At 34.1% G+C, this 72,089-nt stretch overlaps 5 protein-coding genes across 5 annotated transcripts; 3 read left to right on the plus strand and 2 right to left on the minus strand.

Moving 5' to 3' along the window:
* Window positions 1-4,759: 4,759 nt before the first annotated feature.
* Window positions 4,760-9,463, plus strand: LOC124537766. The gene is made up of 4 exons (XM_047114655.1): window positions 4,760-4,814; window positions 4,939-5,118; window positions 5,231-6,116; window positions 6,194-9,463. The coding sequence occupies exons 2-4, from the start codon at window positions 5,111-5,113 to the stop codon at window positions 9,461-9,463; spliced, it is 4,164 nt and encodes a 1,387-aa protein (XP_046970611.1). The 5' UTR covers window positions 4,760-4,814; window positions 4,939-5,110.
* A 2,510-nt stretch (window positions 9,464-11,973) lies between these two features.
* Window positions 11,974-13,856, plus strand: LOC124537767. Its single transcript, XM_047114656.1, has 3 exons — window positions 11,974-12,175; window positions 12,280-12,759; window positions 13,822-13,856. Exons 1-3 carry the CDS (start codon window positions 11,974-11,976, stop codon window positions 13,854-13,856), a joined length of 717 nt encoding a protein of 238 aa, XP_046970612.1.
* A 6,722-nt stretch (window positions 13,857-20,578) lies between these two features.
* LOC124537768 lies at window positions 20,579-21,268 on the plus strand. Its single transcript, XM_047114657.1, has one exon. The coding sequence runs from the start codon at window positions 20,579-20,581 to the stop codon at window positions 21,266-21,268; it is 690 nt and encodes a 229-aa protein (XP_046970613.1).
* Window positions 21,269-25,100: 3,832 nt separating this feature from the next.
* On the minus strand, window positions 25,101-25,825 carry LOC124537977. Its single transcript, XM_047114977.1, has one exon. It carries the CDS (start codon window positions 25,789-25,791, stop codon window positions 25,201-25,203), a length of 591 nt encoding a protein of 196 aa, XP_046970933.1. The 5' UTR covers window positions 25,792-25,825; the 3' UTR covers window positions 25,101-25,200.
* A 17,020-nt stretch (window positions 25,826-42,845) lies between these two features.
* On the minus strand, window positions 42,846-45,618 carry LOC124537893. The gene has a single exon (XM_047114853.1). The coding sequence runs from the start codon at window positions 45,523-45,525 to the stop codon at window positions 45,106-45,108; it is 420 nt and encodes a 139-aa protein (XP_046970809.1). The 5' UTR covers window positions 45,526-45,618; the 3' UTR covers window positions 42,846-45,105.
* Between the last annotated feature and the right edge of the window lie 26,471 nt (window positions 45,619-72,089).

Below are 72,089 nucleotides of genomic sequence, written 5' to 3' on the forward strand. Positions count from 1 at the left end.
ACGATGGCCCATCGAAAAGCAGTAGAAGCAGTAGATAGAACTTTAAGGGATATAAGACAAAATGATCGACCAATGGGCGGTATCACGGTTTTATTTTGTGGTGATTTCCGACAAACCTTACCGGTAATACCACGGGGAACCCGAGCTGATGAGGTTAGGGCTTGCCTGAAAAGCTCTTATTTGTGGCGTGATATACAGTCGGTGCATTTGACTATAAACATGCGAGTGAGAACTGGAGATAACCCGGATGATAGTCAATTTTCTGATACATTATTAAAGATTGGTGAAGGTACCTATCCACAACTACACCAAGGAAAACTTATTCTGACGCCTGAATTATGTTGTATAGTGCAATCTCAATCACATCTTATATCGTCAGTTTACGGTGACGTAACAAATATATTGAATAGGGACAATTCTTGGCTATGCGAAAGATCTATTTTAACTCCTCGCAATGATCAGGCAACTGAGATTAATAACAAAATACTGTCGAACATACAGGGGGAAAGCAAAGTTTATAGATCAATAAATAGAATGGTCGATGAACAAGAAACTATTAATTACCCGATAGAATTTTTAAATTCTTTAAATATGCCCGGACTTCCTTCTCACGAAATTTGTTTAAAAATTGGCTTTCCGATTATTCTACTCTGAAATTTAAGACCACCAAAACTTTGCAATGGAACTCGACTAAAAGTAACCCAGTTGCAACAAAATATAATCGAGGCTCAAATTTTAACAGGTTGCGGTGCAGGAGAAACCGTCTTTATTCCCATTTGTTATGGATTATCAGAAAAATTTAAGCATGCCAAACATAACTACTAATGAGATATACTATAAGAGACAGCTAACCTTCAATTTATTTAACGTTTATGTACTCTCTTCATCAGATTCTTATTTCTTTTGTTATGATGAGACCATTGCCAATTAATAGAGCAGATGAAGTTTGTTCTTTTCTCCATCATTAGGGTAATTCCGGGGGAGATGGCCAGTTCAAATATTTTCGGAACTTACAGCTAGATGTCGTTAGTTTACTCTTAGTTCGCTTCGGTCAGCGGAGGCCATTAGTAGCACGTGCAAAACTATAGTGAAATTAAATAAAAAAGTAAGTAAAAAGCAGTTTATTTGTTTTCAAAAGTACAAAAATTATTTTACGGTTTTACATCTTACCTCGTGGTGAAAAAAATTCAATGGAAACCTGTACTTATTATGTTTTAGCATGTTTGGTATGATCGATGTTTTGAGTTCTAACCTCAAAATTTTATTCAATGCCTAGTCTTCCATTTTTATATCGATATGGCCATCTCTCCCGGTCAATTAAGGAGAGATGGCCACATTCGATCCGGTAAAGATGGCCTTATTATCAATTGTGTTTATGATGTTTAATTTAATATTTATCTATTTTATTTCAGATGTCGAATTTCTACAAGCGCAAAGCAATTACAACACGCGGTAATTGGACAGAAGAGTCACTTAAGGCGGCTATTCAGTCTATTAAAAATGGAGAAATGACTGTCTACTCTGCATCAAAAACCTACGGCATTCCACGAAAAACATTAGAACGACGGTATAAAAATGACAATGATAAAAAAGGACCTATGGGACCATCTTCTATGTTTGGAGAAGAAAATGAACATAAACTTGTTGTTCATATAAAAACCATGCAAAGTAAAGGATTTCCATTGACTATGGTGATGTCAGAACAATAGCATATCATTTTGCAGAGCGACTATAGATATCTCACCGATTTAACAAAACAATTGAAAAAGCAGGTTATGATTGGATGCAAATGTTTTTGAGAAGAAATCCTGATATTACGCTACGAAAGTCTGAAGGAGTTTCATTAGCTAGATCTCAATCTCTGAATAGAGTAGAAGTCGATACATATTTCAAGTTATTGGAGCAGGTTTTGACAGATAATGATCTTATAGACAAACCAAACTCTATTTTCAATATGGATGAATCAGGTTTGCAACTAAATAATAGCCCAGGACACGTATTAGCCAAAAAAGGATCAAAAGCTGTATCTACGATAACTTCAACTGAAGAAGGAGAAACTATTACCGTGATTGGATGTTGCAATGCCGAAGGAACTTTTTTGCCACCTGTTTGTATTTTTAAAGGAAAAAATAAAAAAAGCTGAATTCTCGGACGGAATGCCTCCAGGATCCCAAGTTTTTATGTCTCAAAAGTCGGCTTACATTACATCTGCACTGTTTTTAGAATGGCTTAAAACCCACTTCGTGCCAAGGAAACCACCGGGCAAAGTCTTATTACTATTAGATGGCCATGCTACTCACTGTAATTCAGTAGAAATGTTAGAATATGCAGTCGCTAATGATGTTATATTGTTATCTATTGCAAGTCACACGTCACATTATTTGCAACCTTTAGATAGATCCGTGTTTAAATCTCTAAAACGTTATTTTTACGAACAATGCAGACTTTGGATGAAACAAAATCCCAGTCGGCGAATTACAAGACTATCTTTTAGCACATTACTGAATAACGCTTGGGTAAAAACTGCCTCTGCTGAGAATGCCATAGCAGGCTTGATGGCAACGGGAGTATTTCCTTTTAATCCAACTGCCATACCAGAGCATGCATTTCTTACCAGCACGGAAAACATAATACTTAATCCAACTGTATGTCAAAGATCAGTAATCGAATCAAGTTCATCCAAAACATCACCTGTTGTTGACATGATACCCTCATCTTCTGGTAAGGAAACGTCTACGTTTAAGCCAATACCAAGTACATCTAAAATGCCATCCACTGCACAAACAATATCTTGCACTAATCAATCAATTGAAAGTGACGACGACCGAAAACCAAAAGAAATAACTTTAAGTGCGTCTGATAAAAATGACTTGGATAAACCTGATGAAAAATTTACACCATCTAAAATTCTGAAAGAAATTTCTCCAGTACCACAGAAAATTGAAGCTAGAAGAAACGGGTACACTTTTGACATCTGAATCTCACATAAATTTAAGAAAAGCCAAAGATCAGCAAAAATATGCCAAAGAAGAGAAGTCAAAAATTAAGAAAGAAAAAATAATAGCAAGAAAAGGCAATAAGACTGATAAGACTTTCGTAGCTAAAAAGCGAAAGGCTATTCGTAAGATCTCAGAGAGTAGTGAGGATGAAGAAGATCCAATATATTGCGACTCAGATCGTGATAATGAAAATGAACAAGACAACTGTGCCGGGTGTGGGGAGAATTATTACACTACCCAGCTTACTGAGGAGTGGTTGGAATGTGTCAGTTGTTCATTTTGGGTTCATGAAAACTGTACTGAGTTTGACAATATGTGCTCGAAGTGTGGCCAAAAGAAGAAAAGAGAAGAAAAAGAGAAAAATAAAAAAAGAGTAAAATAAAGTACTGGCCATCATCCCCCTACTACCATGGCCATCACTCCCGCACACCTCGGGAGAGATGGCCAATCGGAAGTTTTTGATAAGTTTTTTTTTATAATTATGTATGATTAGAATTTGTTGACTTAATTGTGTTTTTCTATGGTTAAATGATTAAAGATTGATTTAAAATAAATATTTTGGAAAATATACCACTAGTTTGTTTTTTATAGCGTCTCATAAAAACTACGGCCATCTCCCCCGGACTTACCCTATATCTTTACAAAACTCAATACAAATGTCAGAGAGCTGGTAATATTCTGTGATTCATGTGGTGGGCAGAATAAAAATTATTGCATGTTCAGATTTATCCATTATGTGGTTCATAGAGCCAGGCGTTTGGATATGATTAAAATGATATTTCCAATTAGAGGACATTCATACTTGGAGTGCGACAAAAATATGGCACTAATAAATCAGAAGGCACCCTGTGAAACACCAGATGACTGGAGAAAAGTAGTGTCTGAGTCAAGAGCAAAACCTTCACCTTTTCAGGTTATTGATGTGATCAGCCTTTAGTCAGATCTTGGACCAAGTTTTTAACACCAATTTATAAAAAGACATGCCCATTTTTATCTAGACCTATTCGTGAAATAAGAGTTGAGATTTCACATCCTCGCCTCATTTTCTAAAGAAATTCTTATAATGATCACTGGACATCCTCTGTTACGCTGGATTCAAAAAGAAAAAGAGGAAACTCAACACCTTGTGCAGAGCCTATTGATTTAGCAGAATTGATCCTGCCTGAACAAGCGTACAAGGACATTTTACCAATAAGTAAAGCAAAATTCCAAGACATTCAGTCGTTATCAAAATATTGCAACCCTGCAGCAAAACAATATTATTCAACACTAAAATATAGTTAGGATTCAGCTCATATTACATTAAAGTTACAATGTACCTCAGGGACATTGTTTGTTTTCCCCCTGAATTTGGTGGACATAGGTTGTTTTTTTACTGATAAATCTGACTTTGAAGTTTTTTAAGCTATTGCATAGCTTCTATCGCAGGCCTTGAGCGCGGGGACTAAATCCAGAAATTCCGTAACGAAAAAACCTCACGCTCCCCACTCCGACGGGCACGGAGGTGTGGCTTGAAGGCCGTGCATCGTCTAACGTCGTGTCAGTTCGGCAGTCTTCGACACGGCGCTGTGTGTCGTGCGATTAGACGTATTGTACGACTTTACGGAACTCGCCCGAATCGAGACGAGCTGCTCCGAAATCGGACGAATACATAATCAGCTGTTTGTGAGAAAGTATATAGGTGTATAAGTATTTATCTACAACAGTGAACGGCTGTACTTGTAAAATTTGTGTATAAAGTGTTTTGAATATGAATGAACAAAGTGCATTTATTATTAATGAAGAAAGTCACGAAAAAATAGTGAAAGAAGACGAGTGAGTACTCTATATACATACATTTTATTATTATCACAAATGCAGTATTAATTCTAAATTGAAAATATAATACTGCTATAAAGATAACCTCAATTATTTATACCTAGATATTTTCGTTTTATAGAGAAGAAAAGCGTAAAGAGCTAAAAAGAAAAAAGACTAATGCACGTCAAAGGGCATATTATCAGCGTCAGAAAGATTTGAAAAAAAATGCAGGAATAATAAAAAAAACAGTACCAAAATCAAATGCTGAACGTCAAAGGAAATTTCGTCAACATAATGCAGAAAAATCTTACATGGATATGTAAGTTGATTTAATAATATTATTTCTTATTTATTTTTATCTATCTACAAACAAATTGTAATATATGCTTCAATATTATTTAATTTAAGGATTGTATCATTTTTTTTTACAGAAAAAGACGAAAATTGTGCAGTAATGAAGACAATATCGTGCGATGTAGCGCTGTTGAAAATATAGAAAATGTAACGCTACAAGAAAATCAATTTCACAGCCAACAACTTCATATTTATGAACAGCGTAATGAATGCATTACTCCTGAAGTTATTCTACACAGAAACACAGCAATTCCTGGCGATGGTAATTGTCTATTCCACTCGCTCATAAGTGTTTTGCAACTTAATATTGAGAGTTGTGACTTGAGAAATCAGTTGCGCGATTCACCCTATTTAAACTCCTGCCACAATCCGCAAGAAGCATATAACATTCTATCCAGCAGTAATGGTTACGGAGATTTGGATTGTTTGTACTTATTCTCTAAAATGTACAATCAAAATATTTGTGTACATTATTGTTTTTACAACATAACTACAACGAATGAAGACACTATCTTTTGTCATTTTAAAGCGAATGATACACAAAACTGGATTCATCTTCATCTTCGTGAACAACATTTCACACCTTTTTATGAAGTATCAGATTTATTGGAGACAGTACAAGACGCTACCCAAAATGAAGCCCATGTTGATGCCAATATTGAACTATTGCGTGATAATTACGATGAAGATCCTACAGAAGATAACCATAACAATCATGGAAATGAAATTGGGATTGATAGAGAAGATCGAATTGGTGAAAATAATACGGATTTCATTGATGATGATACTATTCCAGTTTATACAAATTATCGTAAACACAGTACAAGTCATATTGATTTTTATAACGAATTTACGAGTAATTCATTCGGTCATTCTTGTATTATTTGCGACAGACTATGGTGGAAAGGAGACTTGAAAAAGTCGACCAGTAAACATGAAAGTATTTTGAAAACAATACTACAGGTAATTTCATTTCTTAATTATTCACTTTATATTTTTTTCTTTCTATATCTTGATAATACGAACTTGATTTTTTTTAGAATTACATACCTGGTGAAATTGTTCAAGTCTGCTCTACGTGTTATACATCTCTGCAGAAAGAAAGAATTCCTCTCATGTCAACCTACAATGGTTTTGCATATCCGAAACTTCCATCACATTTACCAACGTTAAACCTTATCGAGCAACGGTTGATTTCCCCGAGAATACCGTTCATGCAGATTCGTAGACTGAGACACGTTAATGGTCAGTACGGTATTTATGGCCAGATAATTAATGTACCTGTTGAAGTTAATACAATGGTGAAACAATTGCCAAGAAACATTGAAGATGACCATTGCTTTTATGTGCATTTGAAAAAGAAGTTGATTCACAAAACTAGTTATGTCCACGGGCTTATAAATAAGAGCCATATTAAAGAGTGGTTGTCGTATTTAGTATCTACGCCTCTTTATATTTATCATGACATTAAAATCGATGAATCTTTTTTCACGGGCAATGAACGTACTTCGCAATTGAATATGGATGAAATAAGTGAACATGTGCCAATTGAAGACAATTTAGTTGCGCAGCAACAAACTCTTTTGTGGAATGATGATTATTTTTTGAGTATAGCACCCGGTGAATATAACAGGCCAATCAGTATTTTAATGGATGAACATGCGGAAGAACTATCTTTTCCGACAATCTACGGCGGTCAGTTTCGAACATACAGAGATGGTGTTATTGTTACTCCGTTCATGCAAGCTACCAGCGAACTTCGGCGTACTGATAGGCGTGCTACTGACCCACAACACCTTTTATACATCGCTGCTAAAATCATGAGGTTGAGAGTTAGTAAATGTGTCAATGTTGCGTTTAAGCATGTTGGACAAGGTACTTCAATTACAAAAGAGACCATTCAATCTGAAGAATATATAAATAATTGTTTAGAAACAAATCTCGCATTTCTTCGCTGCATACCAAATTCTGCTTGGTTTTGGTCAGATCGCAAAAAAGATGTTTTTGCAATGATCAGGCAATTAGGGCCACCAACTACTTTTATGACTCTCAGCGCCAATGAAACTGGCTGGGAAAATTTATTGAAATTATTGTACAAATTAAAAAACGAGGGAACGGAAATTTCAGGTGAGTTATTAGCAGAAATGAGTTATGTGCATAAAGCTCAACTTGTGAATGAAGATGCCGTAACTTGTGCAATCTATTTCAATAAAATGGTAAATTGTCTGTTAAAAATTTTGCAATCAAAGAAAAGAAATTCATTCGGAAAATATAGAGTAATACATTATTTCAAAAGAATAGAATTTCAACATCGTGGTAGCCCACATGCTCATATTCTTCTTTGGTTGGACAATGTTCCTGAAGATTTATCAAGTAATGATCCCGAAGTAATTAAATTAATCGACGAATTAGTTTCTGTGTCAGCGTCAGAGGCGTCTGGAAATATAAAACTAGTAACACACAAACACACATTCACGTGTTATAAAAAAATGGATCCTAATAAAAAACAAGAATGTCGATTTGGTGCACCATTTATGCCAACAAAAAAAACTATTAATTTGATACCTATGAAAAACACTGATCCCGATTACTCAGAAGCACTTTTCAAAGAATATAAGGAACGATTTAAGTTTATAAAAAATAATCTCGAAAATATTGACTACACAGATTTTGATGAATTTTACTCGCATAATGGTATTATTTCTGATGATCATTACTACGATATTATTCGTGCTGGTATCAGTAGACCAAAATTATTCTATAAAAGGACACCAGCCGAAAAATGGCACAACACTTTTAATCCATTCGTATTACATCATTTGAAATCCAACATGGATTTTCAGATTATACTAGATGAATATGCTTGTGCAACATATGTTGTTGAATATGTCAATAAGCATAATAGAGGGATAAGTAATTTGCAAAGACAAATAATTGACATAATAGACGAGCATCCAGAATTCGACATTGTCGATATCACGAAAAAAATGAGTATTGACATACTTCAGTCTGTTGAAATGCCGGCACAAGAAGCTGCTTGGTATTTATTAAGAGAACCTATGGCTAAGTCATCGGTGGTGACAGTCTACATTCCAACGGTATTTCCTACTGAACGCGCAAGAATTAGAAAATCTATGAAGGAGCTTGAAGCGTTAGATGATGATTGTACGAACGTTTGGAAAGAGAATTGGCTTGATAAATATGAGAAACGACCTGAAGAACTCCGCGATGTTACGTTAGCACAATTCGTTGCAAAATATTACCTAAATACAAAGGGGACTTACACTAAAAGAGACACTGCAAAAATAATAAGATACAGGAACTACGATATGGCTGACAATTACAACGATTACAGGCGTGAGATGGTTCTGTTGCATGTTCCTTTTCAAAGTGAAGAAAATGATATTATTGCTGAAAATAAGTTCATTCAAATATACGAGGACAACAAAGATACGATATTAGAACGTAGGAAAGAATTTGAATCAAATTTGGACATAGAGAAAACTTTAGAAATTTGTAGACAGTTGTGCCGAGAAAACGATGAAGAACAAGAAGACGAAGAATTATTAAGAGCGGTTGATATATTGCATGAAAGAGATCCTTATGACTTATTGCTACGCGATCCAAACTCAACTGCTAACGTTGATTTACAAAATGCATCTCTGCATAAACTTGGCGCTGTAGCTAAAAAAAGAGAAAATTTAATGGATTATCAACAATTCTATAATTTAATGCGGATGGCCAATGATCAACAAAGAGATATTCTTATGACTATAATCCATCATTTACAAACTTCAATTCAAGAACCGTTTCAAATTTTTTTTACGGGACCAGCAGGTACGGGAAAATCATTCGTTATCAAACTGATTATGGAAATTTACAATAGGTACACTGATAATGATGGTTACTGCAATGCCTATATTACATGTGCTTCAACCGGCAAAGCTGCCGTGGCCATTGACGGTACAACTGTTCATACAGCGCTGAAAATTTCTCTTTCAAAACTTTTGCCTCTATCATCAGAAACGTTGCAATTGTACAGATCTCTCTTCAGATATGTCAGAGTACTGATCATTGATGAAATTAGCATGGTTAGTGCTGAACTTCTACATAAAATCGATAATCGTCTAAAACAAATAACAGGCAAAAACACAGATTTCGGAAGTATAGATGTTATTTTGATCGGAGATTTACGGCAATTGCCACCAGTAAGATCGACACCAATTTACAAGACGATCAGAACCAGCATGATTGGGCCGCATTTATGGAGAAAATTAAAATTTTATCAACTCACCACAGTAATGAGATAAGCTAATGTTGCATTTTCACAAGTTTTGACAAAAATAGGTAATGGAGATGTACTAGATGAGCATGAGTTTCAACTTATTGAATCGAGATTTTTCAAAAAAGAGGATGTTGCTACATTATGTCCTGATGGAGTTCGTTTATTTTTTAAAAATGAAGATGTTGCCGCCTATAACAATTTGATTTTAAGCCAATGTGAAAACAAAGTTCTTTCAATGTCCGTAGACGTCATTATTGGCGCTAAAAGTGCTGAGCAAGAAGCTAATTTTAGACTTAAATTACATAAAAAATCTGTTATTGACACTGGAGGACTGCCTTATCACATTACTTTTGTCGTTGGAAAACATTATGTTATTACAACTAACATCGACGTTTCTGATGGTTTGTGCAATGGTGCTGTTGGGAAATTGGTACATCTAGAATTTGATGAAAGTAACACATTAATAAGAGTTTGGCTAGAGTTTTGTGGTTCAGATAAAGTGGGTAGAAAAAAAAGGCAAAAAGCAGCCGCTCTAGCAGTGCAAAACAGAGTTGGCAATCTCGCTGTTCCCATTGAATTACGAACAGCAAATATTTCATTAACATCGGATAGAAAATGTATAGCCAAACGCAAACATTTTCCATTAACTTCAGCTCTTGCTCTAACTATACATAAGTCGCAAGGTGGAACTTTTGACGAAATAGTATATGAGTATAGTAAAGCACATTCTCAGGAACTCGTTTATGTTGCGCTCTCTCGGGTGACTAATATTGAAAAATTGTATATCACGACAAAAAACGATAATTCTACATTCAGGTTTTATCATAATCGAAAGCAAGCTGCATCGACTGTATCTTTGTTGCAAGAATTCAAAAGACTGTCTTTAAATAGTGTTGAGACGATAGCTCAAAGTGTATTAGATTTTATTAGTAATAGAAATGGCATTTCAATAATGACTTTCAACTGCCAAAGTCTAAATAGTCATAAATACGATTTACAAGATTCAGTTACGAGACAAACAAATGTGTTACTTCTTACCGAAACTTGCATGACCCATGATAATCCGATTGAAATACCTAATTTTAATTGTATTGTTCACTTCAAACGAGATACTGTTTCAAAAGGTGGGGTAGCTATTTACCAAAATGAAAATGATATTACTAATATTATGACTCCGAATATTGAAATAAATATTGCACACGTTAGCGATGTTAATGTTAGGCGCTCAGTTGTTGGAGATATTTGTGCGTGCTTATGCAAACTTAGAAATGGCCTACAAATAGTTATGGTAGCAATTTACATTTCTCCGAATCCAAAATTGGACGAGGTAGAGCATTTTATTCATCGCACTTTACTGGAGTATACTGAAGAAGGGTCGAAAATACTTGGCACAAATGGTAATAAATTTCCACTTATCTTGGCTGGCGATTTCAACATTAACTTCGCTGATAAAAAATCAGAGCGGTTGACAACTTTTTTATCAAAAACATTGAATTTAAAAATGAATAATAATCCACAAGAGTCCACAACGAAATATGGGACCACCATTGACGCAGTATTTTCTAGGTATTTAGAGGATATTAAGTCACAAACTTATGTTTCTTATTTTAGTTATCATAAACCTATAGTTTCAATGATAAATATTCCTGAATAAGCAACAGCTACTGTAAGATAATAAAACCCACATGTATTGTAAAATAATAAAAAATATTTTAAACAATATTAACTTTTTATTTATTTAATAAAAGAAAAATTTGTTTCCCTATCCGTCACCACGCTCAAAAAGTGTAACTTGAATTAATATCAAAGAAAAAGAAATATTGTATGAATAAAATAAAAATAAAAAATAAATAATTATAATTGCATAAGTTGATACAGAATGCTATGCAATAGCTTTACCGCGGCAGTCCCCGAGTGCCACACGTATTTTTTTTTTTTGTAACCTCTAAATAAGCCTGGTTCAAAACTAAAAAAGTGTAACATTACATTAACAATAAACATATGTTTATAATAAAAAAGCATTTTTATTGATATGGCTTTAATTTATCATTTTATTCATGATCTAAACTGTTAATTAGTAATATCTCAGTGTGCTCAAAGTGATAAAAGTTGTTTTTCTCCTGAACCCTTCAAATATGTATACCAAAGAATATTTAGGTTTTAAGTAGAGCTTACTACAGCTACTTTAACACTAGAAAGTACAGAGTGGTCAAATGACCCCAATGAAGTTTTTGATCAATCATATTATCAAAACCATAGCACTGAAGTCATTGTCGTTTTATGACTTTTAATATTTCGTCATTGTTTACATTATTCTGATATGTGTTTACCGATAGCAAGATAAATACTGATTAAAAATTATCACCTACCTAGAAAGACCGCAGTGGTCATTTGACACTGCGTGCGTGCATTGTAAATATTTACATTTCGTTGAATATACTCGGTGTTGTGGGTAGTTGAAATAAAAGATTTCGTTTCTTTCTTGTTTTGTTCTTGTCGAAGCAAAGACGTATCACGGCTCGCCATAATAATATAATGCCTCATTATCGTTCCCTTCGCCCTTCTAAAATATTGGAAGTGTTACAAAATTTACCGGACGACCAATCAGATTGTGAACCGACTGAAGAAGAGAGGCACATTTTGCATTTAGACTCAGAAAGTGAAGAAAGTGATTACAATATTACACAAAATAGTGATTCTTCAAGGGATGATGATCACACTCATAGCGATTCTGATGGTAGGTGTATATTATTTTATATAATGATGTAAATAAAATAAGATTTTTCATATTGAGAGAAAAGGAAACCTTTTATTATATTAGCGTTTACTCTAATGTTTCAGACTCAGTACCTCTCTCGACTTTACGTAGCGCAAACCTAAGAAGAGAAAGAGGTCGAGGTCGAGGTCGGGGTCGAGGGCATCGTGGCCGAGGTTCCAGAGTACAAACTGAAATTATTCACCACAACACTGATGTCGAGGTATCTTCTAGCGGTGTAAGTTGGACTCCTGGAAACTTATCAGTTTTGAATCAACCTGGTCGTCGCCCACGACAGAATATTCTAACAGAGGAAGCTGGACCAACTGCTTTTGCAAAAAGGTGTTACAAAGGAAGTATTTTATCTGCATGGAAACTTATCATTGATGACTCCATGCTGCGGCATATTCAGAAATGCACTGAAACCGAAGCTCGCCGCCAACTTGAAGATAATACTTGGACACTCCCATTGAATGAATTAGATACTTTTATTGCAATTATCTATGCTCGAGGAGCCTGTGGAGCTGAAAATATTGCTGTGAATGACCTTTGGGACAAGAATTGGGGTATTCAGTTTTGTTCACAAAACATGGCTCGGAATCGTTTCAAAGAATTAATGCGTTTCCTGCGTTTTGATGTGCGAACAGAAAGGGCTGAACGTTTGCAAACAGATAAATTTGCAATGATTTTATTTATTTATTTATTTATTTATTAAGATACACCATCGACTTATCATAATAACTAACACAATATTATAATGCACTAAATATACAATCCAGTATGATTTGCCTTTACAGGTGTATACAACATTGTTGGCATTTGTTTGTGTGCGATTACATGATGCTATTAAGGTATCATCTAAATAGTATAAAACTAAAACAAAACAAAACAAAATAAAGCTAGGTGCAAACAAAGTTAAAAATTAAGAATTAAATTAATAACAATATTAATCCACTTAATATAGATGAGATAGAGAAGAAAAGTGCCACAAATAATTATTAACTATACAATCATTCTTCGTCATAAATAACATCTAAACACTTTCTAACAAATTTGGCACAATCTTGAGGGTGAAAGATATCGATGTCACCCTTAGACGAAAATTCGTTATATGTTGCCATGAGTCTGTTCAAAGGAGAATATTTCCCTACGTTGGTCCTGAAACTTTTCAGATTAAAAATATTCGTAATAGGGTATCTTGGAATAGATCTTGGGACATTTATTGGGATCTGCTGGAGAATATCAGAACATAATATTTGACTATGGAAGAGCTTGTAAAGTATTTTAATGTCACTAATTTTTCGTCGTATCTCAAGAGAATCGAGCTTAAAGTAAGATAACCTGGTACGATAATCGGCACGGTAGGGACAATTTCGATCTTTATAAGCCAAGAAACGAGTGAAGCTACGTTGGACGCGTTCGATTCTATTAATGTGAACATTGTAGTAGGGGTTCCAGATAGGAGATGCATATTCGAGGTTACTGCGAATTAGTGCTTTGTACAGGGTCAAGATAGAGGCAGGATTATTAAAATCTTTACAAATCCTTTTAACTAGTCCGGTTATCTTCCAGGCTCGTAATGTTATTTGGTCAATGTGTTCTACGAAACTTAATTTTTTGTCTAATAGGACACCTAGGTCTCTTACCGATGTGGGCGCACTAAGCGTTACATTATTAACTGAGTACTGAGAATACAAAACGTGTTTTTTTTTAGTAAATCTTACATGATGGCACTTGGTTGCATTTAAATCCATTTCGTTGATTCTACACCAGTGGGAGATTGAATCTAGGTCTGCTTGTAAAAATTTGATATCGTCCATGGAGTCTATTGTATGATACAACTTTAAGTCGTCTGCGAATATAGAACATTTGCTATACTTAATATGGTTATTAATATCGTTAATGAACACCAGGAAAAGAATTGGGCCTAAATGTGAGCCTTGCGGTACTCCAGAGGTAGGAAAATATGCAAATGACTTGTATCCCTGCATAGTTACTCGTTGTGTTCTGTTGTACAAGTAAGACTTCACCCAGTTCAGAAGGTTTCCATGTATCCCGTAATATTTTAGTTTAGCCAATAGAATATTATGATTAACAGTATCGAAGGCACTACTGAAATCTGTGTAAATCGAGTCGATTACTTTATTACTATCGATACCATTTGCTAGATCAGTAGTATAGTTCAGAAGGTTTGTGACGGTGGATTTTTTAGAACAGAACCCATGTTGGTGACGTGATATCACGGTAGCAAAAAGGATTAGTCATTATTGGATAAATTATTCTTTCCAATAGTTTGGAAAATAAGTTTAAAATATAAATTGGGCGATATTTTTTTATATTTGATTTGTCACCTTTTTTATAGATGGGAACTACATTCGCGATTTTCCATTCACTGGGAAAGGTTGCTGTATTAAGTGATTTTTCAAATAAGATTTTTAAAGGTAGGGTTAAATATTTATAATTTTTTTTAATAAAAAAAGCTGGTATCCCATCTGGTCCTGCTCCTTTACACGGATTTAATGATTTTATTGCTCTTCGAACGTCTTGTTCAGTAATATCTACTTTATTAAGTGAAAGCTGGGCAAAACAGTCCCCCAAATCTGATTGTGCAGAGTTATCGGTAGAAGAGAAAATGGAGGAGAATTGTCTGGCAAATAAATCACAGATTTCTTCTCCTTTACATGCCACCTTGTCGTTCAAAAACATTTCACCTGGGAGGTTGGAAGACATTCCTCGTTGTTGGTTACTAAAAGACCAAAATTTGTTGGGATTTAATCTTAATGATAATTCTGTATTTGTAACGTAACGCGAGTAACAAGTTGTAGTTAAAGAGTCTACACGTTTGTTTAGTAGTCGAAGTTCAATTTCGTCTCGGGGATTTAAATATATTTTATACCTTTTGCGAATTTTTTCCCTTTCTCCTATCATTCTAATTAAGTTACGTGAAAACCAAGAGGGAAATCTACTATGATGCAATCTAAATTTTGGGATAGTTAAGTCTATTGCGGAGTATAGTATTTCGTAAAATTTGGAAACGGCAAGATCGACATCAGTAATTATTGACAATTCTTTATGCCAGTCAATTTTACTTAAACAAGACTGTAACAGAGAATAGTCTGCTTTTTTAAAATTGTACCGAACTTGTATATTATTTCTTATATATTTCATTTTATTTATTTTAATATCTATGTCTATAGGGGGATGATGCAAATCGATTTTACTTATTGGAGTTTTGCTCTTCAGAATAGAAATACCATCAAAATTAGAGAGAATTATATCAAGAACGCGGTCGTTATAATTTTTAATATGATTTATTTGTTTGAGATCATTTAGTGACATAAAGTCCACTAAGAGGTATCCCAAGTTACAATCATAGTTCGTAGGGCTCAAGCCGGGATACATGCTCTCATCGTAGACCCAATCTATGAAACTAAGATTGAAGTCACCTAGCAGTACAACGTTCTTAAAATTTGCGAGAAATACTTTATTGCAGTTTTCTAGAAGACCATCTAATACTGTAACAGTGACTGGTGGAGGGATGTAGATTGCACCAAATAAAGTCTCACCTACATCGTTATCTTCTAGTTTAACGGAAACCCATAGATCTTCAAAAGGACTTTCAAACCGTTGGATTCTCTTGGAGTGAAATCTTGTGGAAACAGCTATGACAACTCCGCCGCCAATTTTATCTGCCAGCATTGTTGAGTTTCGATCCCTGCGATAGACGTTATAGTTGGAATTGAATAATTCACTATCGCAGACACTATCGTCTAATCATGTTTCGGTGCCCACAATCATGTCAAAATCTGTTGTTAATAAAGCCAATCTTATTTCTTTAGTTTTTGTTTTAAGACCTCTGAAATTCTGATAATATATTCTAAAATCAGCATTTGGGAAGGTGTTATATTCAGGATGATATAGAATCTTATAGTTTGTCTAACGTCTCATAAGACTTTCGCTGGCGAATGTTCGTTTTTACGGACAAAAATACGCCCGCTTCGAATCCAAACAAATTCATAAGATTTTTCCCGGGCTACTTGTCTTGTTCGAGCGTGTAAAGCTTTGTAGTGCGGCGATAAATGTTCCGATACATAGACTGGTGTTTTAGTTCCGGTAAAACCCAAGTGCGTTGTATTTAATTTTTCGTTTGGGTTCTTTTTATTAAATTTGCTAACTGCTGCTAAAACTTCATCTCTAGACTTGACAGACAAAAGTTTAACTATGATAGCACGCGGTCTGCTGGTAGTATCATTCATCTTTCTAACGCGCGTACAAGAAACTGCTTCAACGACCTGACTGGGAATCGAGATGACGCTGCACAACTGCTTTGCGATATTATTTAAATTCTCAGTTTTGCCCTCGGGTATACCATTAATTTCAATATTCGTTTCTCTTGCATGCTGTTCGATCAAGTTAAGTCTCTGTGAAAGTTCTCCTACCTTGATTAGAAGAGAATTATTGCTGTTTGTTAAGAGTTTGACCTTCTCTTCTGATGTTTTAAGTTCGGTTTTCATGCGATCGTATTCATCACTCAAGAACTCTATTCCTGTCTTAAGATCTTTTAAAGTATTTAATTCAATTTTTATGGCTTCAAATTCTTTTTTAAGAGCTGATTCAATAACAGTTTTCAGTGATCTGTCTATTGAAGATTGTATTTCCAAACGTATAGTTGACAACAATGACTCGTCAATATGACTTGGAGAAGAATCAGTGGAGACAGATGTCTGTAATTTTTTACGCTGAGTAACTTGGTCAAAAGTGTTGGATTCCGTTTCATCTGGGGAAGAAGAGAAATCACGGCGATTTCGTTTCTGTCCTAACTTAGGAATAATGGGAGTGTTCGTATTGTCACTTTTCTTTTTTTTATTGTGACATTTAGGACACGTCCATTTGTCTTTTCTGTCTTTACTCATTGTAGTAAATAGTTGGAAATTAATATTTGCGCAGTCCAAGTCATACGTATCACTACAAAGATAGCAAGACAAATAATTCCCATTAGTTATTCTTTTCAAGAATCCGGCGCATGATTTTGTTTTTGGGTTCATTTTGGGATCACTGTGGCTATTAATTTATATTTTTTTATTTGCAGCTAATTTTCGATTTAAAATAAATATGAAGATTTTTTTTTATTACAATTATTTATTTATGTTTTTTTTTAATTTAGAGAAAAAAAAAATATTTATTTATGTAAACGTTTTTAACATTTATATTCTTGTTTTTTTTATTGTTTTTTTTTTTGTTGGCAACACAAATGTTTGGTAGCTTTTCAGAACACTGCAGTGGCAACACTGCGTCAACTTTCTTCTGTTGGCAAGCCTGTTATTTATTGCATTGATTGTGCGAACTTCACTTGTTATGATAATGACTTGTCAATTCTTTTATTGTTTTGAATGAAATACGTTAATAATATAGTTATGTATTTTCTTACTTGGAACGAAATAACTACTTCTTTGTTACTTATGGTGACATGTGATGTATGATCTTCCTGATTTGGTTGTGGATTCTTGATCTTATGTTTAGTTGTAATTACTACAAGTGAATTATTGAGAAGTGCACTTAAACACGTCTGTTGTCTATGATTTCGGAAGTATGGAATAAGTTCATCCATAACAGTATTTCATGTTACAAGCCTGGTGAAAACCTTACTGCTGACGAACAGCTTTTTTCCACAAAAGTTCGGTGTAGATTTTTGCAGTTTATGGGTAACAAACCAGACAAGTTTGGAATAAAGTTTTGGCTTTGCGTTGATGTTGATTCAAAGTACTTGTGTAATGGTTTCCCATATTTATGAAGAGATGAAAGCCGTCCACAAAATCAAAGTTTAGGCGAGCACGTTGTATTGCGACTCATGGACCCATACTTGAATACTGGTCGAAATATAACAACTGATAATTTTTTCACCAGTGTAAGTTTAGCTAAAAAGCTAATTGAAAAACGTACATCAATAGTTGGTACAGTAAACAAAACACGAAGAGATATTCCAGCTACTATAAAAAATGCATCTCTTAGTTTATATGAAACACATATTCACAACTCTGAAACCTGCACACTTACAGTTTATCAAGGCAAACCTTCAAAATCAGTTATGATTCTAAGTTCACTTCACTCTAATGTCTTTGTTGATCCAGAAGAAGCAAAAAAGAAACCGAACACGGTGAAGTTTTACAATGCTACGAAATTTGGAGTAGACGTTATTGATCAAATGGCCAAGAAATATAGCGTCAAAGCACCTTCTCGTCGCTGGCCCGTGCAAGTGTTTTATAATATTTTGGATTTGGCAGCAATTAATTCTTGGATTTTGTACAAAAAACTATCCGAGAAAAAAATCAGTAGAAAAAAGTTCATTCTTGACTTGGCAAGGGAGTTAGTCGGCCAAGATACCAGCTCCCTGATGACACCATCTTCTTCACAGTCCGATAATAGTATAGCCCCAGAGCCTGCAAGAGAACGTAGTGGAAAGAGAAAACGGTGTTACGTGCAAAAATGCAGGAACAAAACTAATAAATCTTGTATTAGTTGTAAAAAGCCTTTATGTGGCTCTTGTAATGTAAACAAGGAGCTAAAATGTCAAAAATGTGCCTAATTTTTTAATTTTTTTATCACGTGTTAGATGTTTAAAAACTTTTAGGTTCTTTTATTTAGTATTAGATGTTAATCAATAAAACTTAAAACCATAATACACGAATAAAACATTACAACCCATGAATGAGTCATTTTACCCCACTTGGTCTTTATAGGTAGTTCAAAATTTCGGTCTGGCTAGTGTTAAGTAAAACAAATGACTGTTTACCTGAAACCGATAAAGATGACTGAAAAAATTGTGAATGATTTGCGGTACAATAATTTTAATATCATTGGCTTATTTGCTTTTCCTTAAATATGTTTTTGATATCAAATATTTTTTGATGGGATAGGCAAGATGCCACAAAAATAGCAATAGCAATGGACTTCCCAAAAAATCTACCCATACCTCACATAACTACAAACAATGTATATTACAAAAGGCAGCATAATTATTTTATGTTTAATATTCATGTGTTAGCTGATTTCTCTTCTTATGTTTTTGCATACGATGAGAGCATTGGAAAGAAAGGATGAGATGATGTGGATTCATATTTAATATAATTAATGAATAGGCCAAGACTCTTATAATTTTCTATGACTCTGTGGAGATCAAAACAAAAATTACACTATCTTTAAAATGTTACGTTACAGCTCGCGCGATAAGAGTTTGGCTTTGACCGTTATTGCGCAGAAATCTGAAATTGAGTATCAACGGGCAATTAGCGAGGTGCGGGGCGGGTGTATAGGCGCACGCGGTGCTCTGATTGGCGCTCCAGTCGTTTCCTGCCTCTCGCATCGGTATGTTGTACCGCGCACTCCTGTTGTACAATCACGTTCACAAGTGAATTGCTATTTGCGTTAACTGTTTATTGTTGTCGATTGTTATTTTTTGTTGAGTTTGTTTGTTTAAGTTTGTCAGTTAAGTTTTTTTTTTGTTAAATATTAAAAAGTGATTTGAAAATGCGTAAAAAAACATTGTTTTAAAAAGGCAAGCACAGAAAATGATACATGACGTGAATTGCTTCTTAAAGAAAGAAGCTGACGAATGTATCGATTCATTGAAGCAAATTCGAAGTCAGATTGAGGAAGTTGCTACTTTACTCAGTCAGTCGGAGAATAACCAAATTATACAGACTATACAGGTAATGAAAACGGAAACTGTTACTAAATTAAATTCTGTAGTCAGTAAATTAGCTCAAATTCAAAAACGGACATTGGAGGCCACTAAGACTTCAATTGGCACTGTAAAAAATATCGCAAATCAAGCCAAGAGTTCCGATTTGCTAATTACTTTCAGAACACCTGGAAAAAAACGTCCCAGAGCTAAACCAGTTACCAATATTGATAATTTTGACCAAGGTGTTATAAAAAGATGTATACACAATTTTCATAAGACGAATAATGAACTTCCCACCATTGGGAAACTAAAAAAGAAACTTGAGGAAGATATAAACTTTAAAGGGTCAGAAACAAGTCTTCGTGTAATTGTAAAGGAGTTAGGATTTCGCTGGAAAAAAACCCGAAAACAACCGTAAATTACTAATAGAAACATCGAATATTCGATTACAACGCATTGAATATTTAAGAAAAATAAAAAAATATCGACAAGAAGGAAGACCCATTGTTTACACAGATTAATCATACGTAGATTCGTCGCACTCATCAACCAAAGCCTGGAGCGATGTCCCTACGGAAGGACTAAAAAAACCCATTTCTAAAGGACGAGTCGTGATAGACCACGCAGGATCTGAAGCTTGGTTTATACCAAATGCTTTATAACCTTTTAAAGCCGGCACCAAAACAGGGGACTATCATGACAACATGAATTACGACAATTATGAAAAATGGCTTAGGACACAATTAATTCCCAACCTACCACCCAATTCTGTAGTGGTTGTCGACAACGCCTCATACCACAATAAACAATGGGAATTAGCACCGTCCTCCAATACCAAAAAAGCCGATATGCAAAATTGGCTAACTGATAAAGGCATGGACTATGATTCAACAATGCTCAAGCCACAATTGTACAACTTGATAAAAGCTAATAAAGAAAGTTTTAAAACTTTTTCAATAGATCAAATTTTAGCAGAAGCAAACCATTGCATATTAAGATTACCACCTTACCATCCAGACCTCAACCCTACAGAAATGGCATGGGCTACTATTAAACAATATGTAGCTAGCAAAAATGTTAAATGGAATTTACAAGAATGTACCAAACTTATCACAGAAAAAGTATCCTTAATGGGTGTCCAGGAATGGGAAAAAATATGTAAAAAGGTAAAAGATATAGAAGAAGAGTACGCCAAGAGTGACCATGTAGTTGATTTACTTACCGAGCAATTTATAATTCGAGTCGATTATAGTTCCGAAGACGATGATTCTGATGATGGTTACAATCAGACAACTGCGACCGAGGAAGCCCTGAACCCGGACCCTCAACAAGCAAAAGACGTTGCACAATTTCATGTCGCGGCAGCACCACTGGACCATGCGGTGATTTCATAGAAGGCGTTAAACCTTTAACTGATTCAGAATCTGAATAGCACTGCTGCTAAAGACTTTTTTTAATGTTACCTTTTTTTAAATACATTTTGGTGTAGTTTCGCCCCCTTCTGGGGTTGCAGATTATCCAGGGACACACTGTATTTAATAATTATTTTAAGTTTTCTTTTGTTCGTATGTAACAATTTTACATGTATCTTGGAATAAATAATTTTATTAAAAAATAATTATTTAGAATTTTCATCGCTGTCCCTGTAATCTTTAAAAGGTAATAAACATATAATAACATAAGTAAAATAAATATCAATAGTTTTAATAAATGAAGAAGTTTATCTATTTCATATTATTTTCTAGCATTATTCCCACTGTATGATAAAATAAAATATTGCGATGAAAGTTATAAAAAAGGAAAAGTATTGTGTGTGTGACAGTACCCATGCGCATTAATCCCCTCCACCTGAAGGTCAAAGCCAAACCCTCGCCGCGCGACCTATACAAAGTTCAATGTTGCAATTACTTAGAATCGGTTACAGTTATATTTCCGATAAGAGGGCACTCATACATGGAATACGACCGAAACATGGCTTACTTGAATCAAAAGACTAGGACTCCCTGAAGAATGGGCTGAACATGTGCATAAAGCTCGACAAAGACCAAATCTTTTCATGTCATTGAATATTCTCAAGATGCATTCAAGAACTGGACTGCATTTCTGAAACCATTTTACATAGCAGTTGTCCTTTTCCCATTAGACCTGTGCGTGAATTTAGAGTACAGAAAGAACATCCACAACTCATGTTTCATAGAAATTTTAATAATAGTCCATGGGAATCCAGTGTAATGAACACACCAGTTCTTTGTGCTCTATGAAGGCAGGCAATGTTGAGCGAGAATTTAAATTACCTGGTTTGGCTTATAAAGACAAGCTGCCTATATCAACAGCAAAATTTAATAACCTGCTTTTTCGAAAAAGTTCTGTAGGCCTGAAACAAAACATTATTACGATCAACTTCCTTATGCTGCAAATATTAAAGATGCAACAGCTAATATTTAAAATAGTTGGTAATATAAAATAATTGGTTTACCAATCATTGTACACCTATCATAATTGAATGTTAACGCATTTTGGACATTAATCATTATACCTAGTCTTTATTTCTGAAGACTTGCTTAAGATAATATATATATTTTTTTGTTTATAGTATTCAAAGTATGATTATCGACGAAATAAATGTTGTGATGATACATGTTCTTTAATTTTAATAATGCTTTTTTTCTTAAATTCAGGTCTGAGTTTTTATTTCACCGTTTATAACATTAAAACTCAATAAATCTTAAAACAATAGACAAAGGACATTCATCACTATTGCAGTGGACCATTTATTTTATTTCAACCAAACATTACATTAACAACTGACCCACTGTATTTTTTCAATTGCAGTACCTAAATAAATTAATTTATTGCATACAGAATATTTACCGCCTGTAAATTAATAATATTTCCATCTAAGCTCAGTTACAATGTTTTACAGGTATGTGATTTAAAAAACTGTTGTAGCTACCCAAAAAGGTACTTATAGTAGGTAACTTTGAATAAAAAGTTTACATTGAAAATGGTGACTGGCAGTTAAATAAACCTATATTCCAAAAATAACAGCAGGTAGCAATATCATGGATAGGTCAGACGGTATTAATTCTTTATAATCATGATTTTTTTGGTTCTGGTGAACAATTGCACTATGTCTAATTACAGCAAATATGCTTTCTTACGTCGATATGAATTATTTATTCCAGATTTTACATTTTTATTTTACATACCTACCTGACACTACTCCATCTTAAATTTAACTTTAAAATGTAAATTATAAGGAACTTTAACAAACCAGTTAAGAACGCACGAGCACAAGATGCTTAATATCACAGAGTTATACTTTAAAGCATAGAATTAATAATTAAACTAATCTATAAACAAATTAGTGATTACGGATAACATAAACAGAATGCATGTGCAAATTACAATATGTAATTACGTACAAATACAGATACCTACCAAATGGCAAATACGAATACCGATGACAATGAGTAAAGACAGGCACAGACAACAATAACTACAGAGTATAAAGGTTTTACTTATATATTTAATTAAGAAAATATTAAAATGTAGCCGTTACTCTGTGATATACTGTATATTTTTTTAAATGTTATTTAATGTTTAACTTTCTTTTTTATTCTGAATTTGTACGTAATGTATTCCTTAATTATTATTCGTACTAAGATGTTAAACTAAGGAGTCATCAACGCCATCTAGTGTAATACTAGTCACACTTTACTCTTTTTGTAATTTAACTAGAGAAATTCTAGTTAATGTGGAAAAAATTAAGCAAATGAACTATGATGTTACAAAAGTATTTAAAACTTCATAATTTATGAATTTTCTTACAAGATTTTGCGAACATTTTTGAAAAACCTGTAGAAACACGTTAATACTTGGTATATACACGCATTCTAAATGTTCTAGAAATTAAATTTGTTAGAAAAAATACTGGACTTTTATTAAAAGCGAAAGTATTGCATGAAAATACTAAATTGTATATTTAGTTATTGTTAAAGAGGAAAATCACCAGGGCACGATGGACTCAGTGTGGAGCATCTACGATATGCAGGGGTGCACATATATAGCACTTATATACCAACAGATCTTATGAGAACTATTGTTGTACCTGTTATTAAGAACTCAATGAATGATACTTCTGATATAAATAATTATCGACCTATTTCCTTGGCTACCATAATTGCAAAAGTATTTGATGGTTTGCTTGATCAACATCTTTAAAAATTTGTATGTTTAAATAGTAATCAATTTGGTTTTTGTGAGGGTCTCTCTACTGGAAGTGCAATATTACATTATTACATTAACATAGAATAAGTTAAATTGTATACTAACAAATATGGACTATTATTGTCTGAAAATAAATGAATTATTACTAATGTTATTGATTTCTTATTCTTATTTAGTTATTATAAACGCTATAAATAGAATCATTACTGCATAGGAGTATGTATGATTGTATACATACATATGTGTCTAAATAGAAAAAAGAGGTGTAGACATAGACAATTTCAATCTGATTTTGTTTTACTATTAATTTGTAATTTCTATAACAACATTTCAAATAGCACAGATTTTTTCTTAAGTGTTACAGAAAATTCAATAGATTACACTGGAAAAAAAATATAATATATTAGACTTAAGAAATTAGCTAAGGTTTTAAGATTTTAGTTTCAAGTCTGGGCAAGCATGAAAGAATTTTCATATGCTTAATTTGTGTTAAAACGCCATACCGGAAACCTAAGCGTGTCATAAATGTAACAAATATACTTAATATTAATATATAATATAGTAATATTAATCAGCAGAAGTGTGGTGGTATTAGCTACTTACAGCTTACCTTCTGGATAAGTCAATCCATACATTTCCCTACCAGTGCCTCATTATCAAACCTGCATTATATATTTTGTATTCCATAATTATTCACCCCAATTCTCAATGAAACAATCTAACGTTCATCTTCTTTATTATTGTAAATACACACAAGCCCGTCTGGGTAGGTACCACCCACTCATCAGTTATTCTACCGCCAAACAACAGTACTCAGTATTGTTGTGTTGTGGTCTGAAGGTTGAGTGAGCCAGTGTAACTACAGGCACAAGGGACATAACATCTTAGTTCCCAAGGTTGGTGGCACATTGACGATGTAAGGAATAGTTAATAATTCTTACAGCGTTAATGTCTATGGGTGATGGTGACCACTTACCATCAGGTGGCCCATATGCTCGTCCGCCAACCTATACCATAAAAAAAAGAAAAAAAAACACACTCATGATCACATGAACACAATTTATAAATTTATACATAAAATTAGCAGCTATGTATATCAAAGTTCATCCCTAACCAATTTCAGTATTTCATCTTCTTCGTCCGTCCAAATATCGGGATCCGTCGTCATTTGGCCCAACGCCTCCATCCGTCGGTCCATCGTAACTTTATCGAGGATATGCTCCATTTTCATATGCATGCAGTCGTTAAATACAGAAGCATATTCACATATTTCAAAAATACCCTCAATAACATGGTTACACTCCACAGAAGCCGTCTTGAGCCTTGAAAATACTTCGCTGTCTTCTCCATAGACGGCTTTATTCGCTTCTATAAGATTCTCCACGACGATTTTGTTGTTTTTTATTATTGAGTTACGTTTTAGAATACACGCGACGAAGCATTTACCCTGCATCGTTGATTGCGGTATTCGTTTCAAGAAGTTTTCGACATCAATCGGTGATGCTTTGACTTGACGAGCGCACTCTGTTAAATTTTTCCTAAACGGTTCAACTTCTTCGTTCATTTTATTGAATTTGCTAATTTGTTCCTCCTTTGTAAGTGGTTTGAACGATCGGACGAGTAAGATAATCGAAAATATTATAATGAATATCATTATTCTTGCGAATTTTGTTAATTTCGGAAGCATTTTCTTCTGTTTGTAGTGCCGATTCGTTTTGTTTTGTAACTGTTACGTTTCCGCAATGAAAAATAATTGGTTGTTAGTTAACGAGTCATAAAATATCGTTTTAATAACTAATTTTATTCACCTACAATTTAATGGTTGCAATCAAGAAACTTAGTACCTACCGAGTTAACCTTCTACATAGTATATTACAAATATGTTAGCTATAAACAGCATCATCAACCAGTTTTAAGTAAAACAGGGCATTTTTAAATTTCCCATTTCTTACTTATCTTTCAAAACTTTTACCTCTTATTATGTACCGTATATGCACATAGGTATTAAAATAAACAGTTAGTAAAGTTACATATTCTATGACTAAAATATTTCACGTCTGTGTATCTCATATTATTTGGCATATATCATGTATAAAAGTATTGCATATGAAAAACAGAGTGTCTGTCAAGTTCGTCACAGTCCGTATAATTGTACCGTCTCGTTAATAAATCGTGAACCAGTTAGTAGTACTTTCATTATCCTCTACTCAAACCCAGCAACAATTATTTGTATCACAATCTTTTAGATAAATTATAACTCAACATATTAGTAATTGTTTGTCAAATTTTGCAACGTTTATAAACTCACTCAAATCATTGAACAATTTTGCATCCTTTTCAGTGATAAACACCTTTTTGTTTTATCTTCGTAATCTCGACAGGCGTACCTTGCTTTCGGCGTAATTTTCTATCATTTCGTCGATTTCTGTAGTTTGATGGTCTTGAATCAATATCAATCAAGAAATGTAACGTATGTTGACTTTATTGAATATAGACGAATGTATAGTCGAGATATGTACTTTACTTTATATTTGCGGGTCCGTGTTGACCCGGACAGTGACCAATGAGTTAACATTCTCTTAACCTTAATTCAACTGGAAAGGAAAACATCGTGAGGAAACCTGCTAGTGTAGGATGAACTTCTACATCTAACAGCTGCAGACGATATTTGAACAGCATTTCATTAAATGTTGACCAGGGGAATTCTACTAACAAATAATGCTTATTATAAAAGTATAAGCAGATAATGTGCCGAAATGGCTCAGTGATTAGAACGCGTGTATCTTAACCGATGATTGCGGGCTTAAACCCAGGCAAGCACTACTGAATATGCATGTGCTTGATTTGTGTTTATAATTCATCTCGTTCTCATGGCGGTGAAGGAAAACACCGTGAGGAAACCTGCATGTGTCTTATTTCATAGAAAGTCTGTCACATGTGTATTTCACCAACCCGCATTGGAAAAGCGTGGTGAAATATGTTCCAAACCTTCTCCTCAAAGGGAGCGAAGGCATTAGCCCAGCAGTGCGAAATTTACAGACTGCTGTTGTAGTAGATAATAATATTCATGATTTTATTACGATCCATTTAACTATTCTTTACAAAAATAAAAACGAGCTTAATCGCAACTGCGTGCGAATTATATTTAAATCGTCTCGCCTTAACTTTTGCGTTTGTTCAAAAGATTTTTTAAGAATTTTAAACACATACAGGTTTATTAAAGTTATTCATTTCGGGATATTTATCATGTTTTTTATTTTTGTTCGGTGGAGCTCGATATTTCGACAGTCCACATTTCAGTCTCGTGAACAAGACTTTCGTAGATAATGTATATAACTAAATAAATATAATAATAAAAATAACCATGTTAATTTAAAATCACATACAGGATTTTTTTTAATTTGATTGTGGCGCCAAAATAAATTTACTTCACTTAAATTACATTACTTCAGTTAGAATTGTAGTTCGTCCGAAACAATTTAATAAAAAAAACAAGATACTTTAATTTTGTTTACGTCTTTTTTAATCGGCCAGTAAGCTTTTGTCCGCTCTCTAAAATAAATTCTTTGTTAAATTATACTAATTTAATAAATTGTAATCAAGAATCCTTTTTAATTTTCTGCACGTTACGGCTGTAACTAATCAAAGTGTGACCATAATCGATTTTATATTTAGCTATCGTCCCATAATCGCTAGGTTTTGTGGCCTTTAAATAAATAAATAAATATGAGACAACATCACATACATTACTCTGATGCAATGTAAGTAGCTAAAGCACTTGTGTTATGGAAATCAGAAGTAACGATGGCACCACCAACACCCAGACCCAAGACAACATAGAAAACTAATGGTAATCTACATCGACTCGGCCGGGAATCGAACCCGGGACCTCAGAGTGGCGTACCCATGAAAACCGGTGTACACACCACTCGACCACGGAGGTCGTCAAAAATATATGAGATTTATATCGCTTATGATAATCGTATCGATCAAAATATACTCGGGACTTACCGATTGAATCAAATTAAACTTTGACCAAACCGTTAACGTTTATTTTACCGATAACGTGTCGATTCGATATATAATCGGCTGCGATAGATCAGTGGCATGCTCGTCATCAGTAGGATATTCTGGTAAAGGTTTCAGGCGTATGACAATTCTTGTATTATATGCAGTAATTTTTTTTTTTACATATTTATATGGAATAGGCGTTTGTCTTCCATCTCACCTGATGGAAAGTGTAGATGAAGACGAAGGTGGTAGACGCCCATCCAAAAGAAACCTGTTCACTCTACTCTTAAAGGCTCCGGAGTTCAACTTATCAGGAAAAATAGACGCAGGCAGATCGTTCCAAATCTTAGCGACTCTTACCAAATTATAATTATAAAGTAGGTATATCATTTTAGCAGTAATTATCACAGCTGCGTGAACCAACGGTCCCGTTTGGAAGGCCCGAACTGTATCTCTCCTTCTATAATATTTAGTTTCCGACTCGTCGCTCTCGAAAATAATTAATATTTAATAGAATGTGACAGTTGTCCCTTCAAACGATTCCGATCACGTGACTCTTTATGTCACGGCGTTCACACCTCATAGATACAACAAAAGCATCTGAGTTAATAATTATTCGTAATCGACGACACATATAGATATATATAGATATATATATACTATTAATATAGTCCGTGTAGTAAAACGTAACCATATACGTAAAATATGATAAAAAATAGCACGCGAACTGGGTACATCGTTATTCAATTTTTATTGCAATATTCACGACTAAAAATGTTACTTAATTTCCCTTTTACAAATCAACTGAAATATATCAATTTTTAATGCATTTGTGTCACAATTCACACAGGATTAACAACTTTAATTTTTTTTATTTTTCTTTTATATTCAAATACGAATTGTTAGGAATATGTCAATGAAAAAACGTTAATTTCTTTAGTTAGTTAGTTAATTTCTTTGATTAGGTTAGATTTTTTTAGATTTTAACAATAAAATGTTTGAAACACCGGTTAGGAATGTAAAATCTACGTAAAAGAAGAAGAAGATACTCAGTTTTTTTTATTTTCAACATTTGAAACAGTATGTTGCTTAAATACGCATAAAAGGCTAGTAAAAGAGTAAAACAGTTTAATAATACGACGTAAACTATTATGAATTCACTAATTTTTAATTTTTTTTTTTATGCTATAGGTTGGCGGACGAGCATATGGGCCCCCTGATGGTAATCGTTACCATCACCCTTAGACAATGACGCTGTAAGAGATATTAACTATTCCTTACATCGTCAATGTGCCACCAACCTGTACTACTGCCTGTAGTTACAAATGAAATATATCTTAGTATTTATAATATTTACATACACGTAACAAGAAAATATTCTTTGAAACATCACACTTACAAAACGGTACAAAAAATAAAGATTGGTTTAATTTAAAATGTACATTAACTTAGTATCTATTGTGTATTGTTAAATCCGAGGTGAAGAGTAAAACGCCGCGTCTCATGCAAACATTTAATCCGAACTGACGTTTCATTGACATCTGTCATAAAATAAACACAACCTACAGTATCCAAGGGTGGTGTTACGCCTCGGCCATTCATGCACACCTACTCCTGTTCCTTTGCCCAAAACTTCGTTGTTCCATTTATAACTTCCTCCCTCCTAAAGTCCCTCGCCCTATAAATGTTGAATGTTTGTTGACGTTTGTGTTTAGTCCATTTTGTTCAATGTTATGTAAATATATAAAATTTAATAAAATTAAGTTGTGAATAGTCCAATTTTTCATATTTTATTACATATAATTTAGAATACTAACAACTATTTTTTAATTATCCTATTATTAACTCTTAATGTTTGGGTTGTTCTAGGTTAAGGATTAACAAGGAAATTAATACTACTATTCTTGACTTTAAAATTCAATTGAGTTTAGTGTCTCAACCGTGACGATCAATCTCATTCGTGTCTTCTCCATCCTACGTGACATGGGCGAAATAATCTGTGCCCTGCCGGCACAACTAAAAGCCATTAAACTAAGAATTGAATTGAGTATCCAAGGGTGGTGACCGTTGAACATATTTTCTTTGATTGCCAGAGATTTCCTGTTTCATTGTATGATCTTCTTCCTCCTACTTTTCCTCGCCCTTTCAATATGTCCTGCATTTATTCATCTTCAGAAATTTCTATTTAATTTAAGTATATTGAAAGATATAACATCAAACTCTGAGTAAGTTTAAGTGTATATTATTTATATAATAAGTATGTTTACGTAGGTAGTTTTATTATTTTGTATCTAAGTGGGTGTTGGTATATTATATTGTGATGTCATATTTGTTTTAGATCGTCCTACTGGTCATTGGGCAGAACGAAAAAGAACTGTATTAAGCAACTACGTGTATTTTTCAACCCTGACACTGGCAGAATTGTCAACCTATTGACAGAGGCCATAAATATAAAAAATTGAATTGAATTGAAGGTTGGTGACGCATTGAGATGTAAAGGGTGTCTATGAGAAGTGACCACTTACCTTCAGATAAACCTTTTGCCTAACTACTTATATCATAAATAAACCTCGATTTGCTTATTCTAATTTGTTAAAAGTAAAAAATACATTGGTAAAGGCATAATATTCAGTACAAGATTATGCCGTCGATAAAAAAGCGTGAAATTAATACTTGTGGACTTCCAGGCAGGATAAATTACATACATACATATATAATTGAAATTAACTAACATGACTGTATTTTTAAGTTTCATGCTGGTTCTCCTCGGTAGAAGTTAATTTCCGAACCGGTAGTAGCTTCACTTAAAATAGTTGTTAAATTATGATTCAAAAGTGCTTGTAAAAGCCTACTTGAATAAAGTATATTTTGATTTTGTTATTGTTGTATCATTGTATTTGACGGCGCATGGTGCGCCATCTTGTTTTTCGTACTGGCTGGAAAAGAGTGTCAAATGTCAATGGAAGTCGAACGGCGCTCTAGTGAAGCGTCGCGGGTATGGTAGTGAGGCAGCCATCTTGAATGCAGTTACATTCAAGATTTCCCGCGCACCACGTATGAGACCAATCGCTAATCTCGAAAAGGCTGTATTTTTAAATAGATTCAGTGTTTATATGCGTTTGTGATATTTTAACATAAAGATCTGTATAACTACTCTGACATTATCTGTGTAATTGATTTGCTTAATTAAAACTTTACTGAATTTGTGAACAATACTTTGAATATACGCCCACTTATAATTAATTATTCTGATATTGGCAGTCAAATGTCTATATATTTAATGATTCAAGACATCAGTAATAATAACCCAATGTCAATAAAGGATACATAAAATAACATTTCTTATTAACGTATTATAACAATTGCAGGAATACGTTTATATGGTTTCTCAACGTGCAATACAAGAATGCATAATTTGATAAATATATATCCGATTAAGAACAAGACAGGAAGGCTGGCTTAATATATTCGTCGATATCACAATAGCGTAAGCGACCCGATTTTTACAGGATAGGTAAACATTCGGTAATTAGGTATGTAAGCGATTTAAAATTTCGCTTTCGTAAAACAACAACAACAACAACAGCCAATTACGTCGTACGCACCCGAAGGACTTAAAAAAACCCGAATGTACTTTGAAAGTGAATTTATTTTAACAAATTTAATACTAACTTAATTTAATTAGACTACTTCATGTGTTGAGGTTGTAACACAGAATGATCTGAGAGTTAATTATTATATTATTTATATTATAATATTATTTATGTTAATACTTTACTCAATTCTAAGAGACACATAAGTTATGAGGACGATCGGTGTGGTCCGATGTTGGCCGGTGTGGTGTTGCGCAAGGGTTGCTGGTACCGGGCCGTCGTCGGTGGTCTCGGAGAACGCGATGTCCCAATGTACCACCATAGGGTGGTCGCATACATAACACCTCCCCCCGTAGATCAGCGACTATTTGAAAGCGTTGAGTGCAAATGTCGCTGGCACCGATGTCTCGTTCCTGGCTTGCACAGGCTCTTCAGCAGGGTTGTTATGAGTCCCGTTATCTTTTTTAACCGATTCATTCCTTGTTACATGGTGAATGTACCGCTTAGTGAGTATGGCAATACTAAGTGCCAGTGCGCTGAACAAAAGTATGTAGAATGGAATAGTTGTATGATATATACTTCCATGGAGGTGATCTAGTTTTGTAGGTTGCTCATTTAGGACCCTGTCTTCAATGCTGCGTAGCCCCGGTGTACTTATATTTTTCAGTTTCAGGTGAGGGATTGTAATGTTCTTTGTAGTTGTATAATGTTCTGGAATTTCGCTTAATTTCAGCGGCTGTCCTTTGAGTTTATTATGAATATTAGCAATGGTGAATTCGTCAGTGTGTAGTGAACACGTCTGCGGAATCGTGGCTAGGTAACTTCCGAATAGGGTAGTATATTCATGGCTGCTGCATTCTAACTCAACCTTCGTTGGGCGTGGGAAGATAAGAGTGTAGTACTGATCATCAAGTTGTTCCATTGTTTCTTCGACTAGCGTAATTTTAACGGGCCGGCAGGATCTATCCATAGATTGACTGGTGATGAGGGTCTGGACGCACTCTAACTTTTCTCGGGTCTGATGTCGGATGTTTTCCTCGCAGAGATATTGCTGATTAAACTTCGGGCATTCAGCCTCCATGTACATGAAAGCTTTACCATCCGTTGCTATGAAAGGATATGGTGGGATAAAGGTATATTGGTCTTTGTTAGGAACAATTGAGAGTCTAAATAATTTGAATTATCTAGGAGAAACAATCGGGAATTTAAAAATGATTACTATTCGCTTTCCTACATAATAATAACCGGGTCTGATAATACTATAATAATCTCTAAGATCTGCCTCTATTAACTCTTTTGAGTTATAAATGTGTCTTAGTTTATCTAAAATATCTTCTAAACTACTAGTACTTAACATGCTATGATGGGTGCTCGATGCACGTACAAACGCTAATATATCTTCTAATCTACTTAATTCTAACAATAAGTCTTACGTATTCTTACTAATAATTATTAATAATTGGGCAAACTTTGCAAATTTAATCAGAGTATTGTTTGCGTAGGCGTCATGTTCTAACAGAAACTCGAATGTTCTATTAATCTTAACTTGGTTCTGTACGATATTCGTAAAGATTTGTCATAAAATTCCTGAGGAGTATCGCTTCCCTGAGAGAGTAACGAAAGGCCGTTATATAGGGCAGTCTTATCCCCTTGATCAGCAAAATTATAAATTAACTAGCTTTTGCCCGCGACTTCGTTCGCGTGGACTTCAGGTTCGTCCCGTCTAGTCTAGTAATCGCTTAAAATCGCTTCGTAAATAAGCCATTATTTCTCGTACAAAGTCAAGGATAAAAAATGGTTATTGTGGGTTATTCCTAAGAGATAAACATATACCATCACGGACTTTTTTGTAGACCTTTTTAAGTTGTACAATACTGTAGTACATTGTTTTGATCTATCTTGTAGGATTCAGTCAGCATTTGCAATGTAAGCGCAAAAAATGTGTTTTTTTACGACCTCACATTAGAAACCTCAAAAATTGTAGCCTATGTGTTATTCTGATGTATAAGCTATATTGTGGTAAAGTTTCATTCAAATCCATTCAGTAGTTTTTACGTGAAAGAGTAACAAACATCCATACATCCATACATACAAACTTTCGCCTTTATAATAGTAGTAGGATGCGTTCCTAATTGTTGCCCAACTGTCAGGAATCCCATTCAAGTTAATCGTCCTGGCGACAGAGCCAGTAATTTTCCTGGCGACAGAGCCAGTAATTTTATTTAAAATCCTGTTAGTTAAACATAAATTACTAAACTCGTAACCTGGTTCATTCTTTAAATACTGTATTACTATTTGGTCACATATTTTGATAAATCGGGTAAGAACATTGGGGTTCACATCAGGATCTACAGACATTTTAATTATTTCTAATTCACTATTATCTATTTTTCTATTAAAATTTAAGGTAGTATTTCGCGAGATTTGCCTATGTGAGGCAGATTTTTCACCGTTTTTTCTAGGGTGGAAAATTTTGGATAGGATAACACTAGATTATAAAGGAAGCAACGTTTAAGTAAAGTTTCAAAGTACTTACATTTGGTTTTCTTTAGTACTGATTTTCGAGTTCGTCCCTGGCCACAAACACTCGTAGATTCAAGATGCCCAGTTGTGGGACTAGATAGTGTCTTGGATAGCTCGCGACGCGTAGCGGTATCGATGTGAGATCACATTTATCGCGGAACTATTACGCACTGAGCATCCTACCGACTGCGCCAATTACGTCGTTCGCACCCGAAGGACTTAAAAAAACCCGAATGTACTTTGAAAGTGAATTTATTTTAACAAATTTAATACTAACTTAATTTAATTAGACTACTTCATGTGTTGAGGTTGTAACACAGAATAATCTGAGAGTTAATTATTATATTATTTATATTATAATATTATTTATGTTAATACTTTACTCAATTCTAAGAGACACATAAGTTATGAGGACGATCGGTGTGGTCCGATGTTGGCCGGTGTGGTGTTGCGCAAGGGTTGCTGGTACCGGGCCGTCGTCGGTGGTCTCGGAGAACGCGATGTCCCAATGTACCACCATAGGGTGGTCGCATACATAACAAGCCTGTAAATTTCCACACTACTTTAGTCACATGCAAGTTTCCTCACAATGTCTTCCTTCACCGCCGAGCTCGAGATTAATTATAAACATAAATAAAGCACATGAAAATTTAGTGGTGCTTGCCTGGGTTTGAACCCGCAATCATCGGTTAACGTGCACGCGTTCTAACCACTGGGCCATCTCGGCACATTATGTTGGCTCTTATGGCTTCATTCGTATAAAATATTTAATATTCACGAGATAATTATGAAAATTATGTAATTTTTAACGAAACCGACAATAGCAATGTATGTCTACTGGCCTCTGATCTCATATTATATTCAAAAATATTCTGGCTGTAATCAATTAAAATGTACTGTTTTTCTAGTAGACTTACAAAAGCGCTTTTGAATTTTTATTTAACTGAATTAAAAGTAAAGTTCGGAATGTATATTCTATAAAGGAGAACGATAAAAAACTCAGTAGTTAAACAATATTTTAGCTTATTCCATACACAAGTCTAGTACGGCTTGGGTAAACAAAAGCAAAATTTCCTCACGTGGTTCTTAATTAAGCATAACATAATAAACGATGCTTTCTCGAATTAGAGCCTTCAGTGTTCTATCCATTGGCTCTCATAATAATAATAATAATAAGGATAGGACTGTTGTCGCCAACAAGCCTGATATAGTGGTGATAGATCGGTCAGAGCGCCGCACGATAAATGTTGACATCACCATCCCTCATGACGAGAATCTCATGAAGGCTGAGAAGGATAAACAAATAAAATATCTTGACTTAGCTCACGAGGTTATCGACATGTGGGATGTGGATACAGCAGTTGTTGTGCCGATAGTTCTTTCAGCGAATGGCCTAATGGCCAAGAGCCTCGACCAACACCTTAAGAGGATCTCGTTAGGCAGCTGGGTCAAGGGCCTGATGCAGAAGGCAGTACTCCTCGGCACGGCGCGTATTGTGAGGACGTTCCTCTCTTTGGATCCCTGACCACTGGTGGCTTGGACCTTGTTCCCGCCACTGGTTGGCCTCTGTATTTTATATTTTTAAATATATTTTATATGTTTGTATTTTATATTTAATATTATATGAGTGAAAATAAATAAAAATAATAATAAAATAACTTTGAATTTATGTATTAAGTATTCAAATATATACAAATATGAATTAAAAATAGTTACTATATAAATCTTGACGCGTGAATTGGTGACAAGAATGCTAGCAGCATATCCCCGTTGAATCGATCCGATCCTTTGGGCTAAAACGAACCAGCCCTCTTGTCAGCAGTGGAGGCAACGAGGCAAATAAATTAACCTTGAAATAATGTTGTTATGTCTTAATCTTCGCATTCATGAGTGTGCGTTCCGTTCATCCGATTATACTAAGACATGCTAATATATGTTAAAACATAATTCAGTTGTATTACTAACACGTGCGTGAAGAGAGAGAGGGTTCTTGCTACCTGGCCTATGTCAAGCCGAATACGGGCTTTGAGGAGTACCTTCTTACCTTCTACCGGGCCATTTTATTTTGACCCACTGCGTCAGGGTCCAATGGACCAAGTAGTGTGTCTGTGTCTTAAGTACTTGTAGTATTAATTTACAATAGGTGGCCTGGGAATTTTGTAGAATAAGTCTTATATTTATTTAGTGATATTATTACTTAGTTTATAATTTTGGTAAAAAAATATTCATAATAACTTGCTATGATTGATATATCATATCAAGTTACTTTGAAATAATAATAATAAATAATTTAATGACGACCTCCGTGGTCCAGTGGTGTGTACACCGGTTTTCATGGGTACGCCACTCCGAGGCCCCGGGTTCGATTCCCGGCCGAGTCGATGTAGATTGTAATTAGTTTTCTATGTTGTCTTGGGTTTTGGTTGTTTGTGGTACCGTCGTTACTTCTGATTTTCCATAAAACAAGTGCTTTAGCTACTTACATTGGGATCAGAGTAATGTATGTGATGTGATGATGATGTATCTTTGCATTATTCCAATCGTGGTACGAATAACTAAAATAAACAAATCTTAGACTTCGTGTTCCATGCGATCTTCTAATAGTTCTGCTATATTGTTTACTTGTAATTAGAGTTCATGATTAATATATCTTCATTTATGTAGAAAACTATTCCATTTCCCTTGTATCTACTTTCATTGTACTTACAAGGTTCCAATAACAAATTATTCGACATTCAAAACGCCATTTTTTCACAACCAACAACAGCCTGTAAATTCCCACTGCTAGGCTAAAGGCCTCCTCTGCCTTTGAGGAGAAGGTTTGGAACATATTCCACCACGCTGTTCCAATGCGGGTTGGTGGAATACACATGTGGCAGAATTTCTATGAAATTTGTCACATGCAGGTTTCCTCACGATGTTTACCTTCACCGCTGAGCACGAGATGAATTATAAAGATAAATTAAGCACATGAATTAGCGGTGCTTGCCTGGGTTTGAACCCGCAATCATCGGTTAAGATGCACGTGTTCTGACCACTGGGCCATCTCGACTTTTTCTCAAATCCATAACGATTGTCATCGCTGTTTCAGCGACAAGGCCGCTTCTTGTGCATCTTTATTAAACGTAATTAAACTATGTGTCGACTGGTGTACACATAGATCAAACCCTTCGACTAATGTTGTTCGGCTTTTCAACCGACTTCAAAAAGGAGGAGTTTATTAATTCGTCTGTATTTTATTTTATGTTTGTTACCTTATAAGTTTTCACTGGGTGGACCGATTTCAGATATTTTTTTGTTCGAAAGGTAGTTCCACCGGCGCCAAATATAACAATAACTATAACTACGTTATATAATAATAAAAATATTAAATCTAAAAAATATGTTTAATATGGCATTATTTTTATTACTTTTTAGTGCATTTTTATTTGTTTAAAAATATTGTTTTGTTTGAAGTCGGTTTTTCTTTTTGTTAAAATTTTTATTTATGTATTCTTGTGGTTGGAAGAGGTTACAACAAATATACTAATTACTAAGCATATAGAAATTAATGTTACGTTACACGTTCACACACAAGACCTTAAAACGAAATGAATTAAAAAAAAAACAACAAATAATACTTCATATTAATATTATAATCATAAGTAAACTACAAAAATTACAATAATTAATTTGATTTAATAAATTCTAGAAATGTACGTTTTTAATTATAAAACTATAACACAAACAATCACACCATCATAATATCACATTATCGTTCTCTATCTGTTTCAAATAGAAAAAGAAATGGCTGCCCAAAGACAGGATTAATCATACATATAATAACAATAAATAATTTAAAACATTACTTGACCAGTCAGTTATTAGGGAATGTATCATTTGCAACGAAAGGAACATCAAACTGGACTGGCTGAATAAAACCAATCCGATATCATTTAAGTAATTAAAAAAAAACAATGACAACTCACTATTAATTAAAACTTTTTTGGTCATTTTATTAGTTAAACAAATCTTTATAATGCTGTGATTTTTTTTTTCGCATAGATAGACTAATAGTAATTACCTACTATCATAAGAAGTTTTACTATAATTATAATTACTATGATTAAATATTGAATAACTTTATATATTCGTTTTGAATACACGAAAAATGTATTATTTCTAAATTGTTGGCACAGATCAATAATTTCTAGTATATTTCTTTTATGCTTTTTTTAAGTAGACTTTCGATCATTGAAATAGAGCCGAAAGTAATAATAAATGTTTCACATTATTTCCAATCGAAGACCACAATCCTTGACTTTCTTTATTGGGAAAAGGAAAATTTCAATCTCGAAGACTTTTGCAATATTGAATGCCTCGAGTAAATAAGTTACTAATATTGATACTTTAAGCAATGTCGTCAAACTGTGGACAAAATCGATTAAAAAAGGAATAATCGATAAATATATATTTAGTTGTCATTTTAAATCTGAAAAAAAGTATATTTTACATGAATTTAGTAATTACTGACTCGATAAGATGATTATTCAAATGAGTAATTTATTTACATTAATACTTGTCATAAGTATACCACATATACGAGGATATATATAACATGAAGGCATTTATTTAATTCACTTTAAACTGGTATTGAACACGATATCACACACACGTTCTTGAATTTTTAACTTTAATTCTAAAAACCCTCACAGTACCAATACTTTGTTTAAAAGCCACATTGATTGGATTTATAATTTTACACAAGTAGGAAAAACATAAGAGTTTATATATATAAGCGAAATACCACTAACTGATTAATCTATTACACCAACAAACTTGGATTTTGGTAGCTATGTATAGTACGACACAACTTAGATGTCGCATCGGCAAAATTCGTAAAACCGATCACATCCGAATTAAGTACGCTATCCCAAATTATCAATATTTATTTCTCACTCGAATATGATCTTTGCACAAACGTAATAACTTGTAATACCATATGACCTAATATATTCGTCAATTTGACGCGTCGATTTAGATGCACTTGCTTTCTCTGACGCGTGAATCTATAGCGACGAATAGCGTCGAATGGCGCGATAGGGAGCTATTTCAATTGGTCGTGTAAATCGACAGTAATCGGTTTTATTTTCATTCCATTGCATTTTCCGATGCTACATCTAATTTGTGTCTTACTATACCCTATAGGGTGGAAACATTACATAACAACGCTAAGAAAAGATTTACGAAAGTCCTCCCCTATGGAGATGAAACAAGCGTTGTAAGTTTGCTTTTGTGTAATATCGCGCGGATAAAGCCGCAGATTCAGCTGGTCATAATATAAGTAAGTATTACCTGCACCTGATTAACAATGAAATCCTTTCCAAAATAAACTTGTGTCAAAAACAACACTTAAAAAAACGACCATCGCAAAAATGACAGTTGTCGCAACATTTAGTACCAAAATTATTTACTTAAAAAGATATGTTTACAGAAACAAATATATGTACTAAAATTTTAGTCTGATTATAAGAAATTTTACAATAAATAGACTAGTGTATTATTACTATTAGAATACATCTTATTTATAAATACAGAACAACACATTTTTAATTCATTTAGATCCATACTTCATTCCAATAGAATGTGTTCCAAAACATAACAAAACGACAAGCTTCTAACCTTTATTTATATACCAAGATATACTGTAAATGCTGAAGATTCATCAAAAAAATTGGCCATAAAGTTCAAGCACACTAAAGTAGTATAGTACGATACAACTTAGATGTAGCATCGGCAAAATTCATAAAACCGATCGCTGAATTAAGTACGCTGTCCCAAATTATCAACATTTAATTCTTATGTGAATATGATCTTTACGTATACGTAATAACTTATAATATCATATGACCAAATCATCAATTTGTCACGTCGATTTACATGCACTTGCTTTCTCGGGTTGAACTGACGCGAGAATCTATAGCGACGAATAGCATCGAATAGCGCGATAGAGATTTGTATTGGTTGTAAAAATCGGCAGTAATCGGTTTTATTGAATTTGCCGATGCTACATCTAAGTTGTATCGTACTATACTTAAAGCAATTGGCGAGTAGCGATCGCACTTCAAGATAATAAAATTGGTCTGTTTGTTTTAGTTCTTTTGTAATACGACATTCTATCTAGATATATGAATAATCTATATCGAAAAACTGTGAGATGGAATATAAAGATTCTAAAAAAGAATTGTTCCTTCAAGATTTTATAAACCTGTCTTATTATACGGTAAATCAACTTCAGATAAGAAAAACAAATTCTCAAACGCTCCAACAACGATTCGTTCTAATCATTTTTTTTGGACACATTCTATTCAACTTTTGACAAAACATTGTTCGATGACGATTTTTTACGAGGTTTTTTTGATTAACTTATAAATTCGAGTGTGTGGAAAATCTAACTGGAGGTTCATTCGTTTTCTATATTGTCTTGGGTCTGAGTGTTTGCACCGTCGTTACTTCTGATTTTCCATAACACAAATGCTTTAGCTACTTACATTGGGAACAGAGTAATGTATGTGATGGTGTCCAATATTTATGTTAGTTTTATATTTTAGTAGGCGTATGATATACTGAAATCGCTAGAGTAACTTTAATTTGACAAAAAATGTTTAACTCCATCATTAATTGTAGCATTCAAAGGGTATGTTATGTAAGTATTCATAACAATATGAAATTACAAACAACACAAAACACAAAGCTGTGAAAAATTTAATAAAAATACATAACTACCTCTCACTTATCCTAATAAATCACAGGAATAATAAAAATTATATACCTATTATAATTTATACAACAACCTTATAAATTATACATAATATATTCAATTATATTATACAATGGCCTTGCATCTAATATCAAGAATAATTAATTTAAATACGAGTAAATTTAATCGTGGGCGCAGTATTATAACTACGTAATACTTGGGTGTGTATTCAAGTTGCATAATCTTAGTCCTGAGGGTGGAATGACCTAAACCATGATACACATTACGGAGCTCTGCCAAGACAATACTTTCTTACTGAAAATTTACGAGAGTGTGAGTTTTTATATCTTTTATAGTATGAATTCGTAGCGTAAATCAAGTCTGCGTGAAAGAAAGTAGTAAACGTATTTTTGGATGATATATTTTTCACTATACATGTGTGACTTATGTTATGTTTATTGAATTCCATTATGGCGAATACCTTGTACCAATAAAATCACATTCACTTTGTCAAATCGAAACTTAGTGCTTCATTGAGTCTGTGTTTATATTTGTCTAACATATTTATACAATGCTTGTCACCGTTTCTATTCAAATACGTACGTATAATGTGTTGTTCTATATTTATATAAAAGCGTCCCTGAGTATTACTCATGCTATATTTAATTGGATATTATTTCAACCAATAAAATGGAATATTAAAATAATTATCTGACGCCCGCAGCTTTACTCGCGTTTTAGGGTTCGGTTGTCAGATATATTCCTTGGAGTTCAAACTTTCTTTAGACTAAATTTCATCAAATTCAATTCAATGGTTCCGTAAAAGCACAGGGTAGACGGACAGACAAACAAAGTTAATTAATACACTTACAATTATATTGTATTATATTGTTTTATATATGTATAGGTTTATTTAAACCAGACAAACAAAACATAGGTACAGACAGTTCTTATGACATTGAATATTTATTAGTGTCATAGTAGGTGTATACAAATATTCGGCAATGTGGTATCAAGCGATAACCTGACGCCCCCGAAAAGACGGGATACCACTGGGTCTTTAGCGGATATTCCGGTGGAGTTGGTCCCGGTATGTTCCAAATACTTCAAAAGGGATTCACTTAAAACTTGATTCCAGGGAATAAAGAAGGAGTGTCCACATGATATTGTATTGTTTACAAAAAAATAATTACCTTTTTAAATATTTGCGATTTTGACAATCGGGATGGACTTCGACGCCATTTGTCTGATTACCACGACATTTGGAACGAACTTGGTATTTTTATAAAGGTTTTTATTGTATCAACTTCATTAACTATTTATCAAACAATTCCAATACAGTTAGATAGACATTAAGTAGACTTCAAAATTGTATTTAAATAATGTGTTTTTGTTTGAAATGTGTTGGTTATTTACAAAATCAATGTTGCATTATGTTTAAATATTAATTTTAAAAGCCACAGCAGATTTAAAACAATTTAGTTTGCGTTTTAAACCGCGATCGGGTGGTATTTATTTTAAGGTATAGAAACAAAAAAACAATAATGTATTCGATAAAGCCGCAAAAATTGTATGCCTTTTTTATTTAGGCTGGATGCAAGAACTATTGATTTATTTTCTCTGTGTGGTGTGGAATAAAGTATAAAGTTTATTCGTATATATTCAAATACCGCTGATATTTAAGCAATTGTTATAATTATCTCATTTTTAAGAGCCCCGTATACAAAGAAATGGCAGGCAATCCTAAAAACGTATAAATGTACCGGAAGTCAAGTTCCAATATTTCTATAGAGAAATTATGAAACACCTATAACAGTAATACTACCGCATAGTTTACTTTTTTCTTTGACAAATCCATACGTCTGATTGAAAAACCTACGACATTAAATCATAAAACCTTTACAAAATTTAGAATAATAGCCGTACTCATAAATAAACGTACGTACATACGTGTAATGGACATACTACAAAAAAAAAACAATCCCAGTAAGTTACTATACGGTTCGTGTCCGAAATTCTTTTATTCTTTTATCATCTGTAGTAGTGACAGTTATTTGACATTTAGTAAATGTAGCGCTTAAATCGTTTAGAATAAACACTGACTTATCTGTGCTCTCTAGGTACAATTAAAAAAATAAATAAAAAACTTTTTGACGTTGAATGAATCTCAATCGAGTCGGTGGTCTAATTCATTCGTTCATCGAACAATCGAACAATATTTTGTCACGAAATGATTACAAATTCTTAATTAATCATCTACATTTTATATAAGCTCATGTAAGTTCTACACAGAACAAAGGCTAGAGGTATGTAATAAATATACCACCTCGACTACCCTTTCTCGTTACATTAAGCACATTTCAAATTGTCAATTTTAATTAATAATCAGTGAACCTTATGTTATATTACATACCATTCGTTAACTTGGTCCTAAAAGAACCAGAATCTTTTGTATAAGTCACATTTAGCCATTTACCAAGTGACTAACATTAAGCTTATTAATAATAGCAACAATATTACGCAAAAAGTAATATATTGTAATAAAAAACATTGATTCTATTCTAATTGCCAAAAGTAGGGGTCATTGACCCTTTTAGAACCAAACTAAAGAATTTATGGTCATTTTATCATTTGATCTTTGTGATCGTTTCAATCCATTGACAATCCCATATATTATAACTATTTTAGTATTTATCTGTTATCTGGGTCAGAAAGGCACTTAGCCTTATAAAAATGTATGATTTACACAATAAAGTACAAGGCTGAACAATATGAAAAATAAAATTATGAAAATTAATTTAAATGTATTAGGTATTTATCATTTTTATTGATACGAAACATTCCGAAACATTATTTTCTCACTAAGATATCTTTGCTTTTTTTCAACGTGAAACTTTAACATGAGTTGTGTTAAAAAAATTGTTCACGTAATTTCAACGTTTTAAATATATAAAGAGCTCAATGTATAATGAGATTTCTTTGAACTCTTTGGCATTAAAAAATACATATTTAATTAGATAAAAAATTATAATACATATAACATTTTTTTCTTTATCACAACGTGTTTCTCCATGCGTTACCAACGTACGTATATAACCTTGGTAGTGTTCCTTAAACATATCGTGCTCTATAGATATCTGAGACTGTCTCTTTATTAAACTTCATGACATAAATGAAGTACATTTAACTTTATAATACATAATTATAAGACTGGTGGAGCGCTCGCGATATTAAAGTGCAGCAACAAAAGCGAATACACAGTCAAAAGCAAAACGTATGAATACGTCAATCATAAATAATTAAAGTGCCTCTGACGTATTAACAAAAATCCGCGTCGTTTTGCTTCTGTATTCATTTTTTTTTTACTTCACTAACTCCAAATGTTACGTGCGCTCCATCAGCTTTGTGTTTTTTTTTTTATATTCGGAGAGGTAAAATTTCTTATAGATTTAATAAGTTTTATTTAACTTGGATACTGAAAACACCTCACAAAAAGTGTCGATACCCAAAACTACTATCGCTGTTTAAGAAACACTTTGATAGTACGCAGGTGTACAATATTTATAAATTACACGTAACGGATAATAAACAAAGTTTCATAAATGAAACTTATTCATTATGAAATAATTGAACAAATACTTTTTAACGAACATTTTTCTATGCCGTGTTTTTCATATTATTATACACCTTTATACTTTTCTTTTATTTGGCCTTCAAACAATCCCTTATCTACACATTGGCATTTCGAAACTGGTTATTGATAATAAATTAAAACAAATACTTATTGTTAAAAAAGGAACATATCAAAATGTAAAAAAATAAATTATAACGGTATTTTATAATTCGTTTCTTTTTCCAAATATCGAACGAAAGAATGAAATTCGAACGAAATTGATCCGATGACAGTTAGCTAATTAAAAACTGGTAACATTTACTTTCTCATTAAGTTTAAGATTCGCGGAACTTCAAGCTCCGGCTGGCATGTAGGTGCAATGATGGATACTTAACTTTCGTACATTCGTAAAAAACTGCTTTCACTTTCGCATCACATTGCAAAACAAACATAACCTCGTTCGGCGTTTCTCACGAAACAACGGAGGAACGGAAATCACAGGAACCGAAACGGATCGATGGCTTAGCTCTCCTCGGTCTCGACGAGGACAGGCAGGCTTGTCGCGTGCTGGCACGTCTGCGACGTGGTCGAGAAAGCGGACAGCCAGGCTTCGATGTCCCGCTCCGAACACAGGAACTTCGCGGATATTGTGTTGTCATATCCCCTTTGTCGCACGAAAAAACCACAGTTCGTGTCGACTCTCTCAACGGCCGTGTTCCTCAGGTTCACAACCCCGATCGGCTTCGAGAGACGCTTCCTCGGGTATATAACGGCGAAGTGCTCGAGGGATGTTCTGTATACGACCACGCGCACGTCTTGTCTCAGCCCGTCCGGTCCTAACAGCACCAAAAAACCCGATTTCACTTCCGCATCGCACGTTTTCTTACTGAAACCTTGTCCGAAGTGCTCGGTGCGACAGCTTGACATAATATCTGTAGGCATTTCACTGTTTATAATTTATTATACACATAACAAAGATACAAAGAAGAGCAACACGTCCTCGCTGTGCGCTGTCTGAAATAAACTGAAGCTGTTTTCGTTCCGAACGCGATAGCCTTCGTGGAAACGATTCGTGTGCTTTCGGCTGCGTTCGTCAAGTTGCATTCACTCAGCCCACGGAGAGGCTTATCGGGTTAAATCAAAAATGTTAATCTCGCGAAATAAACGTCTGGGAAACAATGGCGGTGCCAGACGACAGTCATTCTAGACATTTACAGTATAAAAAACGAGAACTACTGTCGCGGAAACAATTCGTCACGTTTTACGATGTACCTTATGTTTGATCTTTGAATATTTAATGTTTTAATGTATAAAATAAAAATAAAAATACAAGTAATAGTAATTTCATTTTTATGTAAGTTACAATAAAAAAGTACATAGGAAATCACTATTTCCAACGCAACGCAATTATACTTAAAGTAAAATTAGGGATCAGTGTACCATATATGGAACTGGAATAAAAAGTTGTTTTATTTTTTCATAAAATATGGTTTTATTTCCTTTTTTTTTTAGTGTCTGAGCACTAAACACAAACTATGTATTTTCTTTACACGTATAAAAATATTGAGCCTTGTAAGCTACAAAGTATTGGTAAAATTGAGTGACAAAATATTCAAATAATGTCTTATTATATTATACTACAATAACGAGAACTGGTCGGCTTCCTAAAGGAAATATAAAATGAAAATATATGAGGTAGTCTGCAACTCGACACATTTATCGCAGTAATGTATTTAATGCCAGATTTTATTTGTCTTGTTAAAATAAATGACACCGAATGAAACTGTGGGGGTTCAATGCCCCCTTAATATTTCACATTTCACAAAATCCTTTCTAAGTGCATTACACAACGAGAATATATATACAATCATTGTGTATGATCTTTTACTTTATTTTTATCTAATAAATTATAATTTTATTATTTAATGACATCATTAAACTTAGAATAAATTAAAAAATAAATAATTCTGTATTCAATTACGCTCTGAAAGCATTTTTGACTCGACATTTTATATAAATTTAATGTCCTGAGATTCGGAAAACAAGAAAAATGTGCCACGAATTCTGTACTTTTTACATTAATATATAAGTGTAATATCTACTTAATCATATAAATACAATAAAATGTTTATGAAAATCAACGAATTATAACTCCCAGCTCTTTTATCATCTATATAATTTTGTACATAAGGATATATCTTATATTAATATATTTTTATTTTTTTCCAACAACAATAACTCATGGTCTCAATCAAAATCAATTCTATTGGTCCGAGATGATAAACTGCGGTGCCAGCATTTTTGCATCCTGCATCCTAAATTAAAATTAATATTTGAAATACATACAGTTATAAAAATATTTGACAATATTTTAGTATATAATTTTAAATGTATATTTCTGTTGAATTCTATTAAATTAAAAGTTCGAAGGGCGTACTGACGTTACCCCCATTGTGTTTTAGATAGAGCTCCTCTTACAGACAATGGCAGTAAAAATAATCTGCATTTCTTCCACTGCCTTTTACGACTAATCTTTTGCAAGTCAACAATTTCTCCTTAATAACTTTACCATTTATTGATTATTGAATCATGGAGTTCCAAAATCAGTAAATTGTAAAATATTTTTTCATTGAAATGGATCTTTTTCCAAAGCAGCAATTTTTAGTTTCGAGTAGCGACTAGCGCCCCTCCCCGGCTTCGCACGGGTGCAATACTAATACTAAATATACTATAGAATCTCTTACAACGTTCACAGTTCTCCAGTCATCACCTTAGAAACCTCTAAAATTATTAATGTGTTTCTGTAGTATATTTTGCATATAGCATGTATTATACATATAAAGCTTCCTCTTGAATCAATCTATCTATAAAAAACTGCACTATTATGGATAGATATTGGTACTGCAATATATATTAATCATCCTTACAAGGCGCACAAACCTTGGCAAATAAGATGTTGCGTACAAAAACAACCGGAACACAACAAGAGGTAAAAGATAGATTATGTTTATTTATCTATTCATTTTTTTACGAATTTGACAAACATAATTTACGTAATATAATTTAATTTGATTTAAATCATTACCGACATTTGGAATTTTGATACCGATTCCTTATTATATATAAACTTTCATTAACTTTCATTTAGTTCAGTATCAACGAATCGGACAAGTTTCCCGCAAACATCATTACTATGCATGGCCTGGCTTTCCAGCGTTAATAATTAATACAGAAATAAACTAACTTGTTTTTTAAACTACATAACTAAAGCTTCGTCTAGGATCAGAACGCGAGTTTATTTCGTAATTAAATTAAATACGAGTATACTAAAAAATAATCCCAAGCTAATTGGAAATAAATCTTACTTTTAACCGGCTTCTAAAAAAGGAAGTTATCAGTTCGACATGTATGTATGTAAGCATATTAGAATTAAATTATATTTGATGTATGGTGATCCATTTAGACTTCGAAGCACGTTTGCTTAATTTCGTAAGTATATTTGTTCACGAATTTCTCGAAAAGTAATAGTCGTATTGAGATTAAATTTTTGATTTAAGTTAGGTACACGCCAAGTTCTAGTGTGTTCTAGAGTGGAGGCCGCGTCTCGGCAAACGTAGTGTAGCATGTCCTAAGGCACGGTGGAGTGACGATTAACGCAAGACGGCTGGCAGGACCTGGATGCGAGTAGCCCAAGAACGATCACAGTGGCGTGCAATTGGAGAGGCCTATGTCCAGTGAACGAAAATGGGCTGATTGATTGATTGATTGATTGATTGATTGATTGATTGATACGTCAATTTAGGGAACAGTGTAAGTTTCATTAAAATCGGTTTAGTGGTTTCATAGATATATTTTTTATTTTAAGTTGACACTAGCCGTTTCTAATTTTAAAGTCGGTTTAATTTTTACCTTATATCATAAAATTAAGTATCGTATTAATATGTATCCCCCAGTCTGCATTACTATTATTTATTATTATTAACTTAAATTGCTTCTGGTATTATATCCATAATGTATTTACAAATAAATAATCTTAACTATATTTAGCTATTTCATGAGATAGTTTTTTTTTTTAGGTGTAAGTGATTTTAAACCCTATATACTTACATAATATTTTTTTCTATTTTATGAGGATTGAAGGGTGCAGTCGAGATTGCAGGCTTAAATTAAATGTATAATCTGTTTATTATAGTTTTGAATAATGATCAACTAAGATTTAACAATAATAATTATGACATTGTCATTGCCCTATGGCATTGTGCCTTTGCATCATTTGTGCAAATTCTTAAAAAAAATTGAAAAAAGACATCATTATAGCCACTCAATATGATTTCAACTGGAAATACATGACAACAAATAATTCCTTTCATTAACTCAAGTGAACGGAGACAATTTACCTTGAAGATATTTTTAAATATACGATGCAAAGATTCAGATGAAGCCTTAACAATTTGATCCAATAAATTGTTTATGGTATCGTCTTATAAGCCCTTGTTAACGAATTAAATTTTAAATTGTTTTTTTTTTAATGATTGAAAGTTGTCCTAGCCGACAGCGTCAGCGGACAGTACGCTGAGTCAAACCAGTTTTCTTTTTTTCATTTTTATTTGTTTGACATTATTTGGCACATCATTAAAAAGGTATTATCATAAATTATAAGCAAGTTATTTAAAAGTCACCCCGTTCCTATCAATCTGGTGAGTAACTATAAAATTTAACGAAATAGAAAAAAAAATGTTATAATCTGTATTCAATTAATATAGTGGTTAGAATTGGTGCACCTCAACCAATGATTGGGGGTTCAAAACTTGGCAAGTAACACTGAATATTCATGTGCATAATTTGTGTTTATAATTAATCTCGTGTTCGGTTGTGAAGGAAAATATCTTGAGGAAACCTGCATGTGTCTAATTTCATAGAAATTCTGCCTCATATGTAACCATCAACTCGCATTTGAACAGCGTGCTGGAATATGCTCCATACCTGCTCCTAACAAGCAATGACAAAATTGTCTTAAATTTTCGCGATTATTACACATTGAAATAAAACTAGTTATAACGGATATGAATCGCGTATATTAATTATTTTTGACATCCCAACGTTTCGAGCACTTTACAGCGTTCGTGGTCACGGGTAGACTATATACTGAACTGACTCAAAAATTTATTAACATAAGAATGCTTAAATATATATACTAGTCAAAACAAAATAAGGGCCACTTGTTTATTTTGACGTTTGAAGCGATCTAATAAATTTTAAGCTATCGGTACCGGTTAAGTTTTTTTGTGGCGTTACATTAAGTGTTGACAAACAATATGAGAGTATATCACTTACTTAATTTTTGAACTGGGTAGAATATGAATTTTTTATCGAAGTCACTAAAAATTACCGTATTTGAAGTCGATTTTTTTGAGCCATTTAAAGTGTCAAGTTCTTGGTGAACTGCAGGAATTCTTTTTGTTAGTGCGTGATTATCATTTTCAAAGAACAATGCCAAGGATTTGAAGACATATGGACATACAGATCACAACTAGGGCCATAACGCTGATTCAACAGGGCCATTCGCAGCGTTCTGTAGCTCTGCAGCTGGGTTTTCCACAGCGAGCAATCCAGAATGCTTGGATTAGGATTCAAGTGACTGGGAGAGTTACCAGAAGACCAGGATCAGGCAGGAGTCGAGCAATCACAGCACAGGAAGACCGCTACATACGGTTAACTGCGCGCAGAGAGCGAGTCGTCACCGCTCGCTCCTCACAAAACCGCTTGCGCCAAGCGACGGGCACCCGCGTGAGTGACCAAACGATTAGGAATCGGTTGCATGAAGACCAACAATTCTCTAGACGACGAGTAGTGCGAATTTCACTGACATCCGCGCATCGTGCAAGGCGATTAACGTTCGATAGGCAGCACCAGGTCTGGAGCATCTATGACTGGAGCAAGGTATTGTTCACAGATGAATCCAAAGTGAATTTTTTTAGTGATGATCGTCGCACTAGAGTTTGGAGAAGAGAAGGAGAGCGATTTTTCGATGCTTGCATCCACGAAAGTGACAGATTCGGGGGTCCTAAAGTAATAGTGTGTGACGGAACCGAGCTCGTAATTCTCAACGAAGGCACGGTAACGGCTCAACGGTACATTGAGCAGGTCATAAGACCCCACATGGTGACATTTACACAAATAATTGGTGCAGGATACTAATTAATGCATGACAATGCCCGCTCTCATACAGCTAGAGCTACTGTCGAGCAGTAGAAGAAGCTGATGTACGGGTGCTGCCGTGGCCCACCAGTAGCCCGGACTTTAACCCTATTGCGCACATGTGGGATTTGTTAAAAAGAAGCGTTCGTGACACAAATCAACCGGTAACTAACGAACGACAGCTCATCAACGTGCTAAAGAGAAGCTGGGACCAAATCCCACAGGAGACAATACGACACCTGGTGGAGAGTATGCCTTCGAGTCTTGAATAATGTGTTCGAAAAACGGGAGGACACACACGTTACTGAAAAAATTAACATTTCAACAAAACTTCAGTTTTTTTTTTAAATTGGACTCTTTTTCCGCATTGTGTTTTTTAGTTTAAAAAGTCGATTTTTCTAAAAAAAAAGAAAGTGATGCTAATTTTAGAGGAAAAAAACAATATCTGCTGCTCTTTACATTAAAAATTGATTAAATAATTTAATCTAATCATTTGCATATCCCTAAACCTCATATTTTTTTTAATCCACTAAAAAAACATGGTGGCCCTTATTTTGTTTTGACAAATATGAACTAAATTAGTTACTGTATAAATCTTGACCGCGTGGAATGGTGACAAGAATGCTAGCAGCATTTTCCCGTTGAATCGCAATTCCGATCCTCAAAGATTAATAATTAATATACGCGATTCAAATCCGTTATAACTAGTATTATTTCAATTGACAAAATTTATATGCTATTAAGGTCATTTGTATTTATCCCATTGATAGGCTCTTCTGTTAAGACATTGCAGGTTATTCCGCAGCGTTGCTCCGCTCCGACTTGGATATTCATGAGTCAGTAATCCTCCTAACACGTGCAACTGCCTCGCGATGTTTCCCTTTACCTCTGAGCATTAGTTAAATGAAGTTATAAATACGAAATTTTCTCAGATGCGAAGTCGTGAACTCGTGACCTTTATCCACGTGTTCTATGATTCTGATCCGTCTCGACTTTGAATAATTGAATGAGGAATGAAATGGCATAAACTGAAGACGATTAATGTGATCAAACTGGAAAATGAGTCATCTGATTATATGGTCACCACGACAGTAGACATTTTAATAAATAAATAAATATGAGACAACATCACATACATTACTCTGATTCCAATGTAAGTAGCTAAAGCACTTGTGTTATGGAAAATCAGAAGTAACGCCAAGACAACATAGAAAACTAATTATAATCTACATCGACTCGGCCGGGAATCGAACCCGGAGCCTCGGAGTGGCGTACCCATGAAAACCGGTGTACACACCACTGGACCACGGAGGAAGGAACATTAATCAAGATATTATCCCTAGTGATTAGTTACTGGTTGCCATGGCTCTTTCTCCCTTCGAAAAGAAAAACAACAATACTATACTTAGTATTGTTGGTTGTTGTTGCTACACGGTAGAACGATTTTAAGATATGATGATAAGAAAGAATACAGGCTACGTTTTTTGTCTAAAACGTGATAATCTACCGCCAAAATGCAAGCGAATGAAACGAAAAATGCAATGCAAAAAAAATATATTTCTAAATTTATTATCACTGTTATAATTAATTCAAACTCATTTCGCTTTGATATACTTTTATTTGAACACAATAGTTTTAATAACCGCTTCAACTCCGAAATCTGATCGCCGACCACCCTTTCGCTTTTCTTCTCTCTTTTCTTTTTTTTTCCGTCATTTTTATTCGTCCGCCGAGCCCCGCCGCTTTTTATATCCAGCCATCCAAGATTTTACAGTGTTACCATCTCTAAATCTGAATAACATAAATAAAAATCATCACATTATGATAAATTATACAAATAATATAATTATATATAAATTAACAAACCAAAATGATATATTGATATCGCAAGAAACGATTCTACACCGTAATATACAGATCCTGTTCGCTCACGAATACGCGCCATTGCACGCTAAAACGTGTATTGACAAATACGATTTGTTTTTTTGTCTGTCGTTATTCTTGCATTAGTCATCTCACACACACTAAGACAAAATGTAAGTAAGCATGAACGTCATTCACACATGCAGCCGATGCTAAGTGTGGGGGGGGGCGCGCCTTCGTTAAACCAAAATACATCGATTGTACACAAGAAAATAATTAAATTCAAGGAATACAATGTAGGTGGCAAGGGGTTCATCTCAGTATATGCGTATATACATTAGTAGTAAATTTCCCACTGCTGGGCTAAGGGCCTCCTCTCCCATTAAGGAGAGGGCTTGGATGGAATGTATCCACCACGCTGTTCCAATGCGAGTTGTTGGAATGCACGTGTGGCAGAATTTCAGTGAAATTAAGCACATGCAGGTTTCCTCACGATGTTTTCCTTCACCGCCGAGCACGAGATGAATTGTAAACACAAATTAAGCACATATATATAGTGGTGCTTGCCTGGGTTTGAACCCGAAATCTTCGGTTAAGATGCACGTGTTCTAACCACTGGGCCATCTCGGCTCATACGTTAGTGTATAGAGCTTATTTAATACCATCACTACATATTATAATATAGAACAAAGCCCTCAGTCGCGTCTGTCTGTCTGTTCGCGATAAACTCTAAAACTACTGAACGGTTTTTCATGCGATTTTTATTAACAGATAGAGGGATTCATAAGGAAGGTTTAGGTATATAATTTATTTAGGTTTTTATGTAAAAACGTTGAAATAGAACGATAATTGTTAAACGTGTCGGCAAAAAAGGAAAAAAAATATATAAAAAAATAACTTATGTCTACCCGTGCGAAACCTGAACGGTCACTAATTGACACATAAACGACACCACAAAATAACAACTTTATGACTTGATTTGAACTTTCCTAAAATGGCGTCATAGTTTTTTTTTCTTTTCTCTCGAAAAAGCCAAGATTCCATTTAAAAGTTTCGTAACTATTAATGCATTTTATTTCGCATAAACATAAATGATTTTAAATAAAATTTTCGTAATATGTAAATTCGTTGCCGTTTCGCGATAAAAAAAAATTACATCATGCATAATGCGTTCAACTTTTAGCAACAAACGATACAGTTTAATAATTTTAAAACGGTAATAACTTAACAGTACTGTACGACACAAAAAAACAGACACTCACCATTTTGTTATATATTTAGATATTTACAGCATATAAAACTGAATATGCGTATACACACTTGATATCATTAAATATATATAATATTTTTATCATAGTCTTTTTATCCATACAATGCTATGAATAAGTTCATTAAACTTTCAATTTCCAATTGAAAAATTATATTTTACCTCACTTGACCCTTTAGTCTTGAAGGGATGTATATAACCGGGGACCTCGGAGTGGCGTGCCCATGAAAACCGGTGTATACACTACTCAACAACGAAGGGCTTTTTGAGGAGTAGGTTTGAGCTCATTCCATTCTTTATTGAATGTTTGTGGATTCACATGGTAGAATTTCATTGAAATCAAACTAATACAGGCTATATCACCTTTTTCCTTCAACCATAAAAAACATAGAACATGACTATAAGTACAGAATTATGTAAATATTATAACTTGTATACAAAAGTTACAAAATACCATTTATAACAAAACTTGCAAAACCAAGTTTGTTTTCAATCAAAACTTAACTTATTAAACCCTTCGTTAGCGATATAGATAAAGGAATGTATCCATTACATAATAATGATGTAAAACAATATGGCCGACCTTAGCGAGCCAACAGACTACTTGACATTCATTAAATGCCAAAGCAAGTTCATAATAAGGTTGGCAAAGTTGTAGAGATACCTGATGCCAGTAAATAGCACGGCATTTATTAATTCTAGAAGATTTAGACACCATTTAAAATGCAAACGACCTTGATGTAGCGTCTGGTGCTATAATCGCGTTATTTTATAATACACGGATGGTATTTCTTACATTTTCTATTTATTGTTTTTGCTTAGCTAACAATCTCACTGAATTAAGTAAATAGTAAGAGCCGAGATGGCCCAGTGGTTAGGACGCGTGCGTCTTAACCGATGGTTGCGGGTTCAAACCTAGACAAACACCTCTGAACATATGCTTAATTTGTGTTTATAATTCATCTCATGCGGCAGTGAAGGAAAACATCGTGAGGAAACCTGCATGTGTCTAATTTCATCGAAAATTTGCCACATGTGCATTCCACCCACCCGCATTGGAACAGCGTAGTGGAATATGTTCCAAACCCTCTCCTTAGTAGGAGAGGAAGTCTTAGCCCAGCACTGGGAAATTTACAGTAAATTAACAGTTTCTTAGATATTTATAATCTACCTCAACCATGAAAGGACTTCTCCTTTGGCTCTTCAGCCAAATAATCATTTAACAGCAAATTAACAAGATATCGAGTCGAGTTTGATTAATCTAATATATTCACTGTGGATATACGAAATTGGCGTTTTGATGGTCGACAAAACTTAACTTAAGATTACTATATCTAATATACTAGGGTTTACAGATAACTTATGCTTAATATATTGTGCTATAGCTGAGTTATTTGCAATTCGCATGAAATACCTAAAACTGAAGTAGCCTACAAGCAATCGTTTTTTACCTATGGTGTGCTATCATCCACAAACTCACTAATTCAATTCAATTCTTAGTTTAATGGCTTTTAGTTGTGCCGGCAGGGCACAGATTATTTCGCCAATGTCACGTAGGATGGAGAAGACACGAATGAGATTGATCGGTGCGGTTGAGACATTAAACTCAATTGAATTTTAAAGTCAAGAATAGTAGTATTAATTTCCTTGTTAATCCTTAACCTAGAACAACACAAACATTAAGAGTTAATAATAGGATAATTAAAAATAAAATAAAAATGTTGTTAGTATTCTAAACTACATATGTAATAAAATATGAAAAATTGGACTATTTACAACTTAATTTTATTTAATTTGATATATTTACATAAGATTGAACAAAATGGACTAAACACAAACGTCAACAAACATTCAACATTTATAGGGCGAGGGACTTTAGAAGGGAGGATGTCATAAATGGGACGAAGAAGTTTAGGGCAAAGGAACAGGATATGGGTTGCAGAGCCTTCGTCAAGGCCACATTCACACAGCGAGTGATCACGAACTCTGATTTTTGCTAGATGAGTAGGTGTGCATGAATGGCCGAGGCGTAACCGACAGATGGTGGAGGTGACCCAACGGTCAGCGTGCCTGTGAGATGAAAACCAAGGTCGCCTCGGAATTTCAGGTTGTAACGCCGAATAATATTTACCCTTGACCAATTTTGATGAAACCCAAAAAGAATTCCAGGATTTATTCATTTCAGCTTTAGCAAGAGAGAGCAAATCCTGAGATGTGTTGGCAAAATGCTCAGATGTACCAGATTGGATAGCAATCTTAGCATATGAGTCTGCCATCTCATTACCTGATATAGCTGAATGGCTAGGAATCCAGACCAGCAGGACTTGTAGCCCTTGTTGATGACAGGACCACAGGGCCTCTCTGATCTTAAAAACGATTGAAAGTCTTGATCTGCTACGAAAAGGATTTTCTTTAATGGCTAACAGACAGCTTAGTGAGTCACATAAAATAATTGTTTGCAGAATATTGTGTGACTGGGCATACATTACAGCTTCCAGTAAAGCGATAGCCTCACCGGAGAAAACAGAGGTTTCGGGGGGACATTTAAATAATAGGGCTATTTTAAATTTAGGAATCCAACAAGCTGCACCAACGCAGCCGGTCGGCGAGAGCTTAGAGGCATCAGTATATATAGGGAGATGATTTGGCCAATTTTGATGAAAAATTGTTTGAAATTGGATATTAGTATCAGGGGAACCTTTTACAAGTCCAAGATTTGTAATTATCGGAGGATTATAAATAAGTGCATTAAAGGAGGTGGAAAAAAGAGGATTAGAGGGAAAAGTGGTAAGTGGATGGGGGAGTTTGGTATACTTGAGGAAACTGTTTAATAGGAATGGGGATGCCGGATTATCTGAGTTACAAAGGTGGGATAGTTTGTTTAATCTGATCAGTAGAGGATGGGAGGGTAGCTGTAACAATCTGATGATAAAGCGGTCACAAAGATATTGCCTCCTTATCTGTAGAGGGGGGTCAACACACTCAACCTGTAGAGCATTAGTAGGGGTGGATTTCATCGCACCCAATATAATGCGAAGACATTTATATTGAATTTTATTTAATTTTTCTGAAGCTGATTTATTAAAAGGATCTAGAACGAACAGTCCATAGTCCAAGTGACTACGAACTATTGCGTTATAGACCAATTTTAACGTATAAGGGTGAGCTCCCCACCAGACTCCAGACACAGCTCTAAGGGCATTAATTGATTTTTCACATTTCTTGGCTATGTAATCAGAGTGTGAAATTCCGTTCAGTTTGTAATCGAGAATTATACCAAGAAATTTTGTTTTGTCTACAAAGTTAATGCATTGACCCTCATAAAACAGATCAAAGGCAGGAATACGTCTTTTTTTCGTAAAGATCACTGCTTGACTTTTGGCTATCGAAAGCGACAAGCCATGGTCACAGAGCCATTGGGATAGATAATGCAAAGCAGAGTTTAATCGAAATGATAAATTTTCAACGGAACTAGATCTATAATATAAAACTATGTCATCAGCATACTGGAGGATGTTACAAAAGTTGTTAACAGACAAATCGAGGTCATGAGTGTATATGCTATAAAGCAGAGGGCTGAGTACTGAGCCTTGAGGAAGACCTTTCCAGACGAATCTGGGGGGAAGTGAGAGATGTTGGTGTCTAACCGTTATTGATCTGCAAGTTAACAGATTATATATGAAATGAACTATCCTCGGTGGTATACTCAGCTGTTGCATTTTCTGCCTGAGCAACGGAAGAAGGACATTATCATATGCAGAAGATATATCAAGAAAGATTCCCACAAGGTACTCTCCTTTAGCGAAGGCAATTCGAATGTCTGTTGTAAGTATGCTTAGACTATCAATAGTGCTCGACCCCTTCCGAAAGCCAAATTGAGAGGGAGCAAGTAAGTTTCTGCTTTCCATTAACCATTCCAGGCGATTCTTCAAGAGATGTTCAGTGATCTTTGCCAAAGTAGATGATAAAGCTATAGGCCTATACGAATTGCAATCGGAAGGGTTCTTACCCGGTTTAAGGATGGGAATAACAATTTGTGACTTCCAAGATTGCGGGATGATTCCTTTGATAAAGACCGAGTTAATAATATTTAAAAAACAATGTTTAGCTTTATCATTTAATTTGGAAATAAAAGAGTAAGGAACGCCATCTTCCCCGGGTGTCGAATCGGATAAACCATTTAATGCACATTGAAGTTCAGAAAAAGAGAAGGGGGCATCCATTTCATCCAAAGTAGATGCTGGCGTAGAAATTAGAAAACTGTCCTCATATGGGACAAAGGGGGGGGCAAGCTTCTCAGCAAAATTGTTAAGCCACTCAGAAGGAGTATTTGAGGTAGGATTGTCAGAGTTAAGGCAACGGCGGAATTTTTTAAGTTGGGACCAGACTGCAGAGGAAGAGGAACGAGGGTTCAGGGATTCACAGAATTGAATCCAACTGACTTTTTTCTTTTTAGAAATCATTCGTTTTAATTTGGCGTCGATTCTCTGATACTTGTAAAAATTATCCATAGACATACACATAGTGTATGTTTCTTCAGCCTCTAGTCTCTGTTCAGTTAATCGTTTGCATTCCTCATCCCACCAGGGGGTGGAAAGCAAATGATTTTTTGAGATGTGTTTTTTGGGAAAATGGAGATCAGCTGCAGTTAGAATACCATTAACGAAAAGGTCGTAGCAAAGGATTACATTTCGATAGTCTTGCGACGCAAAGAGGGAGTCAATCATGTCGTCAACAGATTCAGCATATGCAGACCAATTAACATGTTTTAATTTATATTTTAATAAAGGATTTGGGTTGGAGTATGGGATGGATCGGTTATTTAAAGAAAGGAGGATAGGGAAGTGGTCACTACCAAAAGAGGATGATAGGACATTCCAGGATAATTGAGAAGCAAGGGCAGGAGAGGTTAGGGATAGGTCAACAACGGATTTTGGGTTTTGGTTGGGGTATACTCTACGTGTTGGTGAGCCATTATTGAGGATGCAGAGGTTTGCATCATCAAATATGTCCATCAACAAGAGAGCAAACGAATCAGAAAAATGTGAACCCCAGGAGGTATGGTGGGCATTAAAATCACCCATGACAAGGATAGGATGAGGGAGACTAGAGAAGATGGCGGATAAATCGGGAATTAAAGCGGGATTAGGGTGAGGGATATACAGGGAGAGAAAAGAGATGTTGAGGGCTCTGACAGCAACAGCATTAATATGCTGGCTGGACAGGGATAGAGGGATTTGGGAAAAGGGAAGGGAGTGCCGGATAAAAATGGCACTCCCGGCATAACCATCACTCCTGTCATCTCTCAAACAGGAGAAGCCCGGTACCCGGAATCGGGATCCAGGGATCAACCAAGTTTCAGAGATGGCAATAATGACAGGTTTATGGAGATTAATTAGAGAGAGGAGTTCATGTTTTTTAGGCCGGACGCTCTTGCAGTTCCATTGAAGGAAGCTGATTGGGGCCATTTTTAAGGATTGAGAACAGTTGACCTAAGTCTTGAGCAACGTTGGACGGTAAGGGGATATCATTACAGGTTGAAATAATGCTTAGAAGAATCTTTGTTAACATTTCCAAGAAGTTGGGATTGTTATTTACGGGGAGAGAAGTATTTTGGTTGAGAGCACAACCATTGGGAGTAGTAGAGGGACAATTGCTAACAATGGATTGGTGAGCCTGTTTATCGTATCCTTTTCCAAGCGGTGATCTTGGGCGAGGAGTACTCAAAACAGTCTTACGATAGGATCTGATAGGTGAAGGGATAGATTTGTTTGGGATAGTTGGAGAATATATAGGAGGGGTGAACATCTCTTTTGCAATCTCTGCATAGGATCTACGAACAGGAGGGAACCGTGAGGATGCTTCTATATATGACACATTGTCTTGGGACATAACGATTTTTATGGATTGTTGGCGTGAAAATTCAGGACAGTCCTTATCCGTAGTAAAATGAACACCTGAGCAATGTAAGCAAGTGGCGTTATCCTTACTTACATCACAAGACTCACCTGTGTGGGATTTGGAGCACTTAAAACATCTAGGTTGTGATCGGCACTGAGTTTTTATGTGTCCATAACGGCAGCAGTTCAGGCATTGGATCGTAGGAAGTTTATACATTTCTACAGGTAGGGAAGTATGATAGGAAAACACTTTATTGGGAAGCATTTGCCCCCTAAATGTGATAACCACAGATTGGGTTGGGACCCATGTGATAACACCATCAGTAAAAGTTTTCCTGTTAAGGCGTCTGATTTTTAAGACTTCACCACATCCAGAGGGAAGTTCGAGTGATGTTGCTAATTCATCCATTGTCCAGTCCACGGGAATACCCTTAATCAAACCCATTCTAGTAATATTGAAAGTCGGTACAATAGCTTTGTATTTACACATTTCAATAACAGGGTTTGCTAGAAAGGAGTTTGCTGCCTTGCTTGTTGAAAACTCAACAGATATTTTATTGCGTCCTACATTTTTAAGACCATCGTTAATAATACCACTAATTTTGTGAGTATGTAGAAATTGCCCAAATTTGATAGCCCGTATAGTAGTTCCTGAAGCAGGATCAGAGACTTCCCGGGACACATGAACAATGAAAGGGCCTTTGTCACTGTCTAAATAACTTTTAGGGCCTTCAGAGTAGGAAGGATGGGTATAAATCGTTTGGATAGAGGGAGTTGCGGTTGTGGGATGAATTACCGTTTTCTTGCTGTTGGAGTCGGAATTAATCGAATCATTAGTACTTTGTCGTTTACGAGAAGGTATAGAAGGAGAAGAACAATTGTCGGGAACTGAATCTACTGAGCCACCTGGATCAGGGGGTTCGGGAGGAGTATCAACCTCCATTATAAAACTTAAAAACTACAAAATATTAAAATACAGCAAATACTCACAATATGTATAAATGTTAGTAACACCACTAACCCAAATATCAACTAATAGTACTATTAACAGTAAAATACACTACAAAACTAAACGTAAACACTCAAAATCTCTTAACACGTGTGTTAACCAACACTAACGCACGTAAAACCCAAACTCACTAATTGTATGATGCCTCTTTCGTTCAAACGTCACTTTACAAGTATTTTTTTAATATATCAACAGACACAGATCTAAGGTTAAATGCCTTTTGGAATAAAATATTTAAAGATTCAATTCTTAATGTCTGTAAAATAATGAAAATAAAATTTATAATTTATCTGTATTTTTATTTGTATAATTTAAAACCAGTTTGAGAATGAAACGTTTTTAATGTATAAATAATGTAAGCGTGTCACGATTTATTAATCGTTATTGTTATATCGATATTATGTCAATTTACTATTAATGCAATTTATAGGTTAACAATTTTGATTTACAAAACATCGATAATTAGGTATCATTTTAAATGAACATGAAACGTACATTGGAATAATTCAATAATGTCTTTAAAATAGTTTAAATATTTACTTTTTTTTTATTTTGAAAAGTGAGGCAAAGAAAAGTATTTTTCATCCAATTAAAGGCTTAAGTTCTCAGAAAAGCTCAACACTACTTGACCTGGCTTCACATTTGTGTTTTTCTACGTTTCGTTATTTTTAATTATTTCTTCAAACACATTTTATAAAAACCTTAGCTTTTTGACGGTTTAATGTCCAAAGGCGTAAGTTTGAAAAGTATCACTTTAAATTAACAAAATTACTTTAAATTAACAAAATTATCTCATTTAATTTAAAGCTCTATTAAAGTCACCTCCGGGCAAAATGTCTAATGGGTTAAAGAAGCAATATATTATCACATAGAAGTCATTAACACGAACTTCCATAATTGATGAAACATTGCATAACATAGCTGTACTAGCTCATAATCTTATTGACTGAAGGCGCTGTAGAGTCGCCTCGTAACACAATGCCAGTGTTATAAGATAATCAATAAAACAAAATATCACACAAATAATATACGACCTTATTTTAAATAAACTTTGACAAACGAATATTGATTTAAAATCAGGTTTCGAACATCGCAGTTTTGACATTTAAAAAAATATAAATTATTTAATAGGCAACTAATCATTTGAAACTGTCGATAAAGATATTTGAAATTCGAACAACGATAGTTTCAAACGAGTTTGGAACGTGCCAAGTTTAAGTTTTAACGGTTTAAAGTCATGAAACATTAAACATAATAACGAAGCGAATCGACTTTAAAACCGGTTTGTCAGTTAAAACCTTTGGTATTTGTAGACGTTGGTTAGTCGTTAGGTATTCTACATACGATAATAAGTTAGGTTTTTTATTTTTAATATTGGATACAAAAATAAACACGTTGAAATCGAAATTGGCACTTAATACAAATAGTAAATAGAACGAGTATTCGCCCGCGGCTTCGCTGGCGTATTATGGTGTTGGTTGTCCTGTGTTAGCCAAAAAAGTAGACTGTCCTATCTTCGGAATTCAAGTTTGCTTCATACCAAAATTTCATCAAATTCGGTTCAGCGGTTTGGTTGTGAGTTGTGACACGGTTTGGTTGAGAGCGACAAACAGACTGATATACAGAGTTAGTTTTACATTTATAATATTAATATATATTATATTTAATTGAACTTTTTTTTTTCAAGTAGACGGATTGGATCGTATCGCTTTTTTTAAGTCCATTTATCCAAAAAAACTACAAGAAAATTTTAAATTCACAACAGTATTTACTGTGGTTTTATTTGCTTTACTTTTATAATTTTCTTTGCACTTGGTACATATGCATGGACTAAAATAAAACGTTTATCTTCTGTGTATATACATACAAGTCAAATACAATTTAGAGAAAATACAAGAATCAAAAACACAATAAAACTTTTCAGTGATCATAGTGACTTGCCCCAAATCCTCAAATCTGACTTGTCAAATAACTGAATTCTGAAGTCAAGAGGAAAAATCGCAGCTTCCGATGGTCAGCAGAACCTAAAGGCTAGAAAAGCAAAACTGTCTTTTAATGAACAGAATATATAACGAATATATATTTCAAAATTATTAAGCATTAATAAAATTATTAACAAATCTTGTAACATTTTCGACTCAATTATATTAATGCAATCAAATATAATATTTTTAATAGACGAGATTCGCCACAAACAAAAATACATGTTCATAAATGCGATGTTGCTCAATATTTATTTATTATTCATACACGATTTGTCTGTAGTCGCCCTGTGTTAGACACCTGCAGTATAAAATTGTATAACGCTTCGGTTAAATAATACAACAACACTTAATTAACATTCTTCAAAAGGTGGTATCACATTGTCTTCGACTAAAAATGTGTTATCTGTTTAAGAAAAAAACTAATACTATTTTATTATCAACTATAATTGATGCAATAAATTTTTACGACGTTGATTCACTATAATGTTCGGAGCGCTCCATCTGCCTTTGTTTTATAATCTGTGTTTTAAGATAATCCTTGAAAATTATCTGGTTTTTAAAGAAATAAATTATATTGAAAGATATCAAGGAGTTCGGCCAACGAGCAGTGTTTTACGAATTTTGCCGATGCTACATCTAAGTTGTGTCGTGCTATACTTAAATCGGATTCGATCGGTTTTACAAATTTTGCCGATGCTACATCTAAGTTGTGTCGTACTATATATCTTTTACCCTTGTCATTTGCAGAATATTTTGCGCTCAACAAACGTAGACACACTTCAAAATGGTGAAGAAAGTTTTGCTTAATGTGAATTGTTCTCTTCGTAGGTTGTTAAATTTGTAATACCTAGTGTGATTATTTTTATTTCTAATTATTTTTAAATGACATTTCACTTCTGTTCTAACAAATATTATTACTATGGCTTATAAACGTCTTATACAAGAATAAGTCCACTATCCGATTTGCACCTTATACACTGTTTCACTTTTTTATGATTACAATAACGTGAAAAAATAAGTACTATTAGCCGGTTTATTTACAATAAATAAGAAACGAACGTTGTAAATGCATAACAATATTGTATAATAGTTGTCGCCCCCGGCTTCGCGGTTCGCGTTTGCAAATTTCAGCAGACGTATAGACAGGGTTACATTTCTTTTATAATATTAGTATCGATAATAGACCTACATAAATGAGTTGGAATGTTCTGTGTAACTCTCTGTACTGTGGTTATGTTAAGTTTTAATGTTTGTTTTATTTTTTTTATGGTATAGGTTGGCGGACGAGCATATGGGCCACCTGATGGTAAGTGGTCACCATCGCCCATAGACATTAACGCTGTAAGAATTATTAACTATTCCTTACATCGTCAATGTGCCACCAACCTTGGGAACTAAGATGTTATGTCCCTTGTGCCTGTAGTTACACTGGCTCACTCACCCTTCAAACCGGAACACAACAATACTGAGTACTGTTATTTGGCGGTAGAATAACTGATGAGTGGGTGGTACCTACCCAGACGGGCTTGCACAAAGCCCTACCACCAAGTAAATAGTTTATTATAAACATATTATTGTGTTATTTTTTATACGACCCTATATTTTACTACACCTGTTGGTGAAGATGCTATTTACAACGAATTTTGAACCAGTTTCACGTAATGCATGCACTGCTTGCTATTGGCAATACAATGTAATGTTTAATCGTTTTGAAGGTGATGTTGTAGTAAACATATATGTTATTAACGCGCAAAAAGTGAAGACTAGAAAACATCCTAATTGGGACGTTTGCCTGAAGTTGTTTTACGTAATAATACGTTATAATACATCATGATTACGTAGTAATACGTTATGCGTAATTAAAACATCTAGTTATCCCTTTTACTTATTGTTTTTATCAAGCTATCCTTTTTACTTTTAACGAAATGTAAAAATAAACTAAAAAACAGTCCCCGGCGCGGCACACTTTTTTCTGTTGTTTAGTATGGATATAACAAATTTGTTTATTAGAGTAACATTGGTGATACCGGTTAGTTTACAAATCCACAAGATAACCAATGTCAATACTTGACGAACTCCGTTTATTAAAGGATCCGTTTGTAAAAAGTGTCTGGAATTGAGATCTCTAGTGGCTGCCTTATCTTAAAGGTGCAGATCTTTGCCGATACCTATTTCGAATCTCGGGACGGGTAAAAGAATTAGTGTTTTTTTTTGTCACGATATGCGGTCGCTTGATTAGCGTTTTTTTTTTGAGTGATTTTTGAATCATAAGTGAGTAAAAGCCATAGCCAAGCGCTTTTAGAATTAAATGCATTCGAAATTTCGAACAAATCGACAAAATTACTGATCAGATTTGATTCAAGAAATCCTCCTTTTTGAAATAAAACTAGTTTTAACTGATTTGAATCGCGTATATTAATTATTTCTAACATCCCGACGTTTTTCGTGACGTTGGTCACGGATAGACTGACTGTCTACCCGTGACCACGAACGCTGTAAAGTGCTCGAAACATCGGAGTGTTAAAAATAATTAATATACGCGATTCAAATCCGATAAAACTAGTTTTATTCCTCATTTCTTAATTGATAATTGTATGACAAGGATTCATGTTTGTTAGCAATGAATTACGGACAATTTTTACCACTGGACAATCACTAGTTTTAATTATAGGTTTCCGTATTATTCATCGTAAACAATAATAAATTGATATTGAAACGGTCACGTGACGCGTGGGCAGTGACACGTCACGTGTTGCTGTGACGTCACCGATCCATCCGATACACTTGCCCGAGACAGCCTTCGAGAGCTGTCGTAATCCACACAATATTACGAGATACGATAATATTTACATTTCATAACAAAACTCTTTGTTTCTGCATGCATCCAGGAACTCATCTTAGTACTTTGTTTTATTTCTTTTATTCCGTGCCAGAGACATAATATTTAAAACGTATACATTTTGTAATACATCATTGTTCACTTAATTAAATTTAAAAACTTAAGGCAGCAGATCATGTGAAATTCTCACTAGAAATCCAGAGGATGTACTCCGTAAAACACGTAAAGCCTGGTCCTACCTATGAAATTCTTTTGAATGAATTTGAAATTTGAAATTCTTATGAAATTCTTATCACTCATTGGCTAGATTATGAGAGAGGGCAAACATTTTTGCATTATAATTTTGCGCCTGCCTATCGCAGTTAGCTGTCTCGCGAAGGACGTAACACATACATACATATTGCAGTATCATCACTAAAAAAGTTAGTAAAGTAACAGCTGCCAATTTAGCACTGCTGAGAAAAGGCCTCCTCTTTCATTAAGGAGAAGGTCTAGAATATATTCCACCATAGCTGTTCCAATGCGGGTTGGTGATATCATCACTACATAGTATGAAACAAAGTCGCTTTCTTTATCCCTATGTCCCTGCGTATGCTTAAATCTTTAAAAAGTTTACTTTAGAAGTTTCTAATGTGATGTCGTAAATAAATAGTAAGTCTATGGTATATTTAGTATCAGCATTATACCCTTGCGAAGCCGGAACGGGGCGCTAGTAACAAATACAATATAATATTCTTATGTTAATAAATTATCTTTAAGTTGAATAAATAATAATTAGTTGTAACAAACGTATCTACACAACATTGCTACAGTGTATGACTCAATCTTAATTTTAAATTCCCTTATAAATAAATATTGAACAACATCGCATACATTACTCTGATCCCAATGTAAGTAGCTAGAGCACTTGTGTTATGGTCAATCAGAAGTAACGACGGTACCCCTAACACCCAGACCCAAGGCGGCATGGAAAACTAATGAACATTTTCTACATCGACTCGGCTGGGAATCGAACCCGGGAACTCGGAGTGGTGTACCCATGAAAACGTTGAGGCCACCAAAGAGGTTTTTTCTATATTATGATTACATAACATAGAAAAACAAAAGTAAACAAAAATAATATACAAAAGAAAATAACTTAATCTGAACCGGAAAATGAATATTTCCATAAACAAAAAGCATTGTTCTTTACAGTAAATACTTGACGAAAAAAGTTCATTTTGAAACCGTGAAGATTTCGTAATCATCTTTTGTGTATCAGAATTAAATCATAACGAAAAATTGGGACATTTTAAATGTTATTATAACTTTCAAACTCCTAAGTTCAGTAAAAGTGAAAACTCGCAAGCATTTACTTTACAATGGTGTTCGTGAACTAAGTGTTATCGTGAAAGCTCCGCTCATCTGATGAAAGTTCTGATTGCTTTTATAAATCCATTTATTAGATTTTTCGGGCACAATTACTAATAATAGGTGTCTTCATCCAATTTATTAGACTGCATTTTATCAATCGCAGGTTTTGTTTTATTGCTTTCTTGATAATTTAGAGTTTGAAAAAAAAACATATAATTTATTATTGAGTTGTATTTGTTGCTGTATTTATTGAGTTGTATTTGTTATTATTCCATAATGTCAGTTTTTACTGCACCACCATATTGCCGTCTTTCATGCGTATGAAAGACGGCAATCCTTCTAACCCAAAGATTATCTGGAAGAAATGGCTTATAAGCCATAAGACCGCCTTTTGCTTGGCCAATTTCGTTTGTATGAAAATATATTTTGTGTCTTTATGTATATTTGGTGTGCAATAAAGAGTTAAATAAATAAATATAATAAAAAAATAAGGTGAATATGGGTTAATCTTGATAGTACTAGTTAGAATTTTGTGATAGCTCGTTTGGGTACTACCCACTCGTATTATAATAACAACAGTTTTATAAATACTTAATAGTTTTTGAAGGTTACCATTAACGATCTTCCATTTTGTTTTGCTGATGTTCATGTTATTTTTAAACAAACTTAAGTGTATTTTTTTATCTATCATGGTCATTGTTTGTAGCGTACCTCAGTACTGTAATGCGCAACTATGTATCAAGAGGCAAAGATATAACGACTTCAGGGTTTTTTTTGTAAGGCGATTTTATTTTTACTCAGTTATTTAAAAGAATATGCAAATTTACTTATTTGTAACCCAAGTTACGTTAGTAATGTTAAGTACATTTATGATTATCAATAGGCCAGCACCTAATACTTTTACCAATTTTTTTTTAATAATTAAGAAACCAAAACGAAGGGCAAATGGGCGACCTAATGGTACGTGGTCTCGATCCAATACGATGCCAAACTTACTGGACTAAGAGGATATGTCCCTTGTGTCTGTCGTTTCTTTGAATTTAACACGTTCACTGCCACCTAAATTTTTCCTATGCTTATAGCGATGCCGGCATACATAATCGCTAGATAAATTGTATGGACAAGCGTAGCGTGTCCACTGGCACAGGAACAAAAAAATTATTATTTTTTTGTTAAAACGGTCTTTGTTAGTTAATATTTCTTGTGTTATGCAATAATTAAGGTGTTTAGAATAATGTTGTCAGTGTTTTATCCTGGAATTATGTCAAAAAACCGCTTTTATGGTAAGTAAACATCATAATGTAATCAGTGGTTGTAAAACTTTTTAATAAATTCCCACATATCATATTTATATTGGTGTCGAATTTGATATATACTTTTTATCGCGTTATGATTTAGTTCGTATTTCAATAAAAAAATTGTTCATGATATCTACTGTTACCTGTTATCTACTGTTGTATCCCTGCAAATGACGCGGGTCAGTTTGAAAGTAGCAAGGTAAATAAAATAAAATAGAACTTTCAATACAAATTAAAACAGAGTTTAAATTTCGCTTCATAAAGTGTCCACAAAAATCCACCTTCTTTTTTTTTGTTTTCTCAAATACATACTAATTAATTTCTAAAATCAATTTTTATCTCACTTGTTTCGTTCACTTTCTTATTAGTTGCTAGAAATGTTGAAAGGTCATAGGATAACGACTCGGTGCACATGTCTTGATATATAATAATAAAGAAAAATTAAATAAGTAATAATTAATAAACAAATAATTAAAAAATAATCAAGCTTCTTGTAAGCTAAATAGTCCAGGAATTTTAGCATCAAAAATCGGTCCGCTCTACATAAAATCCTTCTACGTGATTTTTCGATTGGATTAGGTCGGAGAGCATGAAATTTTCTACTAATTTTATATAAAACTTTTTGTACACACTTTTTTTACTAATTTTATACAAAAATTATTGATTTACTTTACAAAAACAAATAATTTGGTTTTTATTTACTTAAATATCTCGGAAAATATCAACAATAGAAGGAAAAGTTTGGTATGAAAGAGGTGGGAAATTTTGTTTTCTACAAGAAAGATCTCTTCGGTTTTTGACGTAAAACTTACCGTTTCAGAGATATATGCAAAAAAACGTTTTCCAAGATGGCGGCTAACGCTCGCGGTTTCGGACGACAGAAACTCGGTTTTATACTTGTGGGGCACCCTCCGACATAATCCAATCGAAAAATCACGTAGAAGGATTTTATGCAGAGCGGATATCTAAAAATCTTGGACTAAAACTCGTTTTATTGTTTAATTACTTCAATTCTTGTAACACGAATTTGAAGTTGACATGAGTTTACATTTTTAAGGTAAATCAGCCTTATTTAGTGTTTAATTTTATATATTTGGTGTATGTATATGGTAGTTAATGATTAATCGAACTAACATATATATACTTGTAATACATAATCAGTATCAGTATCAACATACACACAAAGTAAGACAATTTCCTATAAACTTTGTCATTAAATAGGAATGGCAGAATTACGGCTTATATAGTTTTACTACAAAGGTGTTTAAATTTTTATAATAATAGATATTTGTACAAAAAAAATGTAACAAAGTTCCGCAAATTTGAGAAAACAATAACAAAATTAGTTCAATTGTCACCAAATTGGTAATAAGCCATAAATAAAATGTGGTTTGTTGAAAAAACAGTTTGACAATCTATGATTATCCTTAATAAGTGAACAAGCCTAGCGTGTCGCCGGCATTACAAAAGACATTTTTTTCTAAAATAAAAAAAAAATATTAATTTTAACGGGCCACTTAAAAACTCAGTAGCTTATTGCTTGAAGATTGCACACAATTAGTTTGAATGAATAATTTAGCCTAGTTTTTAAGATATCACTGAAATTCTTAGAACAAGCCTAGCGTGTTCGCGGCGTGGCTATAGAAATTCGCATGAACACGCTAGGCTTGTCGCTGGCACTGAACGTGTTAAACTAAAACAAAACATTGAAGTTTTGCCTCTTTTACACTTATCACTTCCAAACCTTAACTCAGTGTTAGTTTTAGCGCTTTCTAATAGATTTGGTCCTATTTGGACTACAACCTTATGGAGTAATTAGTCGATAGTGCAGTGTCTCCTTCTTTCCTATACCAAATCAATGAAGATAGAAAGAGACATCAGTGTAACCTTTACAAGGCATATTCTCATCTCTTTCATTTTGACAATGATTACCTACTTAACACGTCATACTATAAAGCTAATATTTCCGTTACATTTTTCTATATATTAATGTTCGCTTAATATCAAAAATGATTCTTCGTCTCCTTATATACAACCTTGTGCTCGGCAATGTAGGCTGTTTAAAAAAAATCTGCCATAAATATATCCATCAACCCATTCGTTCATTGAAGCAGGTTGATAGAATAAATTCCAAAACCCTCTTTCTCAAAGCGACAGAGACAGAGAGAGGATACCTTTTTTTCACGCTGGAAAAACACTTTACGCGCTTCCCCCACGTGGTGGAAAATGGGGGGGGGGGTGGTACTCCCCGGTTTCCTGAACGCCTAGTGCGCCCAGGTCCGGGTTTACCCACTAAAAAACCAGAGGTACCCTCTCCGTCTCGGTGGGCGCCACGGGATCGCTTACGCATGCTACCGTGACGAGAGAGGATACCTTACTTCAACAGTTTATCATTTTTTTATGGCATAGATGGCAAACGAGCAGGAGGCTAACCTGATGGAAATTGACTACCACCGCCCATGGACATCTGCAACACCAAGGGGCTAGCAGATGCGTTGCCGGCCTTTAAGAAAGAAGTACGCTCTTTTCTTGAAGGTTCCCATGTCGTATCGGTTCGGAAAAACCGCCGGCGAAAGCTGGTTTCTCAAAGTGGTTGTTGATTTAAACACTATTGCTATTATTATCAATATATTTATTATTCAAAACGGGGGACAACACAAATAAAAGTCAGGTTTAAGAAGAAATCTTTATTTCTCTCCATAGTTACCTAAATCATCTCCTCGATATGATGTTCTTACCTTACAATACAAGCGAAGTACTGAACAAAAACCTCTTTACATTAACCGTTGATAAAGAATATTTTCCAACTACCTATTCAACTATTTGACTCCCAATACACATTGATATTAAATGATCTAAAATTCAATTGGATATTTTCATTTAACTATTAAATTTTAAACAAATATAAATTTCGATATACAATTTTGCATCACAAACAGTGGTGTTAAATATATTTTGTCTAAATAACGTGTACGTAAAAATTTTGTGAACATGCACTCCATTCTAGTTACAATTTTTATTAAAAACTTTTTTTCTAAAAACTCTTTGACGCCTTCGCTGTTCGCGCGAAAACTTTCTTACATTTTTGAATTTGGAAAGAACAAGCAAACTACAAAATAGCGGGGGTAATCGTAGTCGGAAAATATAAAATGTACAAATATTCACAGTTACAAGATAAATATGTTAAAAAATTCGTTGTGTATACATGAGTAAAATAACAAAGAAGGTCTTAAGAGTTAAGAAAACACTTTCTAATAAATACTTAAAATAATATCAGTTCTTTTTTAATAACCGAAATGTCGAAGGAAATCGATGTAATGGATTTTAATCGCCATGATTTAGAATTATCTTATCTTATTATCTTATTTTGAAGTAATAGTGCAAAAAGCTATCACAAAAAGTATAACATCTCGCCTTATAGTCGCCACTGGTGACAAGCTTGCATATTTATTTGCCCAGAGGATCAGAATTGCGATTCAGCGTGGTCATGCTTTAATATAGTTACTATTTTAGTCATATTTGTAATAAATTTTAAAAAATCCGTCCTATTTTAGTGGCATTGTTTGGTTTGAAATATTTTTTAGTATCGTCATAACATTTTCATCAAAATTATTAATTTTAAGTTAATAATATAATTCAATCTATCGTTCTGAAATGAAATAAAAAATGCGATTAAAATCCATTAAAAATTCAATTTAGGAAGATTTCAAATCCTAGTGTAAAACAGCACTAGCGTAAAAAAATCTATAAATAGGTAATAAATACTAATGATCGACAAAGATACCTAGAAATAG

The sequence above is a fragment of the Vanessa cardui genome, chromosome 19, assembly GCF_905220365.1.
Source record: "Vanessa cardui chromosome 19, ilVanCard2.1, whole genome shotgun sequence".
NCBI lineage: Eukaryota > Metazoa > Arthropoda > Insecta > Lepidoptera > Nymphalidae > Vanessa > Vanessa cardui.

Excerpts from the sequence above, each read along its gene's own strand:
- LOC124537767 (XM_047114656.1), top strand. The coding sequence starts at position 11,974 with ATGCCTCATTATCGTTCCCTTCGCCCTTCTAAAATATTGGAAGTGTTA. Across the intron at positions 12,176-12,279 it reads CACTCATAGCGATTCTGATG|ACTCAGTACCTCTCTCGACT; the intron begins GTAGGTGTATAT and ends CTAATGTTTCAG. Across the intron at positions 12,760-13,821 it reads CCTTTGGGACAAGAATTGGG|GACACCTAGGTCTCTTACCG; the intron begins GTATTCAGTTTT and ends TTTGTCTAATAG.
- LOC124537768 (XM_047114657.1), top strand. The coding sequence starts at position 20,579 with ATGAATTACGACAATTATGAAAAATGGCTTAGGACACAATTAATTCCC.
- LOC124537977 (XM_047114977.1), bottom strand. The coding sequence starts at position 25,791 with ATGCTTCCGAAATTAACAAAATTCGCAAGAATAATGATATTCATTATA.
- LOC124537893 (XM_047114853.1), bottom strand. The coding sequence starts at position 45,525 with ATGCCTACAGATATTATGTCAAGCTGTCGCACCGAGCACTTCGGACAA.
- LOC124537766 (XM_047114655.1), top strand. Across the intron at positions 6,117-6,193 it reads TTTTGAAAACAATACTACAG|AATTACATACCTGGTGAAAT; the intron begins GTAATTTCATTT and ends GATTTTTTTTAG.